Here is a 72,089-nt window from a genome sequence, read left to right as displayed (position 1 = left end):
CCAGGCAGGAGACCCTTTTGTCCCGGTTGGTGACACCAACCGGAACCAATAGGCATCCATGCGTTAGCATTTCTGTGGCTGGGGTTTTTGTTTTTTTTTTTGAAAGAGGGGGGGGGGGGTGGGGGTTTTGGGGGGTTAATTTAGGTGTTTCATATATTGTGTTAGCTAGCTATAATTCATAGAGAGAAGTGTCCTCTCTTATGTCCATGCTTGGTCGACGCTACGTACTATACATACGTATAGAGAGGACTAGACACGCTAGCTAGCTAGTAAGCAAACGAAGGAAACAGAAGATCGTCATGAACATATATGCATACGGAGAGAAGTGATATCGACCACCTCTCCTTCTCTGAGAGATTGGTCGAACAACAAGTTCTCGTATATCTATCCGACACTACCGGCTACATATATACAATAATTATCTCTTACAAATATAATCATACGGACTCAGGGTCCACATAGTATTCTCCGTCTTCAGCGATCACGTGGTCAAGAAAAAATGCCGCCAATTCCTCTTGAATTGCTCGCATGCGAGCTGGTGCTAGGAGTTCATCCCGCTTCCGAAACATCTAATTTAAAGAAGGGGGTCAATACATATATATATATAAATGAATGAAACTCAACACAAATGATGGTAATAAAATAAAATTGTGAATGTTGTTATTTACATACTTCATATTGTTCGTCAGTGTAGCCCCGCTCACAGGTCATGTGGCGGATGGACTCGCAAACGTAGTATCCACAGAAATCATTCCCTTGTTCCTGCCATAACCACTTTACAAGAAATAGAGGTCAATCAAACTGATAAGCAAGAATGCCAAATGGTATTGATGAAACTAGCGCTTGAATCACTAGTAGATGCGCGGAACATTCTACTATAGTACTTACTTTCGGGTGTCTAAATTGCAGCTCCTTCGGCAGTCCCGGAGCTTTTCTGGTGAATTTTCTCCAAACCCTGCCGGACAAAGAAAATAATTACTTGATATATCAGGAAATGAATAAAGTTGCTGATATGGTGGATAATGATCGATTTAACTTACTTCTCGAGTATTTGAGTCATGTCTGCATAGTCCTGGGGATCTTTTCGTCTTGAGTCTAAGACGGTTACTAGTCCCTGCTCAAGCTTAATCTCTAGGAGAATATAGTGAAAACTGCACACGCATGCATAACTCATCAATTGCATTACTATAACCTTGACTAATATATAAGGGAAACCGAATACGCATAAGACAGTAACACTCACTTGAAGTTGTAAGGAAAGAGTATTATATCTTTGTTTTCATTTATTACCAACGATCGTAGCAAGTTGGCCTCGGTAGCTGCGGCATGAAATTTAACCTGAGTTGCATCTATGAGATATGTGTTAATGAACCCAATATCACCGACTTGTCTTTTCTTCAATTCGGCGATCTTCAATCTGCATAATATAGTGAGGATGATTATAAATACATGCAATGAAAGAGCTGAGCTATATAGAGAGACTTAATGACAGGAGTAGTACTACTTACAGACAGTAGCAGGCGGCCGTTGTTTTATTGAGGGCCAATTGATTGAAAAACTGAAAGAACTCCTCAAATGGAACAGGCAACAGTTCAATTCCAACGAGGTCATGCTCCTTTTTAACTTTCACATACAAAGTACTCCTCCCCCCAGAGTCTCTGCAGATTTTCAAGTACCAATCATGCAATCTTCGCATCATCGTTGATAGAGATCTTTCATCTTTGACGAGAGGCTTCCCGTACTCGTATCTTTGTATCTGCACCTCCATGGGTTCATAATGTACATCGTCGGGCAGGTAATCGGCAAGATTGCTATAACCGGGCACCATCCTCGGATCATTAGCGACGTTGTCGCTAGGCACCTTGAGTGGGGGGCATGACTGCTTCGCTTGTTTGCCGAGCTGGGCAATTTGTTTCCCAGCTCGTCGTTCTTTCAGCCTTTGATCACTGACAGTACTTCCCGACCGCTCCGCTTCGACAAATTCCTTTCCAATAATGCGCTCATAGTTTCCTTTCGGCGGAGACTTGGGTGGTTTTGTCAGGGCAACCAGAGTGCGCTTCGCTTTCACCGGATCTACCTTCTCCTCCAGAAGTGGATGTCTCTTTGCTTTCAACCCTTGAAACCAGTCATCCACTTCGGTTCGTGCGATCTCGGCGTTCTCCTCCGGGGTCCTCTCGTATGGTAACTTCTCTAGAGTCTTCAGAGAAGGACCGAATCTGTATGTCCTCCCGCCTCTGGCTGTACTGCTAGACGCCGGCCGAGCAGACGGAGCAGTTGTCTTCTTTACTTGCTTACGAGGCGGAGGAGAAAGACTACGACGCGCTGGAGCAGCCGGAGTGGCGGCAGGTCTCTTCCGCCCTTGCTGACGAGGCGAAGAAGGAGGAGGCTGGCTGCTCGGGCGCGTCGGCGCAGGCGGAGAAGGAGGCGGAGTGCCGCCACGCGCTGGAGAAGGAGCCGGTCGAGTGCCCTGATCGTCACTCGCCGGAGGAGGAGGCGGTGGAGGAGGCGGAGTGCCCTGACTCGCCGGAGGAGGAGGCGGTGGAGGAGGCGGAGTGCCCTAACTTGCCAGAGGAGGAGGAGGAGGCGGAGGCGTCCAGTTCGGAAGGTTGATGAGCTCCTTCTGCCATAGGCATGGAGTCTTCAGAGCAGACCCCAGCCTAGTCTCCCCTTCACCGGTAGGGTGGTCAAGCTGGAGGTCCTCAAATCCCTCCGTTATTTCATCCACCATCACCCTAGCATATCCTTATGGAATCGGCTGGCAGTGAAAAGTTGCGCTGAGTTCAGTAGGATAAACAGAGCCAACAGCCGCCTTGACCTTCAAATTCATCCATTGCGTCATAAGGTGGCAATTTTGAGACTCCGTGATAGCATCCACGGGATAGCTGGCAGGAGCCGTCAAGGCATGCTCCGGCTGAAGCAGCTCAGTGGAAGCCACGCTGCTTCTCCGCTGAGATGGCGGGGTAGATTCAGCGGAAGCTTCGGCACTACGTTTGTTGTGATTTGCTTCTCGTTCCTCTATCGCTTATACCCTTGCTTGCAGTGCCTGCATTTGGGTCTGCTGCACTTTTTTCCTCCTCTCATGGGATATGTAACCGCCTGCGTCCGGAAACCCAACCTTCCACGGAATGGAGCCTAGCGTGCCTCGTGTCCGTCCAGGGTGCTCAGGATTCCCGAGGGCCATTGTGAGCTCGTCGTTCTCTCTGTCTGGAAAGAACGTCCCTTACTGTGCTGCTTTGATATACTGCTGAAGCTTCCTGACTGGTATGTCCATTTGATCGTTCGTCCAAATGCACTTCCCTTACAGGGTCCAAGGTTCCGCCAGCCCCGAAGAACCAAGTACGGCAACGGTCTGGCCAGTTAATTGTCTCTGGTTCGATCCCTTTATCAACTAGATCATTCTCAGTCTTGGTCCACTTAGGCCGGGCTACGAGGTAGCCACCTGACCCCGTGCGATGGTGATGCTTCTTCTTCGCAGCATTTTGCTTGTTTGTCGCCGACATCTTCTTACTCTTTTCCGATGTCTTGTGGGCCACAAATGCGGGCCAGTGATCTCTGATCTTCTCATATCTGCCCTTGAATTCTGGTGTCTCATTATTTTCGACAAACTTATTCAGCTCTTTCTTCCACCTCCTGAATAGTTCTGCCATCCTCTTAAGAGCAAAAGACTTGATTAATTGCTCTTTAACTGGCTTCTCTGGATTATCCTCTGGCGGTAGGGTGAAATTTGACTTCAGCTCAGTCCAAAGATCATTTTTCTGCATATCATTGACATAAGACACCTCAGGGTCTTTTGTAGCCGGCTTAAACCATTGCTAGATGCTGATCGGGATCTTGTCCCTAACCAAAACACCGCACTGAGCAACAAATGCGCTCTTTGTCCGAAGGGGTTCAATCGGTTGGCCGTCGGGCGCGATTGCTATGATCTCAAACTTTTTATCCGAGCTCAATTTTTTCTTCGGGCCTCGTCTCTTTACCGAAGTTGTGCTCGATTCGGAGGGCTAGAAAAAAGAACAAAGACTTAATTAATATGTGTACATACCAAAACAATGAATGCATCAATTAGCTAGTCAGCAGAAGCTTAACTAATATATATACCTGGCCGGACTCGGTTCGGTCACCGGAGACGTCATCACGGTCTCCTTGCACCGGCATTGGGTCACCGGAGCCGTCCTCACGGTCTCCTTCTTGCACCGGCATTAGGTCACCGGAGCCATCATAATCATAGCCAGCTGCTTCCAGACCATCGGTGTCGTTGAGAAACAACGAGCAGATGGCATCACTTCCTCGTGCGATTATGTCCCCCAACAACTCTTCTTGTACTTCATCTCGGGCGGTGTCCATAGTTTCTACAAATATTGACAACATGGCAATTATTATTCAAACATGACAGATGGATATATTAGTGGCAAAAACGTAGAACTAATATTAATTAGTGGCCTCGACGCTGCTTCTCTAGGGTTTGGGTGGCCTCGACGCTGCTTCTCTAGGGTTTGGGGTGGCCTCGACAACATTTCAAGGATAAAAAAAGAAGAGGAAGAAGAAAAAAAAGAGGAGAAGAAAGAATAGAGGAGTAAGAACTCCTCTTTTTTTTTTCTTCTTCCTCTTTATTTTATCGGAAACGAGTTTCGTCGAGGGTCAGGGTCGCCGAACGGTAGAGGAAACCCTAAATAGCAAGTATCGTGGGTGTGAGATACATGTGGCCATCGGTGTCGGACACTACATCCACGTCCCACAAGTGACATGGGCGTCGAAGCCCGCGCCACTTGTGGGACGTGGATGTAGTGTCCGACACCGACGGTACATGTATCTCACACCGATGATACTTTCTATTTAGGGTTTCTCCTCTATCGCTCGACGACCCTCGAAGAACTTCTCTATTCTTTCTTCTCCTCCTTTTTTTTCTTCTTCCTCTTCTTTTTTTATCCTCTTCTTCCTCTCATGTTCGAGAGGATCGCCGAGGGGTCGGGAGGTTTCCTAGTGTCAAAGGATTCAACAAAACCATGTCTTCATCATTAGGCGAAAGTAACAGGTGCATGATGGTACGAAGCTCTCCAAAGTTATTTTAGAAGTGAGTCCCAGATAAGATAATCCTCTTTTTGGTACAAAGTTCAGCAAGAACCTTCCAAATATCGTTATTTGGAAGGCCTTTGCTGAAATTCGTACAAAAAGGCAAATTATCCTATCCGGGACACCATTCCAAAATAACTTTGGAGGACTTCGTCATGCCCTGGTTACTTCCGGCTAATGATGAAGCCATGGATTTTTTCAATACTTTGACACTAGGAAACCTCTCTCGACCCCTCGAACCCTCGACGACCCTGGAACCCTCGACCCCTAGACGACCCTGGAACCCTCGACCCTCGATCCCTCGACCCTATAGAACCCTCGAAGAAAGGAATAGCTGGAGGAGAAGATTGAAGAAAAAAAGAAGAAAAAAAAGAGGAGAAAAAGAAAGGAATAGTGGAGAAGAAGAGAAAATAGAATATTCTATTTTCTCTTCTTCTCCACTATTCCTTTCTTCTTCTCCTCTTCTTTTTCTTCTTTTTTCTTCTTCTTATTTATTTCTCCTTTTCTTCCTCTCCTCTTGTTCTTTCTTTCCTCTTCTTATTTTCTTCTTTCCTATCCTTCTTTTCCTTCCTTTCTTAATATCACTTAGCAAATGCACTAACCTAAAATGCAACAAACATAAAATGCACTAAATCGATCAACTAACCTAAAATCAGTGATAAAATGCACTAACCTAAAATCGATATCTACTAACAACTTAAAAAAATTAATACATATATGAAAAATGCATATATGAAAAAAAAACATCATCATATCATCAACAGAAAAAATAGTATTTTTTCTAAAAATCTATCTTTTCAGCACATACATATACTCATACATCATCATATACTCATACATATACTCATACATATACATATAATCTGCAGGAAAAAAACATATATGTGTTTGCAAAAAAAGGGGGAAGAGGGGGGCGGTGCCGGCCCAGACCACAGCGAGACAGAGGCGACGGCGGCGCGGGGCAGCTGGGGCGTGGCGAGGCAGAGGCGATGGCGAGGCAGAGGCGGGGCGGCGACAGCGTCGGGGCGCGACGCGGGGAGGCGACCGCGTCGGGGCGGCGCGGAGAGACCGCGACGGAGCGGGGTGGCGCGCGGCGACGGCGTCGGGGCGGCGCGGGGTGGCGACGGCATCGGGGCGGCGCGGGACGGCGTCGGAGGCAGGGCGACGACGGTGACGGCGAGGCGCAGAGGGGCAGCCTGGCGGCGGCGGCGGGGCGCGATCGAAGAACTGAACGAAATTTTTCACAAGTCTTGCTTATATAGACGGCGCATTGGTCACGGTTCGTGGCACCAACCGTGACCAATGCCCCCTTTAGTCCCGGTTGGTGCCATCAACCGGGACCAAATGCCTCTTTTCAGCAGCCCAAAGGGCGGGAAGCGGCGGCCTTTGGTCCCGGTTGGTGGCACCAACCGTGACCAATGCCCCCCATTAGTCCCGGTTGGTGCCACCAACCGGGACCAAAGACCTTGTGCTGCCCCGCGCCCAAATGTTTAGTCCCACCTCGCTAGTTGAGAGGGAGCCGCATCTGTTTATAAGGTGCGGTGCGCCTTCCCTCTCGAGCTCCTCTCTAAAGCAGGCTTTCGGGCCTAACCGTGCAATGTATGCCTGTGGGCCAACTGGGCCTCCTGCGGGCCTGAATCTTGGCCCATGGTAGGGTTTTTTTTTTGTTTCCACTTACAACAAAATACTTATTGTTGCTATACTTAAGTTTTTCCCCAGTTTTTTTGTTTTGTTTTCTGCATTATTTATTTTCTTTTGTTTTTTGCTTTATTTTTTAATTCTTTTTGCTTTTAGTTTTAGAAAAATTATAAACTTTCTGTTAGTGCCATTAGTTTTCAAATTTGAAAACACTTCTTTTGTTTTTGTTGTTTTTTTGTTTTCTTTGTTGCTTTATTTATTTTATTTTGTTTCTACTTACAACAAAATACTTATTGTTGCTATTTTCATTTTTTTTCCAGTTTTTTTGTTTTGTTTTCTATATTATTTATTTTCTTTTGTTTTTTGCTTTAATTTTTAATTCTGTTTGCTTTTAGGTTAGCAAAATTATAAACTCCCTGTTAGTGCCATTAGTTTTAGAAAAATTATAAACTTTTTGTTAGTGCCATTAGTTTTCAAATTTGAATTCTTTGAAAATTGTTTGAATCACAAGTTTGTGATTAACTTACTAAAAAATGAGAATAGATGGGCTTATAGAGAAAAATCAACCTAAATTCCTAGTAAATTTCTATGAATTTCAGAGAAATTCACTATGAATTTAGGTTAAACTTTTCTCTATTAGGGCAACTATTTTCACTTTGAGAGGAGCTCAACAAGGCAGAGAGGGAGGGGCTTATAAACCGGTGTGAGCCCCCTTCGGTTGGCGAGGTGGGACTAAACTCTGCCCGCAACGAGGACCAACCCTTTAGTCCCGGTTTGTGGCACAAACCGGGACTAATGGTCATGGGCCACGGGCGAGGAGCAAAATTATAAACTTTCTGTTAGTGCCATTAGTTTTAGAAAGTTGAAAGTTGAAAGTTGGCATGGGCCAGGGACTAATGGTCATGGTATTACGAGGGCCGAACCATAAGACATGAAAGCATTTCAAATGAACTCTGAAAAAGTGGAAAGTTGGCATGGTATCATAATTTCACCCACATAGCATGTGCATGTACAAAACAGACAATGGTAGCATGTTCGTGTGTTACAAAGTTGGCATGGTATCATCATAATAGTTGCGGGAGAAAGTCTTCACTTTTTCTTCGCTTGTGTCATTTGCTTATTGCGCCGTAACCATGGATAATCTTCATTGTTTATCAGGATGCTTGGATCAGCCTTGACATTGAAGGGAGGAATTTCATGAAACTTTTCATAATCTTCAGACATGTCTGTCTTGCCGTCCACTCCCAGGATGTCCCTTTTTCCTGAAAGAACTATGTGGCGCTTTGGCTCATCGTATGATGTATTCGCTTTCTTATCTTTTCTTTTTCTCGGTTTGGTAGACATGTCCTTCACATAGATAACCTGTGCCACATCATTGGCTAGGACGAACGGTTCGTCAGTGTACCCAAGATTTTTCAGATCCACTGTTGTCATTTCGTACTGTGGGTCTACCTTTACCCCGCCGCCTAACAGATTGACCCATTTGCACTTAAACAAAGGGACCTTAAAATCAGGTCCGTAGTCAAGTTCCCATATGTCCACTATGTAACCATAATATGTGTCCTTTCCGCTCTCGGTTGCTGCATCAAAGCGGACACCGCTGTTTTGGTTGGTGCTCTTTTGATTTTGGGCGATCATGTAAAATGTATTCCCATTTATCTCGTATCCTTTGTAAGTCAATATAGTCAAAGATGGTCCCCTGGACAACAAGTACAACTCATCACAAACAGTGTTGTCACCTCTGAGACGTGTTTCCAACCAACTGCTGAAAGTCCTGATGTGTTCACATGTAATCCAGTCGTCGCACTGCTCCGGGTGTTTGGAGCGCAGACTGTTCTTGTGTTCATCGACATACGGGATCATCAACGTAGAGTTCTGTAGAACTGTGTAGTTTGCTTGAGACCAAGAATATCCGTCCCTGCATATTATTGAGTCTCTTCCAAGAGTGCCTTTTCCAGTCAGTCTCCACTCATACCGCGATTTAGGGAGACCTATCTTCTTAAGGCCAGGAATGAAGTCAACACAAAACCCGATAACATCCTCTGTTTGATGGCCCATGGAGATGCTTCCTTCTGGCCTAGCGCGGTTACGGACATATTTCTTTAGGACTCTCATGAACCTCTCAAAGGGGAACATATTGTGTAGAAATACGGGCCCCAGGATGACAATCTCGTCGACTAGATGAACTAGGACATGCGTCATGATATTGAAGAAGGATGGTGGGAACACCAGCTCGAAACTGACAAGACATTGCGCCACATCACTCCTAAGCCTTGGTACAATTTCTGGATCGATCACCTTCTGAGAGATTGCATTGAGGAATGCACATAGCTTCACAATGGCTAATCGGACGTTTTCCGGTAGAAGCCCCCTCAATGCAACCGGAAGCAGTTGCGTCATAATCACGTGGCAGTCATGAGACTTTAGGTTCTGAAACTTTTTCTCTGGCATATTTATTATTCCCTTTATATTCGACGAGAAGCCAGTCATGACCTTCATACTGAGCAGGCATTTAAAGAAGATTTATTTCTCTTCTTTCGTAAGAGCGTAGCTGGCAGGACCTTTATACTGCTTCGGAGGCATGTTGTCTTTTTCGTGCAAACGTTGCAGGTCCTCCCATGCCTCAGGTGTATCTTTTGTCTTCCCATACACGCCCAAGAAGCCTAGCAGGTTCACGCAAAGGTTCTTCGTCATGTGCATCACATCGATTGAGGAGCGGACCTCTAGGTCTTTCCAGTAGGGTAGGTCCCAAAATATAGATTTCTTCTTCCACATGGGTGCGTGTCCCTCAATGTCATTCGGAACAGCTAGTCCACCGGGACCCTTTCCAAAGATTACGTAGTGTAAATCATTGACCATAGCAAGCACGTGATCACCGGTGCGCATGGCGGGCTTCTTCCGGTGATCTGCCTCGCCTTTGAAATGCTTGCCTTTCTTTTGACATTGATGGTTGGTCGGAAGAAATCGACGATGGCCCAGGTACACATTCTTCCTGCATTTGTGCAGGTATATAGTTTCAGTGTCATCTAAACAGTGCGTGCATGCGTGGTATCCTTTGTTTGTCTGTCCTGAAAGGTTACTGAGAGCGGGCCAATCATTGATGGTCACGAACAGCAACGCCTTAAGGTTAAATTCCTCCTGTCTATGCTCATCCCACGTACGTACACCGTTTCCATTCCACAGCTGTAAAAGTTCTTCAACTAATGGCCTTAGGTACACATCAATTTCGTTGTCGGGTTGCTTAGGGCCTTGGATGAGAACTGGCATCATAATGAACTTCCGCTTCATGCACATCCAAGGAGGAAGGTTATACATACATAGAGTCACGGGCCAGGTGCTGTGATTGCTGCTCTGCTCCCCGAAAGGATTAATGCCATCCGCGCTTAAAGCAAACCATACATTCCTTGGGTCCTTTGCAAACTCATCCCAATACTTTCTCTCGATTTTTCTCCACTGCGACCCGTCAGCGGGTGCTCTCAACTTCCCATCTTTCTTTCGGTTCTCACTGTGCCATCGCATCAACTTGGCATGCTCTTCATTTCTGAACAGACGTTTCAACCATGGTATTATAGGAGCATACCACATCACCTTCGCAGGAACCCTCTTCCTGGCGGCTCGCCGTCAACATCACCAGGCATCTCGTCTGATCTTATACCGCAGTGCACCACATACCGGGCATGCGTTCAGATCCTTGTATGCACCGCGGTAGAGGATGCAGTCATTAGGGCATGCATGTATCTTCTCCACCTCCAATCCTAGAGGGTATACGACCTTCTTTGCTGCGTATGTACTGTCGGGCAATTCATTATCCTTTGGAAGCTTCTTCTTCAATATTTTCAGTAGCTTCTCGGATCCTTTGTCAGCCACAGCATTCTCTGCCTTCCACTGCAGCAATTCCAGTACGGTACTGAGCTTTGTGTTGCCATCTTCGCAATTGGGGTATAACCCTTTTTTGTGATCCTCTAACATGCGATCGAACTTCAGCTTCTCCTTTTGACTTTCGCATTGCGTCCTTGCATCGACAATGACCCAGCGGAGATCATCATCATCGGGCACATCGTCTGGTTCCTCTTGATCTTTAGCAGCTTCACCCGTTGCAGCATCATTGGGCACATCGTCTGGTTCCTCTTGATCTTCACCAGCTCCCCCCATTGCAGCATCACCGTATTCAGGGGGCACATAGTTGTCATCGTACTCTTCTTCTTCGCCGTCTTCCATCATAACCCCTATTTCTCCGTGCCTCGTCCAAACATTATAGTGTGGCATGAAACCCTTATAAAGCAGGTGGGAGTGAAGGATTTTCCGGTTAGAGTAAGACCTCGTATTCCCACATTCAGTGCATGGACAACACATAAAACCATTCTGCTTGTTTGCCTCAGCCGCATCAAGAAACTCATGCACGCCCTTAATGTACTCGCGGGTGTGTCTGTCACCGTACATCCATTGCCGGTTCATCTGCGTGCATTATATATAATTAAGTGTCCAAATTAATAGAAGTTCATCATCACATTAAAACCAAAATGCATACATAGTTCTCATCTAACAACATATAGCTCTCCAGAGCATCTAATTAATTAAACCATACATTGAAACTATGTAAAACATTTCAATGCGAAAACAAATGCGATCATAATCGCAATCAAGGTAACAATTGATCCAACGGCATAATGATACCAAGCCTCGGTATGAATGGCATATTTTCTAATCTTTCTAATCTTCAAGCGCATTGCATCCATCTTGATCTTGTGATCATCGACGACATCCGCAACATGCAACTCTAATATCATCTTCTCCTCCTCAATTTTTTTTATTTTTTCCTTCAACAAATTGTTTTCTTCTTCAACTAAATTTAACCTCTCGACAATAGGGTCGGTTGGCATTTCCGATTCACATACATACTACATAAATAAAATCTATGTCATGTTGGTCGGCATAATTTTCATAAACAATAAATGAACCAATAGTTATAAAGATAATATATATACCACATCCGAATCATAGACAGGACGAGGGCCGACGGGGGCGGATACCAAAACCATCGCACTATATAAGATGCAATAATAAAAGTAAAAAAAATACAAGTATCTATGTAAACATACAAGTAAGAAATTTTTTCCTTTCAGAAAGAAGATAAGAACAAGAAGTTCACCACGGTGGTGCCGGCGATGAGCTCGGCGCGGGTGATCAACGGCGGTGAAGACGGGGACGGGGCATGACGGACTGCTAAACCTAGACAAATATTATGGAAAATGGAGCTTGGAGGTCGAGCTTGGAGAGAAGAAAGCTTAAGTAGTGTGGCTCGGGCATTCCATCGAACACCTTGTGTGCATAGAAGGTGAGCTAGAGCACCACCAAGCCCTCTCCCCCTCGGCCAGAGAAAAACAGAGCACTGGGGTGCTCTGCTTGCGAGCGAGGGGTATATATAGGCACCTCATTGGTCCCGGTTGGTGACTTGAGCCGGAACTAAAGGGGAGCCTTTGGTCCCGGTTCAAGCCACCAACCGGGACCAATGGTGGTGGGCCAGGAGCGAGGCCCATTGGTCCCGGTTCATCCCACCAACCGGGACCAAAAGGTCCAGATGAACCGGGACCAATGGCTCACGTGGCCCGGCCGGCCCCCTGGGCTCATGAACCGGGACCAATGCCCACATTGGTCCCGGTTCTGGACTGAACCGGAACTAATGGGCTGACCCGGTCTGGACCAAAACCCTGTTTTCTACTAGTGCATGTCAAAGAAGCCAAAAGTGTAAAGTAACATCGAAAAGCGTGTCAAAACAAAGTCATGGCGATTGATGGCATTGCCTATATGAGGCATAAAGCGATGAGGCATGACGTGCTTCCCATCAACTTGTGGTTTCAAGGCATTATCTTGAGTGAGCTTAAATTTCTTTCTTTTCACAACCTTTTATGATTCCTAAGCGAGAACATTGCACCTAATTCATTCTCTGTTGTTTTTCCTTCTTTCTTTTTACTTTGACCGGGAAGAGACCGACTCCTATGTATGAATTAGCTGTACTCTAAAAACAACAATTCTGATGTAGCTTGCATCGGAATGAAGATCAGAATACATACGCACATCAACTTCTACATATGTTTTCTCTATCATTGATCAAATGGGATCTGGCATAGAAAATTAAGTGAAGATTGGCTCCTTAAATGGGATAACAACACTTAACTGTCATGATGCACAATGGACTTGCATCTGTCCCCTCAGCATAGGTGCTGCCCCATGGCAGACGGACAAGATAAACTCATCATTTCCGGAGCTTGCAATGCCAAATATCAATGATGTACGTCATGGTGCACCATGCGGGACGGGCCTGCATGGCAGCCTAATGGTGGTCGTTCTCATGTGGTCACCGTCTACAATGTGTCGAGCTGCGCTGTAGTGTCTACTACATGGCGCCTCGACGAAGCAACCGATGGTCAAGCTACATGCCTCCACCACTAGTGGACCTACTAGCTATCGTGCACCACTGTGGCCATGTCATGGGTTACCCCGTTGGCCGTCGCACTTGATATTAGGCCTACAGGAGCAACGCTTGTAGATCCTACAATATTTAGATCACAAAATTCGCTGTGGTGACAATTTTCAAAACTTATCTAGGCTAATACAAGCGACAATAAATTCAAAATCGCTAAAATTCAACTTGCATAAAACTTCCTTGAAGTGGGACCCACTTGTCATTGGGCCATAGCTTCTCCCCCTATTCCTTTGATCCAGTCATCTCTCTCTCTCTCTCTCTCTCTCTCTCTCTCTCTCTCTCCCTCCCTCCCTCGTCGCCTCTAAACACATCCTTCAGCCCTCCTGGTGCCACTTCTTCCCATGAACTGTGCCACCACACTTGTCAACGACACCAATGAGCACATCTTCCGTTGGACGTTCAAGCTGCTCTAGCTCTCCACGATGATGGCGAACTTAGTTTGAGTAATAGTGAAACCAAGCACCTTCGTGATCTCTGGATCCCACGACGACACACAACGATAGCGCATACAAAAGTGCCTCGCCGCAAACAGGGCAGCAAGACCAAGGTGCTGCTTCACTGCTGTGTGAGGGCAAGGAGGTGAGGCATGAACTAGGGAGATGGGAGCTATCTATTGGGAAGAAGATAAGAGGGGAGGAGGAGAGGTTTTTGAGGTGAGCAAAGCACGCAGATCTTCCCAATAGTACATGAATGGCTAGCAATGGTGTGTCCAAAACCACATTGGTTGTGTGATGTCCCCACTCTAGTAATATGGCAGCACTAGTAAATGTTACTGGTGGTGTGGTAGCCCACACCATTAGTAACAGACATACTGGTGGCATGCCGCATGGCAGCACGCCACGAGTAACAGGCATACTAGTGGTGTGTCACCCAGAGGCACGCCACTAGTAACACAAAACATTAGTGACGTGTTGTAATAGGAACACACCACTAATATAATTTTCATGCATACAAATAAAGTCACCACAACAACATTTTCCCAACCAAATGGCTAGCCGAAAATGCTACCATTGCAGCAATTTTTTATTAACAGTAACACTAATATCATATAACATATAAGTTCTCGGAAGGAGAAATAGAGCCATTCTGTTCTTTAAATATGAGACTGGGAAAGCTAGAACCATTAAGTTATTGTTGTATCTCTTTAAAGTGATGTTAGGACTTCACCTCAATTTTCAGAAAAGGGAAGTGCTAATGGTGCTCGAAGATGATGAGAAACTCAATGCATATGCAACTATATTCAACAACGACGAAGGAAATTAGCGAATTAAATAATTAGCAATGCATATCAGTTGATTATGTTCAACATTGCAAAATAGGCTAGCTGTGGCGGGCTTGGCTGTGTAGGGGGGCGACACTGACCTCTGGCCACTGCTAACATGTCACCAGTGGCAGGCAGAGCATCTATCACCGATAAGTTTTATATCAGTGGCAGTCCGTGTTAAATGCCTGCCATTGAAGCGTCGCCCAGGTAAACTAAAAACCTCTATCGCGGCAGCATTTTGCCGCAAGGTAGCGTTTTGCACACTTTACATGCATATTATGTTGATACACATAAGAAATTACATTACGGTGCAATATTACATTGATACCCATCATCACATCCACTAGTTAATTAGTATCATGACTAAACAACACATAATTTAACCATTGAACAATACATACTAGGTTTAGCCTAAAACACGTTAAGTAGTCAAATAGGACTATGACTCGAAAGGTCACTGACAACTACAAGCTAGGTTTGTCTTTCTGTAATTGATGTGAAGAAAAGAAAAAATTCCTTCACTTCCAGAGTCTACCATAGAGATCCACGTAGCTCCAATATACAGCTTGCACTCCTTCTATATTTGACTCCACCCATTAACTAGACACATCCATCTGGTAGGGCTGCAATGCATTAGGTGTCTCTGAAATTGGTCCTGTCATGGCAGATAAGTGTCATGTCACCATTACTATCCATCACCTCAAGCACAAAACATCTGCTTCTATTGCAATAACGCAATGGTAACATAGTAAGCACTATACTTAATTTACGAAGAATATATGGAAAAGATGAAATTGAATACAATTCTTACTAGATATTTGTCATGAATGTTGGTCTTTTTCAAGGCATGCACTAGTGGCATGTATGGTGCATCATTTTTTTTCCGGCATTGTAAGTGTCCGCAAGCGACTCAGTACCATCAACAAAGAAGAAGGCGTACCTCTTCTCCTCCCAATTAAGTGCGGTGCGAACAGTATAATAAGTGTTGTCTACTATATTCTGAGTTGCTCTTAGCGCTTTGAAGTACGCTATCCAAAATATAAATGTTAATTGCAAAGTATGCTTAAGAAATTTACACTCAAGAAGGAATGGAATGGTCTCCAAATCCACCCAGATGTCAAGATAAGAATTATAACATTTGCTAATATCAAATTGGAGATTCATCCCTTCCTCCAATTTGTAAGCTTTGGCAAATTCCCTCAATTAGAACAATCAAAATGGGTTTGCTCTTTTTAGTTATGGGTCGTAATCTTGTAATAGAAACCATCTTTGCTGTTGAGGTAGGCAATGGTGCTAGTCTCCTGATCCATGGCGATATTCTACTTCTTTAGGAGGTCCGGCCTTGCAAAACAGGGGATGCACTGAAACAACAATAAAGAAGGAACAAAATACACATGTTAAGAAAACTCCTTTAGGCATGCTTATGAATCAATTATGTGCAATAATTCGTAAAACATATATACCGTCATCCATTAGAAGCCCTTCGAAAGCGTGAGGTAGAAGCAGTTGTTGTGCAATCCAATATCGACACACAAACCCTAGTGTCAAAATAGCTGGGCACTCCATTTGTTGCATTTAAATTAATAAATAAGAATAAGAAATTATAAACTGACGGAAAAAATCAGCATGACCTTCACTAAAATGTTGACATATTGAGGGGCAGAAATTTTATGAAACGAAAATGAATCAACGTTTCGCTAAAAAGTTGGCACTCATTTTGTATCCTTGTAAATTTTGAAGACATAGCAACGACCAGTGGCGGAGGCACCGCCCAGTGACCCTGGGCACTTGCCCAGGCTCGCTGGCGCGGCGACAACAGCGGTCAACAAACATATAATGGGCTAAACCTGTTCGTTTCCTGTTTTACCCGGGCAAAAACAATTGGGTCCTGTTTGTCACGGTTCACAGCCCAGGCTGAAACAATTGACCCGATGGAATACATACCACCAATACTGTGTACGTAATTCTTAAAAAAAAAATAGCGTGTACGACGCATTTGCAAATCGATCTCTCCTGCTCCCTCGTCTGTTCGTTTCTCAGGCTGCGAGTGCACGGCCGGCGGCTGGCCTTGAGCCCTAGATGGCTGGACGCACGGCTGACGGTACCCAGGCAAGTCTATCCTCCCTCATCCCCTCCTTCTCATAGTCTCATGCAGGTTCGGCAGTTTGCTCGGTAAGAATCCTCCATGGAAATTAGGATTAGGGATCGATTTGAAGCACACCCAAGACATCAAGTACAGCCTCAAAGTAGCAGCAGCGCTATTGGTATGTTCCATTTGACTCGTGATTTTATTTAGCACACTATTAGTATGTTCCATTTGACCATCTTTATTTTTGTAGGATTTTTATTTTGAATATATTCACATCTCACAATTAAACTTATTTGAATTACAAATTCATTTTTTTATCTTGTAATGTCTTCTAGGACTTTGGTAACATGACGAGTTTGCCTCTATGGAAGCTTGTTATGTCTTTCTTTTGGCAAAATGAACAAGTGAGAGGATTTTGACCATGGTGGAAGAAATTGCGCAATGACATCTAATGACATCTGGTATGGATAGATTTACCTTTGTTGGCAACACGGCGAGTTTGCCTCTATGCAAAGCTAATTTTATGTCTTCTGTTCTCAAGCCTCGGTCTAACAAAACTTCTTTTTTGTCAGACTATTATGTTAAGATTTTCACTTAATTATTAATGCGAATGTGCGGTTTGGAAGTTCTTTGCTATATTTTTGGCTCCGCCACTGGCAACAACCAGACATATGTATCCCACTACGACAGAGCAACAAGACACATGGATTCCCAGTTGCTCGACCTCAAAATATTATTTTTTATGACACATGGAGTCCACATGCCCACTTACTCCTACTATTATTTTTGCAGTTTTTCATTCTGTTTAGTACTTGAGATGTACTCTTTTGTTCAAAGTAAAATCTAAGGCTTAAGATGGCATTTTTTCATATGAATCTTTTCAGATTTGTAAGATTATAATTTTTGTGTGTTTGTGCAAGGCACATTCAAATACATGTGTCACACATACACATTTATAAGATTGTAAGTTTACAAAATTGTCATATTTGCATTATTAGAAGAGAAAATTATGAAAAAAATTGATGCACTTTGTGTAAAGACTGAAGAGACTCTCGGGAAGTAACAGGGTGTCGAAGAGAAACTATTGGGTTTGACAGGGAACACAATTATTTTTCATCCTTTCCCCTTCAAACTTTTTCTATGTTAAATATACATCATTGCAAGTTCAGTGTTCAAAGTTTGGACTATTCTAGGTTTATATGATATATTTAGTGTATTTAATGTATTTCTAGTTATTTATTAGAGATAAATTAAATTTGAACACATGTACATTAAAAATGCCAAAAAATAGCTGAAAACATACCATTTAAGTTATTGACTATGTATTTAGGCCATATCTACAAATAAGAACTACGTGGACATCAATTGGGTATGTAGTTCACATATGAATTGTATCTAGTTAAATAAATGCATTTTTTCATACAATAACAAGGTAAAAAATATACCACACCATAATTAAAAAACATAGTAAATTCTGACAAAATACCTAAGTGTTTCAACAGTGGCGGGTAGATAAAAAAGCCTGCCACTTGTCACTAGTGCTGTTGTCCCACAGCTAACTTCGGTCTTGAGAACCAGTGGTGGGCCTAGTCTCGCGCCTGCCACTGGTCTGTCAATTTCAATGACGAGCCCGCTTTTCTATCCGCCATAGTTATCAGGCAAAAATACTAGTGGCGGGGTTCAGGCAGTGCCCACCGCTAGTGTGACTCCATCTATAGGCCTGTTCACCGCTACAATTGTGTTCATAGATAAGCAACCACCCGAAATGGTTTTGATTGCAGTCGGACTAACACAGTAAACGAAACTACTTTAGAGACGACATATGCTCGGACGATCCTTGCACGATGCCTAATCCAACAGCTTTCTGCACTTTGGTCTGACACATGAATGGTAGGATATGCAGCATCGTGCGCGTGTCGTGCATGAAGTGTCGTCCGTGTAGCAATGTTCCACAGTAAATTGGACAATTTATGTCTAGGCAATTTGACTGGCCATAAACATTAGATTTACGAATTTCAGAGTACATTGTCACCGTGCAATCATCTTTTTCATGTCCTTCCTCATTGGGTCGCCTTGCTACAGAGCAACGCGCCACAGAACATGTATGGCGATGTGGTAGAAAAGTAGAACTAGACATGTGTTAGGTCAGTTTATAAGTTATTGTGGGAAGCGTAGAACCCTTCGTCTGGGCCGCATTGCATTATATAGAAACATTGCCGTGCATTATATAGAAACATTGCCGTGGCTTACAAGGAACGATCGATCGTAACAGGATCGATCAAGGTTACAGGAGTTGGAACAAAAGAAGGGATAGAAGACAGAGTACAGTTTAAACTACTTTCCTCTCCCTATACAACTTATCCTAACACTCCCCCTCAATCTAAACCTCAAGTAATCTTACCAAGGTTAAGATTGTACTTGAACTCATCCAGTCTCTTCATAGTAAGCGGTTTTGTGAAGCCATCAGCAAGTTGATCCCCTGTAGGTATAAACCTGATGTCAAGTAGCTTTCGAGCCACTCGTTCTCTTACAAAATGAAAATCAACTTCAATGTGTTTTGTACGTGCATGAAAAACAGGATTAGCTGAAAGATAGGTTGCACCAATGTTGTCACACCATAACCTTGCAGCTTGAGGAATTTTAATTCCAAGTTCATGAAGCAATGTTTGAATCCACATGACTTCAGTTGTAGCATTTGCTAAAGCTTTATACCCAGCCTCAGTACTCAACCTTGAGACAGTAGCCTGCTTTCTCGCACTCCATGACACAAGATTTGTTCCCAGAAACACAGCAAAACCACCTGTAGACCTTCTGTCATCAGCACACCCTGCCCAATCTGCATCAGAATAGGCAGACACAAGAAGAGATGAGGACTTGACAATCTGAAGACCAAGTCCCTCTGTATATCTAAGATACCTCAAGATCCTTTTTACTGCAGTCCAATGAGCTGTAGTAGGAGAATGCAAATACTGACAAACTTTGTTCACAGAATAAGAAATATCAGGACGTATAAGAGCTAGATACTGAAGAGCACCTACAACACTCCTATAGTTTGTTGCATCCTCTGCTCCAAGAGCTTCTCCAGCTTCAATAGTAAGCTTTTCTAACGTGGATATAGGTGTACTCACAGGCTTACACTTTTCCATATGTACCCGTTTCAAAATGTCAGCAGCATATTTTTCCTATGTAAGAAGTATACCATCTTTTACCTTCTTGACCTCAATTCCAAGAAAATAATGAAGATCTCCCAAGTCCTTGAGAGCAAACTCTAGTTTCAAATCCTTAAGGAGACAGGTAGTTGCATCTGAATTTGAACTGGCAACAATTATACCATCAACATAGACAAGAACAAACATGGTAATACTGTTCTTACTGTAAAAGAATAATGAGGTATCTGCCTTTGATGGTGTAAACTCAAGCCATTGTAGTTGTGTGCTCAACCTTGAATACCAAGCTCTTGGGGCCTGCTTCAACCCATACAATGATTTATCCAACTTACAAACATAGTGTGGTGTGTTTTTATTTTCATATCCTGGTGGCTGCCTCATGAACACTTCTTCCTCAAGAACACCATGAAGAAACGTGTTCTGAACATCTAGCTGTCGTAGACTCCATCCTCTGAAAATAGCAATAGACAATACAAGACGAATAGTAGTTGCTTTAATAACAAGACTAAAAGTATCCTCATAGTCGATACCAAACCTTTGCTTAAAACCTTGCAACCAACCTAGCCTTGTATCTGTCTATACTCCCATCAGCTTTCCTTTTGATCTTGTATACCCACTTACAATCAATCACATTACTGTCCTTTTTTGGTGATACTAAATGCCAAGTTTTATTTTTCATGAGTGCATCATATTCATCATCCATAGCCTTCTTCCAATCTTTGTGAGCAAGAGCATCATGCAAATGTGTGGGCTCACTGGTACTAATAAGAAAAGCTCGCTTGGTTTTATCATACCTGATTGTACCATCAGTATAAACCTTCTCTTTGGTAATTCCAGACTGAGATCTTGTATGACGGAGCGGAAGTACTATGTGTTGCACCGCTGTAGACCCTGCCACAGAAGATCCGGAGGATGCAGCCGAACCGACCAGATCAGCCGAATCTGGCTCCAGATCCAAGCGCACCTCGCTGGGCCCGGCAGAATCAGCACCGAAATCAGCGACTGCTGAATCAGCGCCCGCTAGCGCAGGAGAGCGCGTGCCGCCCGTTGGCGCAGGAGAGCGCGTGCGGCCACCAGCCTCGCTGTCGCTGGTGGGGTCCGCTCTTGGGCAGTTGTCGGCCATCTGCCCCGCAGAAGCGCGTCGCCCCGCGCTGGGCGTGCATGCATCGTCAGGCGCAGGCGCAGCGCCTGCAGCGCCGCCGATTCCCTCCTGGGATCGCGCGCCTGCAGGGAGATCTGCCTTGGATCGCCGCGCCTCAGATTCCGCGCCTGCAGGAAAATCCTCCTGGGATCCAGCGCCAGTTTTGGCATTGTCTGCACACATAAAATCACGCCCTGCTGCTGCACAATTATCAAAATTCTCCAGATTTTCCATGGATTTTTCCACATGATCAGTTCTAATTAATTCACCCTTGTGATCAGAATTAGATAAAGAGTCTGAAAGAAGGGAAATTTCAGAACGAAGCAAGGCTCCGGCATTTGGATGAAGTTTTGCAAAAGGAAACAAGGTCTCATCGAAGACAACATCTCGAGAAATATAGATGCGACCTGTAGTAACTTCTAGGCACTTATACCCTTTATGAAGATTACTATAGCCAAGGAAGACACACTGAGTAGAACGAAACTCAAGTTTGTGGCGATTATAAGGACGCAAATTTGGGTAGCAAGCACACCCAAAAATTTTGAGGGAGTTATAGTCTGGTTTTTGATGAAACAGACGTTCCAAAGGAGTTGTATTGCCAATAACTCTACTAGGAAGACGATTAATGAGATAAGTAGCTGTGATGAAGGCTTCATCCCAATATTTAAGTGGCATGGAAGCATGAGCTAATAAAGAGAGACCAACTTCAACAATGTGACGGTGTTTTCTCTCAGCCGAGCCATTCTGTTGATGAGCATGAGGGCAAGATACATGGTGAATAATACCTATGTCACGAAAGAAATCATTGAGTTTCTCATACTCTCCTCCCCAGTCACTTTGGACTGCAAGAATTTTCTTGTCAAAATATCTCTCAACAAGTTTCTGAAACTCTTGGAAAACAGAATATACTTCTGATTTATACTTAAGCAAATATATCCAGGTGAACTTGCTATAATCATCAATGAAACTAACATAATATTTCTTCCTTCCAAAAGAATCTCTTGCGTGACCCCATACATCACTGAAAATAAGCTCTAAAGGAGCATGAGACACACTACTGGACACAGGATAGGGAAGTTGGTGACTCTTGGCACATTGACAAGCTTCACACACAGACTCGTTATTGGAACTATTTGACAATGACAAATTGCCTTTATTGACTACTTGCTTGACTACGATTGAAGAAGGATGTCCTAATCTTTGATGCCACCTTGCCAAGCAGGGTTTGGTGACGGAGTAGACTTGACGACGCTTGCGACTAAAGACTCTTGATGTGATGGGGTAAAGCCCTCCGATGCATCTACCGTGATGAATGAGCTCCCTCGTTGCCCGATCCTTTATGAGAAAATAGGTGGGATGAGTCTCAAAGAAAACATTATTGTCGAGAGTTAAACGAGACATAGATGCTAGATTTTTGTCAGCTTCAGGAACATGAAGGACATCTTTAAGAACTAGATCACGTTTAAGATTAGATGAATTAATAGAAGCTTGACCAATGTGTTGAATTTCCATACCTCCACCGTTTGCGGTGTGAATCTGATCATTGCCATGATATCTCTCGCGAAGAGCAAGCTTTTCTAGCTCGTTTGTGACATGGTCCGTAGCGCCGGAGTCCGCATACCAGACTGTATCACCATCACCTCCTCCTTGCTCCCGGATGGCAGCGGCTGCATGACGTGCATCAGGTACAAAGTCTTCGTCAAACCGGTGCCAGCAGTCAATGACTTCATGGCCCGGTTTCTTGCATAGTTGACACCTAGTGCGGCGGGAGTTGGAGGAGGTGTTGTTGCTGTTGTAGCCTCCACCGCGGTCACCACCGCGGTCACCACCACAAAAGCGGGGCGGAGCCTGATTGTTGCCACGCCCGCCATGACCGCCGCCACGGCCACGACCTTGGTGACCACGGCCGCGACCACTATTGCCGCGCCCTCGAGAAGCACTGTTAACAGAAGACTGGCGGTGATGTGTACCTTGCAGAAGATTAACGCGCGCCTCGAAGCTAAGAAGCTGGCTGTAGAGTTCTGGCGTGGTGATGGGCTCGACGCGGGCTTGCAAGGCTGAGACCACGGAGTTGTACTCCAGGTCAAGTCCCTTCAGGACGTAGGAGGTCATCTCCCGATCTGTGAGAGGAGCGCTGATGGTGGCGATCTCGTCCGCCAGTGCCTTGATTTTGGCGAGATACTCTGCCATAGTGGAGTTCCCCTTATGAAGATTGGCAAGCTCGATGCGGTTGTTGATTTCTTGCGCCTGGGTGTGAGCAGCAAAGGTGGCATGGATCGCCGCCCACACTTCAGCCGGCGTCTGGAGAATCACCACCTGGGCAAGAACCTCCCGAGACAGAGATGCCATTAGATAACCTTGCAATATTTGTTGTTGAGCGTACCAGATTGTGCGGGCGTAGTTGACGATCTGCTCTTCTTTCCCATCCTTGTTGATGGTGAGCGTAGGAGGAGGCGCCGGCGTTGCAGCGTCCAGGAAGTGTTTCATCTGTGCTCCCTTGATCTGGGGTAGCATGATGGCCTTCCAAAGGAGGAAATTTGTCCTCATGAGCTTCTCCGATGGAGGTGAACCGAGAGAGATAGAGCTGCTGGAGGTGGAAGAAGACCCATAGGTGGATCCGGCGGATTGGGTGGATAGGGAACTCATGGTGGATGTGGTCAAGGAGTTCTCGGTGGAAGCAGCGATGCTAGCGGCGGTGCCTGCGATAGCTTTCCCTCTCTCTTTTTTTCTCTCTTCTCGATCAACTAGATCGATCTAATTGTCGTGGCTAGATGTACGAGAGGAAGGGGCTCTGATTACCATATAAGTTATTGTGGGAAGCGTAGAACCCTTCGTCTGGGCCACACGTTGTTGCGAAAATGTTTGCAATATTTCAATGAGATTTTGATTATATGGAACATGAATTCTTGAAACAATAGTTTCTGAAAGTATATAAGAATTAAATGTAAATAGCATAATAAAATGGAATTTTACATGCATGCATGTTGTAGTGGATTTTTAATATGCATAGTTGCATGTTGAGGTGGGCCTTTTCTTATGCATGTTGAATGATGAGGTGGCATGCTTGCATGTTGAGAGAAATACCTTAGTGAGGGCTAGCTATTTAGATATAGAAGATATAGAAACATTGCCGTGGCTTACAAGGAATGATCGATCGTAACAGGATCGATCAAGGTTACAGGAGTTGGAACAGAAGAAGGGATAGAAGACAGAGTACAATTTAAACTACTTTCCTCTCCCTATACAACTTATCCTAACACAGTTGGCCTACATCCTGTCAACCATAGGATGTGATACAACGACGTTAGCATTATTCCTGAATCATTTCACCAAGTTGAGACTGAGGCTCGATCCGACCTAAAGATCAGCGCTAGTATGCCTCTACAGTCTGTACCATGGATGGCTAACGATATGTAGGACTGCACATCACGTGTGCACGCTGACATGTAGGATTGCACCCATGATCGATATGCACGCACGTGTACAGTACTAAACAATCTCACACGAGTGGAAAAATCCGGACCAAACCGACATTTGGAACCCACATGGACTACATTGATACACCGGCCACCGGTTCATAGAGAATGAATGAGTAACAGTTCTCAACACCGGGAACAACATGAGTTCATATCCCTCGCAAAAAAAAAAAACATGAGTTCATGTATATAAACTGCATGCAGTACCAATTTCACCAACATGGACTATGCGGAAGCTGGACATGCATAAGCATATGAATTATATATGTCTGATCATATACTAGTCGATTACGTACAGCTTGCCCTGCTTCTCAGTCCTACTCCTCACCTCCATGGAAGAGGGCCAGGAAGCTGCTGATGTCGCCCGCCACGAAGAAGACGAGGGCCACGGTGCAGAAGATCGTGATGAACATGTCTTGTGGGTCGTCGGCGAGGAAGAGGCGGGCTGCGACGGCGACGGCGTACATGCAGTGGATGACGATGGTGAGCGCGAGTGCGAGGTAGGCGAAGGCGGGGCGGACCCAGCGACGGTGGCACGGGAGCCGCAACGCTAGCACCGCCGCGGCCGCCTGGAGTGTGGCGCAGGCAGCACAGCATCCCGGTCCAGAGGGTGGTGTCCTCGGCGGGATCCACGCTCGTCAGCTGGTCGCACCGCCGAAACAAGGACTGCAGCAGAGGACGAACCCGGATAAAAGATTTGATCGGGATATCTAGCAACCAGCCAAGAGCCAACGGGTTGTAGTAGTGGAACACAGGACAGGAGAATCACTGGTTGTGCACTCGTCGTTACCTGGCTGCAGGGGACGAGGTAGCGGTAGACAGCGTGGACGATTGCGGAGTTGGCGGCGTAGGAGGCCGTGAGGAGCGCCCATTCGCTGGCCTGCTGGACAGCGTCTTCCATGGATCCAACCCTTCTTTGCCAGGAGTCCATGGATCCAAGCGAGTAGCTAGGACAAGAAGGCACTACTAGTTCAATTCCTTGTCTCAAAAAGAAACGATGGACCAGCAAGAAAAAGAAGTAGATGCAGGAGAAGAAAAGGATTCACCAGCAAGAAATGAAGCCCACGCTGGATAGCTAGTTCCAAATATTCGAACGAGACGGAGGGAGAGGGGAGGGGAGGGGCTCACCGTCGCTTGTCGGATGTGGAGCGAGCGACGTCGCTGGAGGGTGCTTCGCTGCTCCGGTACGCTTTCGCCTGGGCTGGAGGGAACGTGTTGGAGTTTGCAGGCGGAGGGCTACGGAGTTTTGGTGTGGAGCTGTTTAAATAGCCGAGCGACAGAGAGCGCGCTGCAGCACGAGGATCATTCTCGACTGGACGTCACACATTTTAGCTCATTTTAGGTGCACGTTCATTCTTATCTATTGCGATTTCTACTACAGTAGCATACGCATGTAACTTGGCGTGCTTCGTGCAACTCATACCACTCTATCGACTGGTGGCTCATCCAACATTATTTTTACACTTGGATGTATTTTGAGTTACATTGTCTATTTTTACTACATCATGGATCATCTATTATGTTTTTACGACCTCATTGATCCACTTATCTATCTTTGAAGAGAACAGGGAAGTGGGGCTCCAAAAGTCCATGGTTCAACCCGTTCATTGTCATCTAATCGAAAAACGTGCAAAAACAGAAAGAAGATGATGGCCACTGATGGCATGCCTCCAACAAGGAATAAAGTCATGAGATAGCATTTACTTTCCAACAACTCAACTTTTCAAGTCATCATCTCGACTAAGCTTAATTTTTTTTCTCTCTCTCCCACTTCGGTAAATTCATATCTAGGCTCGTCTCTATTGCTTTCATTTTCTTTTCCAACCGGGCTCACACCCCTTTCCGTTAACTTTGCAATTAACAGAAATACATCAGTTTGTTGAGTACTGTGCAAAACATCACCCACCAGCCAAAGCGAAATGAGATAGACTAGAGCAAAAGGAGACCGAAAGAAGGGAGCGAGTTGGTGCACCGTCAGGGAACCCACTGTGGATGATCCTAAAACGGGCCAGCCACCATAGGACGAGAACCCGACGACACTAAACCAGTGCCCAATAAACATTCCGGAGACGACTACAGGACACTGAAACAACGAAAGGAGAACATAGGAACAACAGACTCCAGCGGGCATCAAACCCCAGTGGGACAAGTTTAAACTAGGCAGTGCAGCAATTTAGCCGATCCGGATCGCAGCTTCATCACCCAGAAGAAGCCTGCCACGCGGGTAGGTTCTGTCCGCCAGAACAACAGAAACTTGAGCCAGCCTCTTAAACCCAGCCTGCAACTCCATCTTGTCGTCTCCTTTAAGCAGTCATGCCCAATACCACATAAACGAAAAAGCAGTGAAAACAGCCTCCAACGGAGTGCCGACATCGTATTTATCGAATGTAACTTTGTTACGAATGCACCAAATCCCCCAGAAAATGGTAGCAATAATTATCATATAGAACTTTTTCCCTCCCAGAAAAAACTGATATAACTAAGCCCAGCTTTGCCAGAGAGATCGAGGGCAGCAAGAAGCCCCCGTTGTCAATCCCAACACGCCCCAACCTGTGCGTGCAAATGAGCAGGTGAAGAACATGTGATTCGCAGTCTCCACATCCATACAAAAAAACAGGCGGGATTCCCAGGCAAATACCTACTTGGCATGTTATCCCGCGTAAGTATAACATTTTGAAAGAGCTGCCATAGAAAGATTTTGATTTTCAAAGGAATCGTAGCTTTCCATACCCATTTATAATTCGGGCCAGACATATTCCTTTCCAGCCACCCATAACTGACTTAGTAGTAAATTACCCTTTACTATCCAGTGCCCAAGTAACAATGTCTCGGGAGTTGTTCAGAGGCATACTTCTAGCCTCAGAAGTCACTCATTTTTTTTGTGCCAGAATATGAATAGTAACAATGATTTTTTTTTTATGCCAAAATGGTGTTCTTTGATGGATTGGCCCGCCCCAACAAGCTTTAACAATACTCGGCTCATTTTGTCTGATTTTTCTGACTCCGCCACTGGAGGGTGGTCTCCTCCGCAGGATCCGCGTCCGTCAGCTGGTCCCAAATTCAGAAAGGAGGACTGTGGAGAGTCAAGGCAAATTCAGAAGGCAGGGAGAAGAGCACCAGCCAAGGGGTAGTGGAACACAGGAAAATCACTCGTCGTTAATTACCTGGCCGCAGGGGACGAGGTAGTGGCCGAATAGGTTGGCGATTGTGTAGCTCGTGGCAAAGGAGGCGGTGAGGAGCGCCCATTCACTGACCTGGTGGACAGGGTCGTCCATGGATCCAGCTCGTGGCAGTAGGTGGGACGCTAAATTTCTTTGCAGCTGCACACAAATGCGAGTGAAGCCCATCATACATTTGAGCTCATTTTAGCTGCACGGTAATTTTCATCTAGTGCGATTTCTACTACAGTAGCATACGCGTGTAACCCAGCGCGCGTGTTTCATGCAACTCATACCACTCTAAAGATCTCCATTTCAGAAAGAAAAAAAGTACTACCTCCGTCCTATTTTATAGGTCTCCTTTGTAGTTTGTGTCAAATTTTGACCAAAGATTTAACTAAAAAAATGTTAATATATGTCAACAAAAATTATATTGTTGGATTCGTATTTGAACATACTTCTCAATGATTAAATTTTCGATGACATGTATGAACATTTGGTTAGTTCAATCTATGGTGAAAATATGACACGAAATACAATAGAGACCAATAAACCAGGACGGAGGTAGTACCACTCTAACAACTGGTGGCTCATCCAGCAATTTTATTTATTAATTCTTTGCCTGGATGTCATTAGCAAGTACAACCACAATTTTTACTACGTGATGGATCATTCATTATGTTTTTTTACGAGCTCATTCATCCACTTATCTAACTTTGCAAAGAATAGAAAGTCGGGCTTCAAAGGACCACGGTTCAACTTGATTATTGTCATCTAATCAAAAAGCGTGTAAAGAAGAAAGAAGACGATGACGATTGATGCTATGCCTTCAACAAAGAATAAAGTTGTGAGACATCGTGTACTTTCCAACAATGCAAGTTTTCAAGTCATGATCTCAAGTAATCTCAATTCTTCTCTCTCTCAACCACTTCACTAAATTTCAAAACTAGAAACATACCTGAGTCATTCTCTATTGCTTTTCTTTCGCTCTCTTTACTTTGTCAAGGAAGAGACCGGCTACTCTTCAGGAATTAGGTTTGCTGTAAGTAAAATACCTTGGATGATGTCGGACCACTCGAGCCTACATGGCAATATGATCTATCAAAAGTCTACACATCGTAATTGTGAGTGAAGCTCAAAACACACACCATCCACTTATCCATCTTTGAAGAGAATGGGAAGTGGGGCTCCAAAGGTCCACGGTTCAACTATATCATTGTCAACTAATCAAAAAGTGTGCAAAAAAGGAAAGAAGGTGATGATGATTGATGGAATCCTTCCAACAAGGAATGGAGTTGCGAGACATCATTTACTTTCCAACAACCCAAGTTTTCAAGTCATCATCTTGAGCACTGATCAATTATTCTTTCTCTCTATCTCTCTCCTGCTTTAGTAAATTCATACCCGAGCCAGTCTCTGTTGCTTTCATTTACTTTTCAACCACCCAAGTTTTCGTGTCATCATCTCGAAGAAGCTCAATTCTTCTTTCTCTTTACTTTTTCAAGGAATAGACTTGATCCTCTTCATGAATTAGGTTTGCTCTAAATCAAATACCTTAGGGCATCTCCAATGCTGACTTCCAAATCGAATATCGTATTCGTTCAGGGACCGGCGGAGACCAGTTCACAGACAATGATACGGGAGCCCATCCAATCATGCCCGCATACATTTCAAACCGCTTTTCAATAAACTGGACAGATTTCATCAAACACGGCGGATTTCAGCATAGCTCGAACATAATTTACATAGAATGGACTATATTTCAACCGTATAACTAAAGAAAAAAAAGAGAGAGTAGGAAAGGGAGGGGAAGAAACTAAAGGGTGGGAAATACTAAAAGCCAGAGACCTCTACAACCTCTGCTGCACCCTCCCAGGTACGAGTACGTAACTAGGGCCGCTCCGCTTGGATGGTTTCGATCGATCCATCCATCATCATGTTCATGCTTGGTCTGAGTGGGTGCAGTCCTCCTTCCTCCTGCGCTGCGTCCAGTGGACGGACGCGGTCGCGGAGGCCGCCGAGGCGAGCGCCCTCTGGCTCGGCATGCTCTTCTGCGCCCTACTCCAGGCGCTGCAGCTCCCGTGCTCCCGCCGCTTGGTCCGCCGCTCCCTTGCCGACCGCGCGCTCGCACTCACCTTCGTCGGACACTGCATGTACGCCGCCGCCGTCCGCCTCCTCCTCGCCGCCGACTGCCCTGGATACGTCTTCGCCAGGGTCTTCTGCACCGCCAGCATCGTCATCTTCGCGGGTGGCGACCTCCTCTGCTTCTTGGGCCTCCTCCTGGGAGGTGATTCGGGTAGTTCAGCTAGCTGCAGATGATCATGTCCATGGATCAGTTCGTTCATGGAGTGCGGTATGTCTGAATTTAGTACTACTGTTAATTGGATAGATCGACTGAGGACTGAATGACTGATGAGCAGGGCAGCCGATTAGTTCAGCTTCAGCAGGACTGAGTATGTGTGAATCTAGTAGCTACCTAGCTCTCCTAGCTAGTACTAGTTGGTATATTTGCGTTGCTTAATGTACTTATGATCAGACATGAGCACGATAGTTATATCCAGCTTCCCTATGATTAATGTTGATGAAATTGCTGCAGTTTAATCCAGTAGTATCAGTATCCTAGTGTGTTACTTGGATAACAGAAGAGGCACGTTGGCCATCCATGGTCCTTGTTGGAAATTTACCTTAGGATCAATCACATCAAACTGCACAAACACACGCGCACAAAAAACTGATAGCCAAAGGGCTCTTCTTGTGCCCTCTTTTCTTTCTCTTTATTACCTTTTCTCCTCTTGTCTCGGTACAAAACTCACGTGACACCTGTGCATATATACACACAGAGACGTCTTAGCTAGCCGAACACAAATCCTATTCGAACACCAACTCCAAATACTATACGCCAAAGCTAGCTCTAACCGGAGTGGCAAAGACCCATACTTTCCTAATTACCGGCCACGCTGGTCGCACTTAATACTTATGCTAACGGGACTCAAACATGACTACCTACTGCTAATCTCAAACTTACCTAATTAATACTAACTTATGTTTGGATTACCTAACAGTCCAGACGATGCATTTTGTTTTCACTTGGTGATTTTTTGTTCCTGGCTAGACGATCGCGAGTGCAACTATCACGGTGAGCACCGTGCGATGTTGGTTGGGAAATGCAGAGGGACGGAAGTGGTGCACATGTGACTGCTGAACTGAACATATGGGAGCTGCTGAGATACAAGGGCAACTAATCAATTTAGAGAGCTGGGACATGGAAAAAAGATATATTGATATGTATTTGCAGTTTCTGCTTGTTTAGTTTTGTCATCTTGATTGATATGTTGCGTCGAGTCTAGTCCCCTGGCTGAATTTGCCAACTGGAACATGTTGCGTCTAGTCCCCTGTCTAGCCATTCAGTGATTTGTGAGCATGAGAGGGATTTCTTTTTTCTAAAGTTGCATCTTAGGGAATATACCCACCTACGAATGTTTACAATTTAATTCCTCACAATTTTGTGACATGCTCCCTAAGTTTACAAGCAAAATCTTCAGCTGGATCAAACCATTCTTTGAGAAAGGAGGTAACATGCTCCAAGATCTACCCGCAATAAAAAATAAAAAATAAATCCATGCTCCAAGATGTTAGTTGTCTTTTGGGTTAATATTTTGTCCCTGTTTCAAGCAGAAAGAATATATTGTGCTTCTCCTTCTTCCGCCACTTGCAACTCTGTGAGACATCAAGTGTCATTTAGGCTGTATTCCTCTTTAAGGCCAATCTTAAATTTATTTCCTATGCCTAAATTCCTCTTGATGAATTCTGAACCATATCCAGTACCTGATGGGCTATGGATTTCCATCTGAATTATGGCGCAAACAACTTTAATTTACCGACTAAACTTATGTTTATGAGCTAGTTATGTCGTACATTCTTAGAACCTTAGCTGATGCTACACAAATTTTCTCGCCTATAGTAATAGTCTTTCAGTGAGTGAGCATGTTAGGGTTTTTTTTCTTATTCAGATTGCATATGAGGTATTAAGTGGCTAGGATCTTTATATATATTTTTGGTTGTATTCCAAGATGTTTCAAGTGTTGAGACCTCTGAGCTTGGTTTTTTTTTTATCGATTGATCTTCCACATGGATTCTAAACGGATAAATGGTGACCATTTCAGTTGGATTTCTTTTTGGAAAAGAAAGAAAATGCCCGCCTTCTGCATCATAAATCAGACTAGCTAGCTCGGTTAGTCGCTGCCAAGTTTGAGCAGGTATGGCGTGATTACTTTGTATTGGTTTGGTTTGTTGAGAGGAGGTCCAGGGCTACTTATAGGGCGGAGTGGAGGTTGTGGGCGCGGGCATACTCGGGGTCGTGGGCGCATGGGTCGGCAGCGGTTGCGGGACGTTGGGGTAGAATTCTGGTCGGCTGGCTAGCTGCTAGCTGGGCCTTTTTTTCTTTCTCTCTTCATTTCTGTTTTCAGTTTCTGATTTATGTTTTTATTTTCAAATTTGAATTTGAATTTTATTCAAAAGATAAAGTGTTCCTAAATTACCTTGGGAATATTTCTGACTAAATGAACATTTCTCCAAGGGTTTTTGACAAGCTATATTTTGTCAATAACTAATGGGCCCTTCGCAATGTTGCTTTATTTTCTTACTGTTTTTCTGTTTATTAATTTACTCCAGAATTTTACTTATAGTTTAATTACCAAAATTAAACTATTTTTAAAATCTCGTTCACTAGAGAATAAATAGGGAAAATATAATATTAGGAAATTTTCTTTCCTGCCCTTATGCAAGTTTTCCGAAAATAATTTTTGGGTGGGACCATCATGGTTTTCAACCAAATTCAAATTTCCATTTGAATTCAGTGTTGGCCTTGTTGGTCTCAAAATCCACATATGCAAGGAAATCGTGGATGCATATGCTCCTAATTTCACAACCAAAATTTAGGAGAAATTTGGGTTTTTGTGACACTCAACCATCGCCATCTTATACGCTCTTGTCGGAGTCATCATCATCGCTGCCGTTGAAGTAGAGGACGAATTCTTCCGCGGTAGCGGTCGAATTTGCCAGCGTCTCCACCGACTCCCTCAATGCCCTCATGTACCCCGGCTCATCTACCGGGTCTGCAGAGTACATGAGCACCGGCAGTGCAACCCAGCTTGGCACAATGGTGAAGTCGCGGATCGCGCGGACGAACCCCGGCATGTCCTCGGGGTCGCCTGCCTCGTTCGGCGCAAATGGTGAAGTCACGGATAGCTAGTAGTACAACATTCACTAGAAAAAAGCTAGTAGTACAACATTGTGGCTGAAACTTTGATTTTTATTTACTCCGTTTTTGCTTGGATGCCATTAGTAGGTAACCAAAAAATTTAGTTACATTGCCTATTGTTACAATGTGATGGATCAACCATTAGATTTTTTAACGAGCCCACTCATCGGCTTACTTATTTTTGTCGGAATGGGAGCTCCAAAGGTCAACATGTTCCATCTTGACTCATGTCATTGTCTCAAAAAGTGTGTCAAAATATATAAAGGCAATGATGCGGCTTGATGGCATGCCTCCACCAAAGCATAAATTGGCGAAGCATCATGTGCTTTCCAAGCATGCACGTGTTCAACGCATTATCTTGAGTAAGATTATTTTTCTCTTTTCTAACAACTTTTCCTAATTTCTAGAAGAGAACAACAAACCTACCCATTCCCTATTGCTTTTCCTTTACTTTGTAAGGAAAAGGGTGGATCATCTACATAAATTAGCATTGGCCTAATTAAAAGCAACAATTCAGATGTTGTTGGACCGCCGGAGCCTACATAACCAGCTAGTTGCTTTAACAAAGTAAGATGGTCACTGTTTAATCTATTCTGAGCACATGGAAACTCAATCGATTGGAAGTCATGATGTCTCAACACATGAAGTATTTTGGCATCTAGGGAAATATCAAGATCCTAACGTATTAATCCCTCACATGCTCACATATTTAGTGTTAACTAACGTTCAAAGAATGCACAACATAACAAGATCATCAAAATAAGTTTTACCATTAGAGGAATTGTGGCATATCAAATCAAGTGTGGATTAGCATCTTATAGGGGATAACAGCAAATAACTGCCACAATGCAGTGGATATGCATCTGGCCCATCAAAGGATGTGCCCCAATGGCGGACGAACAAGATGAAATTAGCATTCCCAAATCTCATAAGGCACGTGTCCCGATCATGTGTGTCTTGGCACACCATGCATGATGTGCCTTCCTGATGGTGGTTGTTGAGTTGGGCCCAGCACCTGTATTGGCATGCCTACTGCACCGTGGCATAACTGAGTGGCGCTGCTGATGGATACCAAGTGTCGCCACATGTGGCACTATCGCTTATCGCACACTGTCATGGCCATGTCAAGGGATTCTGTGCTGGCCTCCAAACTTGCCGATACGCCCCGAGTGTTTCATGGACCTTGGCAAATTCAGTTTACGTACCATGGCAATTTTCCTTTCTTATATGTACCATGGTAAAGAAAATAGGGACCATGACCAATTCAGTTTAGGGACCATGATAAATTAAGTTTATGGAACATGGCAAAAAAAAATAGGGACCATGGGAAATTTAGTTTATGGACCATGGCTAATTAAGTTTATGGACCATGACAAATTCACTTCAAGTACCATGTCAAATTCAGCTAATGAACCACGGCAATATTCACTTTTTAATAGAACCATGGCAAATTTCTATATTTAAGAACCACAACAAATTTATATTTTTTTCATAACCAACCATGTTGTACACGCAACAAGATTAACCATGTATCCATGGCAAAATTCCCTAATATTTTCCATCTTTTTTAAATTAGAAAATTCCAAATTTTGCCATGTGCCCACTACAAATTATCAAAAAAATCCATGTTTTTTTGGTCAATATTTTTATATTTTTTACATGTGCAATTTTTATTATAGGTAACATAGCTGCTATATTATTTTATAGCATGGAAATTTTATATTCATTAGACCATGGTAGTTTTTTCCGTAGGTACTTTAGCAATTTTCGTTATGTAGACGATGGCAATTTCTTTTTGGTTAGACCATGGTAATTTTTTGTAAGCAGGATGGCAATTTAGACCATAGTTCTCTTGTCTTGCAACATTTTCTTGGACCATAGCGATTTTATTTAGCGTACCATGGTAAATTCCTTTTTTACGTGCTATCAAATTTTTTGACATGGCAATTTTGGACCTTCTTACAAGCACAACCTTTTTTCCGCAATGTAGACTTTTGCTATGTGAACTCTTCTGTTTTTTTTATTAAATTTGCCATGTTATTTCCACAAAAAAAACTTAATTTTTTATGAGATTTTTTTGTTTGAAACAAAATATTTATGTTTGTTCTTGTTTTTAATATGACAAATTTTGTCATCCAATTTTGTTGTGTACAACCTGTCAATTATACTATTTTTTATTTATACCTACATCATGAAAAAACTTTCTTTTTTAATATTTCATTTATTTATTTATTTGCATAGGGGAATGATGATTGGGCCAGAAGCCTAGCGAAGGTCATGTACGGCTTTGTATTCGCTTGGCGGGTTACCTGTAGCGAATAGAACGTTCGCGCTGGAGGGGGTTCTCCAGCGAACTACTCGTTCGGGTTGACATCGCTAGAAATCTGACGTTCGCTAGATATTGGAGGTCCATACTTTTTCCCTGAGTCAGACAAAAGATATTGTTTGTACTTATTCTGTTGCTTGCAACTCCATGAAAGAATTCAGTGTTTTTATCTTCTATTCACCTTCAAGGACATTCTTCACATTATTTCATACGCTAGTATTCCTCTTGATAAATTATAAAGCATACCTAGAACTTACCGGCATAAGGATTTCCATCTGAATACTGACACAAGCTACTTTAATTTACTAGTTATAAGCTGATGTTGACGACCTCGTTATTTCGTACTATTATATTGTGTGAACCTTGGCGGACGCTAAACAAGTTTTGTTGTCCGTAGCAATAGTCGCCAAGTGAGCTGTGAGCATGCATGTGAAGATTTCCTTTTTCCTGAGGTCACACTTGAGGCATTTTATTGGTTGGGTTTCTTCATGGTTTCTACACGGCTTGAGGGGTTATTCATGAATCATCGTCGTCCTTTTTTCTTCTGCTTTTGATGGGTCTTTTGGAGTAGATAACATGGGTCAAGTCGAGTACACTGTAGACCTTTTGTTTTTATGAAACAAAAAACCGTGTTGACAGACCTTTGGATCCCCACCACCTCTCATATTCTTGGCAAAGATAGAGCGGTGCACATGGTGACATGCATGCATGCATTACCGCATGTAGTCACGGGCATGGCAAAGCAGCAATGGCACGCTACCCGGGCTGGCAAAACCAGCAGGGCACGAAGCACGCGGGTTACATGCGTAGCTGAAATATCACTGTGCAGCTAAATTGAGGTAGCTTGCTAAGCTAGATCAAAACAGCTAAAAACCATGATGAGACGTTTATTGCACAACTCTAGAAAACTGCATGCTTAATCAGCAGGTAGGAGTAAGTTGAAACTAGGAACCTAGTTACATTTGCATTTTCAATTATACACAAGTTGGAACAACAGCTTTATCCCCAGTGGATTAGCCAGCGGTTGCATGAAAAACCATAGTTAACATATACTCCTATACTGCATGAAGTGACAATCTCACCAACATCAATTATATCGAAGCTGGATAAATAAGCATATAAATGATGTCTGATCCTCTAGAGTCGACCTGCAGGCATGCAAGCTTGAGTATTCTATAGTCTCACCTAAATAGCTTGGCGTAATCATGGTCATAGCTGTTTACACAAATACGTACTAGCATCTCCGATCTATCCAATTAACAGTCGAGTACACTGGTAGATTCGGTGCACTCGGTCAATTGTGGCCGCTAGCATAATGCATACTCCTACTCATTATTTATCAGTCCCTCATTAGTACCTCACCAGCTGATCCATGGACATGATCGCTGCGACGCTGCCTACGTACCCCTGCTTCTCAGTCCTACTCCTCACCGCTGCCGAGGAGGAGGGCCAAGAAGCTGATGATGTCTCCCGCTGCGTAGATGAAGAGGCCCCCGGTGGAGCAGATCCGGAAGAAGAGGTCTCCTGGGTCGGCGACGAGGAGGATATGGGCTATGGCGGCCATGATGAAGTGGCCGACGATAGTGAGCACGAGCGCGAGGTAGGCGAGGGCGCGGCGACGGCGGCGGCACGGGAGCCGCAGGGCCAGCACCGCCGCGGCCGCCTGGAGCACGAGGCAGCACAGCAGCCCGATCCCTAGGGCGTTCACCATGGCTTCCTCCGCGTCCGTAAGCTGGTCGCAGCGCAGAAAGAAGGAGGACTGTGGAGGAGTGGAAATTGAGAAGGCATGGAGAAGGGCAGCAGCCAAGGGGTAGGGCAAGGGGAATCGGGCGTACCTGGCTGCAACGGACGTGGAAGTGGTAGAGTGCGTAGGCTATTACGGTGCCGATGGCCAAGGAGAGCGCGATGTGGCAGGCGGTGAGGAGCGCCCATGAACTGACTCCTCGGACAAGATCAGGACGAGGCGTCTTCTTGGCCAGGGACAGGGTCACCGGCAGCAGATGAGGCGCCTTGCTGCCGGCCATGGATGCAGGAGCCTTCTTTTGCGGGGACTCCATGGATCAAACCTGGACAAGATGAGGAGATGAGACACTGAGGCATTGTTAGTCAAGGTCAACAGGAAGAAAGAGGAAGAGAAAGAAGAATTCAGCGACAAAATGCAAGAACGAGGAGACGGAGGGGGAGGGATTCACCGTCACTCGTCGGATGTGGGAGGTGCTTCCTTTTCCCTACGCGAGCGACGTGCTACACTCCAAGGGTGGTGTTGGAGGCTGCCGGCCACTGGTGTTGTGGACTGCGTAGCTGTTTAAGTAGCGAGTGTGGTCGTGTGCGATGCAAAGTGAGGCCGCGACGTGTCGAGCCCGGGCTTCACACACACACACACACACACACACACACACACACACACACACACACAACCACGGGTTAGTTGCATGTGGGGTGGGAGGAGCGCCTAGACCATCTTTGGCAATGCTGCTCACCCAACACACACAGGTGCACATGCATGCGTAGTGCTCCTAGAAGCTAGATGAACGGGGAAGGGAGGGGGAGGGGACTCACCGTACATGTGAGCATGCAAGGCTGCGATACGCGAGCGACCCAGGCGGAAGCATGTGACGGTCTCGGTCGTCGCATTGATGTAGAGAGGAAACCACGTGCAAGTTTCGTCCGATCAAGGGAGCGCGTATAACATTTTTGGCAATGCTGTGGGATGCATGCCTGCCTAGTTAATATCTTTCCATACGTAAAGAAATGCTAGTGAAGCTCATCACGCACACGCATGCACATGCTCATTTTAATTAGCTACGGTGATTCTCAACTAGCGAGATTTCAGAGTAGCTTGCCCATTCACCACCCTTAACGACGGGTGGCCAAATCAATCATTTCGATAAGCTTGCTTCTACCACATTTTGGCAGAATAGTTTCATTCTTTTTAATATCTTTTTTATGCATGATTGGTTGTCATTAACGGATGCAACCTTACTTTGACATACATTGAGTATTACAACGTGACATTATATTTTACACTAAACCATTCTTAAGCTTATTTGTCTTGGTTGAGAATGGGTGGTGGGGCTCCAAAGGTCTGCATGGTCATCTTGACCCTACATAATCATCTACTCGAAAAAGTGGCAAAAGAATAAATAAGGTGATGGTCATTGATGGCATGCTTCCACCAAGGCATAAAGTGATGAGGCATCATGTGCTTCCCAACAACGCGTGCTTTTAACATATTATCTTTAGTGGGCTTATTAATTTTTCTGCTTTTCATATTTTTTATAGTTTCTAGAATAGACAATAAACCAAAGTGATTCTCTATTTTTTCTTCTTCTTTCACTTTACTTTGTAGGGAAAGAGATTGTCTCCTCTGAAGGAATTAGCATTGCTTTAAAAATAAATTAATAGTTTAGATGCACCACCCAAACTAGTTGCTTTAACAAACTGGGATAGTCATTGTTTGATCTCTTTTCAACACATGGAAAATCCTAGCATATTAGTCCATCACATGCTCACATATCAAATGACCATGACTCTAAACTATTTTTGCAATGACCACTAAACTTTGTTTAGCGCCAACCGAGGCTCAGAGAATGTATGACATAACAAGATCATCAATGTAAGCTTAACCATTAAATTAATGTAGGCCGCGCAGGAATTCAGATCGGGATACACATGCACGGCAAGTTGTAAATATGTTTTTATAATTGATCAAGTGGAATTATGGCATAGGAAATCGAGTGAAGACTGCCTCCTTAAATAGGGTAACAACGCTTAACTGCCATTATGCACCGAATGTGCATGTGTCCCCTCGATGCATGTGGTGCCCTAATGGCGGATAGTGAAGATAATCTCGTCATCACCAAAGATCGCAACTCCCACATCTCAACGATGTATGTCGTGGTGCACCATGCACGATGCGCTTTCATGGCACTTTGATGGTGCATGTTGTCAAGTGGTCACCTATGCGTCGTGTCGAGCTGTGTCACGCTTCCTACTACACCACGCAACGACTAAGCTAAATGATACTCCCTCCGTCCGCGAATAAGTGTACATCTAGCTTTTGTTCTAAGTCAAAGTTTTAAATTTTTAATCAACTTTATAGAAAACAATAGTAACATATATGACATAAAGTTGATATATTATCAAAGTACATTTCAAGACGAATCTAGTGATACTAATTTGGTGCCATAGATGCTTTTACTTAGCCTACGATGTACGGGCGAGAGCCAGGGCGTGCTGGACGACGGTGACTTCGACAACGAGGCGACGGATTCACTATCTTTCCTGTTCGTGCTCGTGCGCTTGTGCAGCCCGTGGCCCCGTGCTGCTGCTGCTTGGTTGCCGTGCTAATTAGCCTTGCTGGTTGCTAGTGGTGATGTTGCTGCTTGCTTGCTTGCTTGCCCGTGTTGTTGTGCCGGCCCCTGGGTTGCTGGCAATATCCGTCGCGGTCACCACTGTCTCTCTGGAAGTACGGACGAGAGAGAGAGAGAGAGAGAGTTGGGGAACGGTGAGAGACGCTGTGCGTGGTCAATGGGGTGGAGCAGGGACAAACTTGTCTTTCCTCGTGGGCAAGGGCAAAAAATCAAAGTCCAAAGTAAGATGTGCTAAAATATCAAATCCAATGTAAGCAGTGGCAAATTATCAAAGTGCGAAGTAATAAGGGGCAAATAATCAAATCCCCCAGTAAAATATACCAAGAAATTATTTAGACGATTTGGAGGTCCCTGTTACATCTCCATATCAAATAACTTAGAGTGTGATTTATTGCTCTTACTCTCTGAGATGGATGTTGATGAGCGGTACAACCGATAATTCACTTCAAAGCACGGCTTAATTTACACACTTGGGCTATTACCGCGCCAAGTGACATGACAGTGGGTATGATTCTTGTTTGCTCCGCCTCCACCAAGTGCCTGAAACTAGTGTATGTATGTTTCAGGTTCTTCTTGGGCATATCTCGCACTCCTTTGTTGTACAGCGATTGATCAATGAATGAGAATATGTATACTGCAGTACCAACAACGGAGCAGTTGCTTCTTTAGACACAACAAGCTGACGATTAATGTTTGAGGCATAAAAAATGGAATTTCATCAAAATCTTTATTTTTTGTATATATATTATTTATTTTATTGTTTTGTATCTAGCAAAATTGTAAGGTAAAAAACATAAAAGATCCTGGATTCTCCATTTAATTCGGAAAAAAAGAGATTATTGTTCGTAGAACATCGATAGAGAAAAAAAGGCGACTATCGGATTTGAACCGATGACCGATGAATGGATTCAGGACGCACATTTCGGTTTGACCACTAAAAATACTAGGAGGACAAACACGAACCAATAGCAGGAGCCTCCAGTATATATATGGGCGACCAATGTCGACTTGTCCGGTTCATCATAGCCATACAGCGATAGTAGAAGAGTGTGTGAATCGGTCACAGAACTACACAGATAGCATAAACAGAAAGAAGAAAAAAACCTACTTCTTCCCAAGATGTTGGGTTTCAGGTCATGCTCAAGAGTTACTTCTTCACTGCCTTGACAACCACGAGCATGACGATAACAACTATCACTATCACCAGGAGAGCGATTATGGCGGAGCACATCCACTTTCTCGAGTTCTTCTGCAACTTCTTTGCCTTCTGGAGGGCATCCAAACTATGTTGTATGTAGTTGGTAGCATTTGAAACCTTGGAATAACAAACAAAATGCCAGCATCGCATTCGTTAGCTTGTTTATTGACAAAATCGGTTAGGTCTATTTGTTAGAATAAAGCTGTTTTCACAAGTTCGTCATCTTACATGTGGCTCTATGTGGTCAATCATGTCTCCTTGAGCCTTAACCAATACTGCCATATCCAGGAACATCTACAAGCCAAAACCCAGGAAATGGGGTACATTAACACATATTACCCCCCACCACCACCCTTTTAAAGGTAACCTGCTGCAACTCTAGAAGCTTCTTCTCTAGATCTCTTACAGCATCAATAATCTACCATACTATCAATAATCTACCATAATGGCTGAGAAACATTCTTATAAAGTTACCGAAAGTCAAAAGAATGACAATTTGCAAAACTCTTTATTTTACTTTTTAGAACATATAAGCATCAACAAAGCCACTTGCACCGCTTATAAAGAGCTCGATGCTTGGATGCCTCATATACATGGGAAAGCAGAGTAGTTTCTCCCTGCTGCTCTATGAGGGCATATCAAATCAAATAGCCCAAGTACTCCAGCTGTCCCAAAATAAGTGTCGTGCCTTTAGTTCAAATCTGAACTAAGCCATGACACTTATTTTGGGATGGAGGGACTAGTAAATAGAAATATGCACTGGCTTTAACTTTTTTTGTGTGTGTATCTAGAGATTACAATTAGGCATTAGAGGAAAAATTTATTTATTCCCAGACATAATAGGAAAATCATCACTTACATGTCAATTTGGAAATTCAAGTTAGAGGAAAACAATACCTGAAAATCATCGATCTGTTCCTTCAAATTATTCCTCACTGCTCTGTAGAGATCAATCAGTAAGCAAAGTGACTAAGGACTACATTTGCGCAAAAAAAAAGGCTAATTCATGCAGCCAAGAGACTGGAAACATAAATCGACAGTGAATTTAATTTACCCAGCGGTCTGTTCCCTTAATTGATCTACCGTAGAGCCCTTCCCGCGTCCAGGTTTCTGCTTGTTAGATAAGTTCTGTGGCATAGCACAGGGGCAAGCAGCAAACCATTAGCAGCATGTCCATCTTTTAGTTTATGCTATGCAGACAGAAGAATAACATACATCTTCTTCGAGTTTATCAAGTTTTGTTTTGGCCATACGAGCAATTTTCCTCGCTTCATCAACATCTTTCTCCATTTTCTGCCGAATCGCTTAAAAAATGTATTGTTGTGCGTGACTAAGTAAAGCAAAATTTTCATCTCATTTATATAAGGTTTGGAGTTGTCACCTTTCTTTTTTTTTTTAAAGGGGGACTCCCCGGCCTCTGCATCAGAGTGATGCATACGGCCATCTTATTAACCAAATAAAGCAGTGCCAATATGGTTTCAAGGTCTCTAAAAATAATAAAAAAGCAAAGAAGGCTCACACAGAGCCAAACAAGGCTAGAAACACCAACTAGCCACGAAAAGACGCCACAACCGGCTGGCTAAAAATAAATAGGTAAACTAATTGCCTATCCTATTATATGACCGTCATCCAAACCGGTTGAAGATATCCCGAGCTACCATCTCCCAACGGAAAGATCCAGTAACCAAATGCTCCCTGGCCTTCATCGGAGTGAGTAGCGACCATGAATGGATCAGTGCTGTGGTTCGGAATATAACCTGCAAAAAATGGATACGTGATATTCTGTTAAAAACCAAATCATTTCTGCAAGTCCAGATAGTCCACAACAAAGCGCAAACTCCAACCCGAATGTGTCTCACTAAGTCAGGCTCAATCCCATTAAGCCATGTCCCAAATAATGCGTTGACAGAATTCGGTGGATTGATATTGAATGGCCAAGGGTGTCTCGCCGAGCCAAGTATCCTCCCAGAAACGTGTACTAGCGCCGTTTCCAATAACAAACTTCATCCTATTAAACAAAGATTGTTTGACTTTTATCAGTCCTTTCTAGAAAGGTGAATCAGTCGGCCTGACTGTGACCTGGGACAAAGTTTTTGTCTGGAGGTACTTGCTGCGAAGGATTTGAGCCCACATAGCATCATTCTCCGATGAGAGCTTCCACGGCCACTTGCTAAGAAGGCATCTGTTCTTAACTTCTAGATTCTCAATACCAAGACCCCCTTGGTCTTTCGGTCTACAGATGATATCCATTTAGCAAGCCGATATTTTCTTTTAAGCTCATCACCCTGCCAAAAGAAACGCGATCGATAAAAGTCCAGTCTTTTCCTAACACCAACTGGAACCTCAAAGAACGATAGGAGAAACATAGGCATACTCGTGAGCACCGAATTTATCAGGATTAATCGGCCTCCGTATGACATGAGCTTACCCTTCCAGCAACTTAGTTTCTTCTCAAATCGGTCCTAGATGCACTTTCATTCTCTCTTTGTCAGCCTACAATGGTGGATTGGAATACCTAGGTAAGAGAAGGGTAACTCTCCCAACTCGCACCCAAACAATTGCCTACAAGCCTCCTATTCTTCTTTGGCTCTACCAAAACAGAACAGCTCGCTCTTATGAAAGTTAATCTTTAACCCGGTCAATTGTTCAAATAGGCATAACACAAGCTTCATATTTCTCGCCTTGGCCAAGTCATGCTCCATAAAGATAATTGTATCATCGGCGTACTGAAGGATGGATACACCTCCATCAACAAGATGAGGTACCAATCCACCTACTTGACCATTTTCTTTAGCCCTTCCTATCAAAATTGCTAACATATCCACCACAATGTTAAACAGGATAGGGGACATCGGATCTCCTTGTCTTAGGCCTTTATGTGTCTGGAAGTAATGACCTATATCATCATTTACTTTAATTCCCACACTACCTTTTTGCGTAAATGATTCAACCTGTCGGCGCCAGGCTTCATCAAAACCTTTCATACGCAATGACTGTTGGAGGAATGGCCATTTGACCTTATCGTACGCTTTCTCGAAATCCACCTTAAAAATTACTCCATCTAATTTTTTGGAATGGATTTCATGGAGCGTTTCATGCAGGACGACCACCCCTTCAAGGATATTTCTGTCCGGAATGAAAGCAGTTTGGGACTGTTGCACCACAGAATGCGCAATCTGTGTGAGCCTATTAGTCCCAACCTTGGTGAAGATTTTGAAACTAACATTGAGGAGGCAGATCGGCCTGAACTGCTCAATTCTCACAGCATCCGTTTTCTTAGGAAGCAGTGTGATAGTTCCAAAATTCAAGTGAAATAAGTGAAGCTGTCCAGAGAACAGATCGTGGAACATAGGTAGCAAATCCCCCTTAATAATGTGCCAGCACTTTTTATAGAACTCGACCGGGAATCCATCCGGTCCGGGAGCCTTATTGTTTTTCATCTGTGCAATAGCATCAAACACCTCCTTCTCTGAGAACGGGGCAACCAGAATATCATTGTCGGCAGCCGATAGTTGAGGCATATCCTCAATCCTGGACTCATCGAGGGACACACAATTATCATCTGGAGGTCCAAATAACTGCCTATAATACTCGGTAATATATGTTTTTAGGTTATCATGTCCTAAAATAGTGCCCTCATCGTGTTCAAGTTGGAAGATTCGCTTCTTTCTGTGCTTACCATTAGCAATCAAATGAAAGAATTGAGTATTCGCGTCCCCTTGGACCACTTTGCAGACTTTAGCTCGCAAATCCCACTTCAATTCTTCTTCGCGGAGCAGTTCTTTCAACCTCTTCTCCGCCTCATTTTTAACCTGAAGCTCAGCTGGCAGCAAAATCGTGGATTCGGCCTTTATGTCTAGGGCCTGTATAAGAGAAAGGAGTCTATCCTTTTCAATCTTATACACACCACTGAGGTGTTTGGCCCAACCCCGTAAGAAACTTCTCAAATGCCTAATCTTATTCTGCCAACGCTCGACCGCAGTTGTACCTCCTGCACCCCTAGCCCATTCCCTGGCAATCAGGTCCAAGAACCCCTCGCGTTCGAACCATGACATCTCGAAAGAGAAGGTGTTCTTGTTACCCACGTGATTCGGCTCCCCTGAGTCCACGAACAAGGGTGTGTGATCGGATATTCCCCGCGAGAGAGTTTGCACCATAACCAGAGGGAACTTTTGTTCCCACTCCACGCTCGCAAGAACTCGATCAAGTTTTTCGTAAGTTGGGTTTGGCAGAGCATTAGCCCAGGTAAACTTTCTACCAGAAAGCTCTATCTCCCTCAGATCCAAGCTTTCAATAATGGTATTGAACATAAACGACCACCTGCCGTAAAAGTTATCATTATTCTTCTCCTCTCTCCTCCTAATGATATTGAAATCACCCCTAACTAAAATTGGAAGCTGTTCTGACCCACAGATTCAAACAAGGTCCGCCAGAAACTCCGGTTTAAGCTCGGGTTGTGCGGCACCATAAACCGCCACCAAAGCCCAGTTGAAACCATCTACTTTAGACTTGACTCGAAACTTAACCGCGAAGTCGCCCATCACTACACTTCGGAATTCAAGCGAATCGCATCTCACACCTAGCAAGATACCACCCGATCTTCCTCGCGGAGGGAGGCAATGCCAATTGAAATCAATACCACCCGCAAGAGAGGACAGAAACTGGGGCGCAAAGTTTTCTCTACCAGTCTCCGATAGAGCAATGAAATCTAAACGCTGCTCTAATGATGCCTCAGCAAGAAACCTTCTTTTAGCCAAGTCCTTTAGACCTCTACTATTCCAAAAGATTCCTTTCATATTTCGTCATGAATTTTTTTAGTAGTCCGAATCCTAGCACTCCTACGAACTGCAGAATCGGGATAGATCTTACGTTTCCACTTGCGCTTTGGTTTACTAGGCTCTGACGCTCGGTCCTCATAACCGGGTTCAACGATACTACCATCGGCATTCTCTAGGGGCACATCATCGTCCTCAGACTCATGATTGGGGGGTGCTAGATCCGCACACAGATTATCGAGCACTCTAACCCCTAACGCATCAATCTCATCATCATTCATCGGTTTAACTGCTGCAAGATTACGAATAGTCTCTAAGGCACGCTCCGCCTCCAAATCTAACAGATCATTCACCGAATTGGAAATCTCACTATCAGTAGCACCTAGTGAAACTCCTAATTGGTTTGCATTATTTATAATCTCCTCATTAGAAAAATGCAATAAAGAATTTGATATGTTGACGGACATACCAGAAGAGATCGCAGCATCCTGAAGCTTGGCCGCCCTCATAGCGCACCGCTGCTGCATATCATCAACCTCCGGGAGCTCATGGATACGAGCACTCATCCGTCTCCCCGTCGAGACGGGGTCCGGGATCCCGCCAAAAGCAACGACCTCCTCCCTAGTAAAGCCTCGCGCTGAGTCCCTCAAAGGGTCAACCGAGGTTACCGGAGGAGGCGGCTGCGGGCTCCCAAGCCCCTCAGACAAATGCCCCATGCCGGGGTCCACAGCCACGGGTACGACAGGAGAGGAGATGGCGGGGGCCGCCTGCCCGCGCCCTCCTCCCGCCCCACCCACCGGCGCAGAGTGGAGCGCCGTCGGCGTAAGAGACACGGTCCTCCTGACCGCCGAAGATGAAGGAGGAGCCAGGGCCACCTGCCCTAGCCCCCCCCCCCCCCAGCGCTGCTGCTGGCGCGGGTGTCGCCGCCACAACCGGAGTAGCAGGAGCCGAGGCCGCCTGCCTCGGGCTCCCTCCCCCAGCGCTGGCCGACCCCAACGTGACCGACGTCACCGGCGTCGGGATATGGAGAGGAGAAGTCAAGGCCTCCTGCCCCGAACCCGGCGTCGGGACTCGGGATATGGATATTGAGACTCGTTAAGTTAGCTATTAAGCTCTCAATTCCGTCAACCTGTGTGTGTGTGTGTGTGTGTGTGAAAGCAGCATCACATGTCATTAATCTGAAGTGCAAAAATGGACAAATAACATCAGGAACAAGATTAGTATGGAGTTTCCTAAACAGCATGCACCTTCTTGAAGAATCCTTTTAAATTATCAGAGGCGTCGGGCTGATACATCCCCATTTCAACATCCCCCTCATCTCTTGAGGAATCCCACCGGGGAAGCTCAAAGGAATCCTGCAAAATCAGAGTGTTTATAAGAACATGTACTGCACAGCAGCACCTGCACGAAGGCTTGCTTGATTGCTATGAATTCGATCTGACATTATAGCCAATTGTGCTGGTACTTTCATCATCAGCTAAAACCTACCAAACCAATAGGACAGGATAGTTGCGGAAATAAAGCATTGGCATTATTATAACTGGTCCCAAAAGAATATTACTAAAGCTTATACTTGCTAGCAGAAGATATAAACTGCTCAAAAAGAGTATTTGAGATGTCACATTCAAAATCAGAACATGACGGCGAGTCGGCGACCATGTATGTAATGCCAAAAGAACATTCTGAAGTTAATTTGAGTGCTGAAATAAGTAATATAATGTGGTCACATTACGTGTTGTTTTCAAACTAACAAACAAACAGTGAATGACATTTTGAGACTCGAGTGCTTGCTAAGCATAAAGCTGGGACAAACTAAAATCAGAATAACCTCCCGGAGATGTTCAGACAAGTGCAACCAGCCCACTGCTGATAGCACACACAAAAAGAGCAAGCAGATCCTAAAAGGAGGGGCAAATAAATCCTGCTACTTGGAGCTCAAGCAGATCTGAGCATCTAAGCCGATCCCTGCCGAACGGTTCGTTGAGCAATTGAGCAGTGTGAAGAGATGAAAGGAGGAACACGAGGAGGAGGGTTCAGAGGGGGTGCAGAGGGAACTTACGGTTAGTAGGTTGTTCATGCCGGCGGGGCGGGGCGGGAGGAACAGACGGCGGGGCGGCAAGGAGACGGAGGAAGGAACGGACGGACGGCGGCGCGGTGAGGGGTTTAGCTGGAGGCACGCCTCGTGTCGCTTTCGTTTCCTTTCATTTTCTTTTCTTTCCGTGTACAGGCTCCACTATTCCTTGCAGCGTGCAAGGAATAGGACACGTACGTCCTATTCCACATCTTGAGCGTGGAATAGTTGACGACCTATGGCTCCCTCACATGGGCTGGCCACGTCATGTGCTTTTTTTTAGTGTTTGTGCTTTTTTATTCTTGAAAAATATATTTTTCTTAATGAATGTTTTTTTGCGAATTTCCTTAATGAATGTTTGACACGACAAAATAGAAACAAAACGTGAGCATGCCAATGTACCTAAGTACACCGTGAAAAAATATAAGGAAATATCTATTTTATTAATCTCGTGTCGAGAAAAAATATAAAAAATCCCTATGAAGGATGCGCTCGATGGCCGGGATAACTGGTGTCCGCCTGGTGCGGCGAGCCAGCCTCGTCGTGGCTGAGGATCTGCACTGTTTTCATTACTTGTAGGGTAGAAACGATTAAGAGGTTATATCATGGATCAAACTGGGGAACATGAAGCATACTATGAGGATCTCGCATGTACTATATCTGAAAATTATTTTCGATTTGTAGCGTATGACTTCAACTTCATTATCCTGAAGGTGGACAGTGGAAAGATGGCGGTGGCTGATTCTAGAGCATGCATATGCGGTGTGTGTAGCGGGTTTGCTAGACCAGCTGGTGCTCTTGGCTCGCCGGTGGGCGGTTTGATGAGGCCACTAGATTAGATGGTGTGTGTTGATGCGAGGTCAGGGCACATCATCAAGCTTGTAGGTGTAGTGACAATGATTGTCAGGTAGGTGCTATGGGTTGATCCATGTATTTATTTTGTCGGGTCCTGTTGAACAATATGATTGTGCGCATGCTGGATGCAAAGGTCAGGAGTATACCTCTTTTTTTGGAAAAATAACTTCACTACCTGCAAATTTTGATGAATATTTATTTTTATGAAACATCAGTGAAAAGTAGTGCATCATGAGTAAAGAATGGTGAAGTTTATATGAGTCTTGATGATTTTTTCACTGAATTTCTTGTTTATTCTACAGAGTTATGATGATGAACCTTTTTTCAATCTTTGATGTTATTATCATGAAACAATCTTTGTTCAATCTAATGAATTATTATGATGAACCATTATTGAAATATTAATGAAATTATTAGGATGAACCTTTGGTTAATCTATGCAATTGTTATCATGAAATTGTATATCCATATGTCAAGAATTGATGCAGATGTTATGTGAATCTTTGCAGGACCGATAAATATGTCTAGATTTGGGGGGGGGGGGTGAATAGAATACTAATCACAATAATCGACGCTTTTCCCAAGTTTTAATTTCTTGGCAGATTTAGGCATATAACACCATAGAAATGCGACACGCAATTGCAAAGTAAAGAGATGGAGTTGATAGAATCACAAACACAATTGGCTCGGTGAACATTTTTTCCGTGTTTCGAATAGTTGGTGTTATCTTACATCCAAGTTGATAGAGGCTTTGATCTACAAAGGATCTAAGATCACAATTATACTGGTTGTCAAATTCCATGAAGGAATAAGGTCCACAAAGGACTCACCCACGAAGGGTCCACAGAGGAGTAACAAAACTTATTACCACCATGGTGTACACCCAGGAATGACTACCCACACTAGGGTAAATCTTTACGAAGTAGGTGATCTCCGAGCCCTTCCTAACTTCTTGGGTTCCTCACAATCTTAAAGATTTCAAAGCAACACCTAGACGATCTAGGACGCACACGCCATGATCCCCACTCACTATGGCCTTGCTACCCGAGCAACCAAGGATCCACGTCCTACCGCACCAGCGAACAAACCCACCATCGGTAGAACTCCGTGTTGGAAATATGCCCTAGAGGCAATAATAAATTAATTATTATTATATTTCCTTGTTCATGATAATCGTTTATTATCCATGCTAGAATTGTATTGATAGGAAACTCAGATACATGTGTGGATACATAGACAACACCATGTCCCTATTAAGCCTCTAGTTGACTAGCTCGTTAATCAATAGATGGTCACGGTTTCCTGACCATGGACATTGGATGTCGTTGATAACGGGATCACATCATTAGGAGAATGATGTGATGGACAAGACCCAATCCTAAGCCTAGCACAAGATCATGTAGTTCGTATGCTAAAGTTTTTCTAATGTCAAGTATCATTTCCTTAGACCATGAGATTGTGCAACTCTCGGATATCGCAGGAGTGCTTTGGGTGTGCCAAACGTCACAGCGTAACTGGGTGGCTATAAAGGTACACTACAGGTATCTCTGAAAGTGTTTGTTGGGTTGGCGCGAATCGAGACTGGGATTTGTCACTCCGTGTGACGGAGAGGTATCTCTGGGCCCACTCGGTAGGACATCATCATAATGTGCACAATGTGATCAAGGAGTTGATCACGGGATGATGTGTTACGGAACGAGTAAAGAGACTTGCCGGTAACGAGATTGAACAAGGTATCGGGATACCACGATCGAATCTCGGGCAAGTATCGTACCGATAGACAAAGGGAATTGTATACGGGATTGATTAAGTCCTTGACATCGTGGTTCATCCGATGAGATCATCGTGGAACATGTGGGAACCAACATGGGTATCCAGATCCCGCTGTTGGTTATTGACCGGAGAACGTCTCGGTCATGTCTGCATGGTTCCCGAACCCGTAGGGTCTACACACTTAAGGTTCGGTGACGCTAGGGTTGTAGGGATATGTATATGCAGTAACCCGAATGTTGTTCGGAGTCCCGGATGAGATCCCGGACGTCACGAGGAGTTCCGGAATGGTCCGTAGGTAAAGAATTATATATAGGAAGTGTTATTTCGGCCATCGGGACAAGTTTCGGGGTCACCGATATTGTACCGGGACCACCAGAAGGGTCCCGGGGGTCCGCCGGGTGGGGCCACCTGCCCCGGGGGGGCACATGGGCTGTAGGGGGTGCGCCTTGGCCTATATGGGCCAAGGGCACCAGCCCCAAGGGGCCCATGCGCCAAGAGATAAAAAGGGGAAGAGTCCCAAAGGGGGAAGGCGCCCCCTAGGTGCCTTGGGGAGGAGGGATTCCTCCCTTGGCCGCCGCCCCCTAGGAGATTGGATCTCCTAGGGCCGGCGCCCCCCTAGGCTCCCTATATATAGTGGGGAAAGGAGGGCCTCTCAACCTACGCCTTTGGTGCCTCCCTCTCCCTCTCCAACACCTCCTCCTCCTTCGTAGTGCTTGGCGAAGCCCTGCCGGAGTACTGCAGCTCCACCACCACCATGCCGTCGTGCTGCTATTGGAGCCATCTTCCTCAACCTCTCCTTCCCCCTTGCTGGATCAAGAAGGAGGAGACGTCGCTGCTCCATACATGTGTTGAACGCGGAGGTGCCGTCCGTTCGGCGCTAGGATCATCAGTGATTTGGATCACGACGAGTACGACTCCATCAACCCCGTTCTCTTGAACGCTTCCGCGCGCGATCTACAAGGGTATGTAGATCCACTCCTCCCTCGTTGCTATATGACTCCATAGATTGATCTTGGTGACATGTAGGAAAATTTTGAATTATTGCTACGTTCCCCATCAGTGGCATCATGAGCTAGGTCTATGCGTAGTTTCTATGCACGAGTAGAACACAAAGTAGTTGTGGGCGTTGATTTTGTTCAATATGCTTACCATTACTAGTCCAATCTTGATTCGGCGGCATTGTGGGATGAAGCGGCCCGGACCGACCTTACACGTACTCTTATGTGAGACTGGTTCCACCGACTGACATGCACTAGTTGCATAAGGTGGCTAGCGGGTGTCTGTCTCTCCCACTTTAGTCGGATCGGATTCGATGAAAAGGGTCCTTATGAAGGGTAAATAGCAATTGGCATATCACGTTGTGGTTTTGCGTAGGTAAGAAACGTTCTTGCTAGAAACCCATAGCAGCCACGTAAAACATGCAAACAACAATTAGAGGACGTCTAACTTGTTTTTGCAGGGTATGCTATGTGATGTGATATGGCCAAAAGGATGTGATGAATGATATATGTGATGTATGAGATTGATTATGTTCTTGTAATAGGAATCACGACTTGCATGTCGATGAGTATGACAACCGGCAGGAGCCATAGGAGTTGTCTTTATTTATTTATGACCTGCGTGTCAACATAAACGTCATGTAATTACTTTACTTTATTGCTAACCGTTAGCTGTAGTAGTAGAAGTAATAGTTGATGAGACAACTTCATGAAGACACGATGATAGAGATCATGATGATGGAGATCATGGTGTCATGCCGGTGACGATGATGATCATGGAGCCCCGAAGATGGAGATCAAGAGGAGCAAAGTGATGATGGCCATATCATGTCACTATTTGATTGCATGTGATGTTTATCATGTTTATGCATCTTGTTTACTTAGAACGACGGTAGTAAATAAGATGATCCCTCATAATAATTTCAAGAAAGTGTTCCCCTCACTGTGCACCGTTGCGACAGTTCGTTGTTTCGAAGCACCACGTGATGATCGGGTGTTAGATTCTAACGTTCACATACAACGGGTGTAAGACAGATTTACACACGCGAAACACTTAGGTTGACTTGACGAGCCTAGCATGTACAGACATGGTCTCAGAACACAAGAGACCGAAAGGTCGAGCATGAGTCGTATGGTAGATATGATCAACATGAAGATGCTCACCGATGATGACTAGTCCGTCTCACGTGATGATCGGATACGGCCTAGTTGACTCGGATCATGTAATCACTTAGATGACTAGAGGGATGTCTATCTGAGTGGGAGTTCACAAGATGAACTTAATTATCCTGAACATAGTCAAAAGGTCTTCGCAAATTATGTCGTAGCTCGCGCTTCAGTTCTACTGTTTAGATATGTTCCTAGAGAAAATTTAGTTGAAAGTTGATAGTAGTAATTATGCGGACTAGGTCCGTAAACTGAGGTTTGTCCTCATTGCTTCATAGAAGGCTTATGTCCTTAATGCATCGCTCAGTGTGCTGAACCTCGAACGTTGTCTGTGGATGTTGCGAACATCTGACATACACATTTTGATAACTACGTGATAGTTCAGTTAAACGGTTTAGAGTTGAGGCACCGAAGACGTTTTGAAACATCGCGAAACATATGAGATGTTTCGAGGGCTGAAATTGGGATTTCAGGCTCGTGCCCACGTCAAGAGGTATAAGACCTCCGACGATTTTCTTAGCCTGCAAACTAAGGGAGAACAGCTCAATTGTTGAGTTTGTGCTCAGATTGTCTGAGTACAACAATCGCTTGAATCAAGTGGGAGTTGATCTTCCAAATGAAATAGTGATAGTTCTCTGAAGTCATTACCACCAAGCTGCTAGAGCTTCGTGATGAACTATAATATATCAGGGACATATATGATGATCCTTGAGATATTCGCGATGTTTGACACTGCAAAAAGTAGAAATCAAGAAGGAGCATCAATTGTTGATGGTTGGTGAAACCACTAGTTTCAAGAAGGGCAAAGGCAAGAAGGGATACTTCATGAAACGGCAAATCAGCTGCTGTTCTAGTGAAGAAACCCAAGGTTGAACCCAAACCCGAGACTAAGTGCTTCTGTAATAAAGGGAAGAGCCACTGGAGCAGAATTACCCTAGATACTTGGTAGATAAGAAGGCTGGCAAGGTCGATAGAAGTATATTGGATGTATTATGTTAATGTGTACTTTACTAGTACTCCTAGTAGCACCAGGGTATTAGATACCGGTTCGGTTGCTAAGTGTTAGTAACTCGAAATAAAATCTACAGAATAAACGAAGACTAGCTAAAGGTGAGATGACGATATGTGTTGGAAGTATTTCCAAGGTTGATATGATCAAGCATCGCACGCTCCCTCTACCATCGAGATTGGTATTAAAACCTAAATAATTGTTATTTGGTGTTTGCGTTGAGCATAGACATGATTGGATTATGTCTATCGCGATATGGTTATTCATTTAAGGAGAATAATGGTTACTCTGTTTATTTGAATAATACCTTCAATGGTCTTACGCCTAAAATGAATGGTTTATTGAATCTCGATCGTGGTGATACACATGTTCATGCCAAAAGATATAGGATAGTAATGATAGTACCACCTACTTGTGGCACTGCCACTTAAGTCATATCGGTATAAAACGCATGAAGAAGCTCCATGTTGATGGATCTTTGGGCTCACTTGTTTTGAAAGGTTTGAGACATGCGAACCATGTCTATTGGTGTGTATGCATGAAGAAACTCCATGCAAATGGACCGTTTGGACTCACTTGATTTTGAATCACTTGAGACATGCAAATCATACCACATGGGCAAGATGACTGAAAGCCTCGTTTTCAGTAAAATGGAACTAGAAAGCAACTTGTTGGAAGTAATACATTTTGATGTGTGCAATCCAATGAGTGCTGAGGCATGTAGTGGATACCGTTATGTTCTTACTTCACACAGATGATTTGAGAAGATGTTGAGTATATTTACTTGATGAATCACGAGTCTGAATTATTGAAAGGTTCAAGTAATTTCAGGGTGAAGTTGAAAGATCGTCGTGACAAGAGGATAACATATCTATGATATGATCATAGAGATGAATATCTGAATTATGAGTTTGGCACAGAATTAAGACATTGTGGAAATTGTTTCACAACTAATACAGTCTGGAACACCATAGTGTGATGGTGTGTCCGAACATCATAACTGCACCCTATTGGATATGATGCAAACCATGATGTCTCTTATCGAATTACCACGGTAGTTTATGGGTTAGGCATTAGAGACAACCGCATTCACTTTGAATAGGGCACCACGTAATTCCGATGAGATGACACCATATGAACTATGGTTTAGAGAAACCTAAGCTGTCATTTCTTAAAAGTTTGGGGCTGCGACGCTTATGTGAAAAAGTTTCAGGATGATAAGCTCGAACCCAAAGCGGATAAATGCATCTTCATAGGTGTGACGCCCCCGATTTAATCGTACACTAATCATACACGCAAACGTGTACGATCAAGATCAGGGACTCACGGGAAGATATCACAACACAACTCTACAAATAAAATAAGTCATACAAGCATCATATTACAAGCCAGGGGCCTCGAGGGCTCGAATACAAGAGCTCGATCATAGACGAGTCAGCGGAAGCAACAATATCTGAGTACAGACATAAGTTAAACAAGTTTGCCTTAAGAAGGCTAGCACAAACTGGGATACAGATCGAAAGAGGCACAGGCCTCCTGCCTGGGATCCTCCTAAACTACTCCTGGTCGTCGTCAGCGGGCTGCACGTAGTAGTAGGCACCTCCCGAGTAGTAGTAGTCGTCGTCGAAGGTGGCGTCTGGCTCCTGGACTCCAACATCTGGTTGCGACAACCAGGTAGAAGGGATAGGGGGAAAAGAGGGAGAAAGCAACCGTGAGTACTCATCCAAAGTACTCGCAAGCAAGGAGCTACACTACATATGCATGGGTATATATGTAAAGGGCCATATCAGTGGACTGAACTGCAGAATGCCAGAATAAGAGGGGGATAGCTAATCCTGTTCGAAGACTACGCTTCTGGCAGCCTCCGTCTTGCAGCATGTAGAAGAGAGTAGACTGAAGTCCTCCAAGTATCATCGCATAGCATAATCCTAACCGATGATCCTCCCCTCGTCGCCCTGTGAGAGAGCGACCACCGGTTGTATCTGGCACTTGGAAGGGTGTGTTTTATTAAGTATCCAGTTCTAGTTGTCATAAGGTCAAGGTACAACTCCAAGTCGTCCTGTTACCGAAGATCACGCTATTCGAATAGATTAACTTCCCTGCAGGGGTGCACCACATACCCCAACACGCTCGATCCCATTTGGCCGGACACACTTTCCTGGGTCATGCCCGGCCTCGGAAAGATCAACACGTCGCAGCCCCACCTAGGCACAACAGAGAGGTCAGCACGCCGGTCTAAACTATGCGCACAGGGGTCTGGGCCCATCGCCCTTAGCACACCTGCACGTTGCGTACGCGGCGAAAGCAGACCTAGCCTAGTGGCGTTCCAGTCCAATCCGGCGCGCGCCACTCAGTCGCTGACGTCACGAAGGCTTCGGCTGATACCACGACGCCGGGATACCCATAACTACTCCCGCGTAGATGGTTAGTGCGTATAGACCAAATGGCCAGACTCAGATCAAATACCCAGATCTCGTTAAGCGTGTTAAGTATCCGCGAACGCCGACCAGGGCCAGCCACCTCTCTCCTAGGTGGTCTCAACCTGCCTTGTCACTCCGCCACAAAGTAACAGCCGGGGGCCGTCGGGAACCCAGGCCCACCTCTACCGGGATGGAGCCACCTGCCCCTTCAGCCCCATCTCCGAACAGTATCATAAGTAATGTAACTGTGTAAAGTATATATTATATCCCGTGATCACCTCCCGAAGTGATCACGGCCCAGTAGTATAGCATGGCAGACGGACAAGAGTGTAGGGCCACTGATGGAACACTAGCATCCTATACTAAGCAGTAGGATAGCAGGTAATGGTAACAACAGTAGTAGCAAGGACAGGCTATGCATCAGGATAGGAATATAACGGAAAGCAGTAACATGCTACACTACTCTAATGCAAGCAGTATAGAGAAGAGTAGGCGATATCTGGTGATCAAAGGGGGGGGCTTGCCTGGTTGCTCAGACAAGAGAGAGGGGTCGTCAACTCCGTAGTCGATCGGGGTACCAGCAGCAGCGTCAGTCTCGTAGTCTACCGGAAAGAAGTAACGGAGGGGGAACAAAATAAATAACAGAGCAATCAAATGTAACACAAAGCAAGACGCGGCAATACGTTGCTAGGGGTGACCTAACGCAGGGATAGGTGATATCGGCGAAGGGGGGAAACATCGGGAAAGTATCCCCGGGGTTCCGCGTTTTCGGACAGATGAACGGAGGTGAAATGTTGCAGGTTCACTATGCTAGGGACGCGTGGCGGACGAACGGGCTGCGTATCCGAATTCGTCTCATCGTTCTGAGCAACTTTCATGTTGAAAATAATTTAATCCGAGTTACGGATTAAAAATATGATTTTCTAAAGATTTTATTTATTTCCGAAATTTAATTAATTATTTAATTAATTCAAAAATAGATTTATGCCATCAGCATGATGTCATGCTGACATCAGCAGTCAACGGGGTTGACTGGGTTCAAACTGACGCGTGGGTCCAGTGGGACCACCTGTCATACTCTGTTAGGTTAATTAGGGTTTAGTTAAACTAATTACTGTTTAATTAAGCTAACAGGTTAATTAGATTAATTAATTAAGGGTTAATTAACTTAATTAATTTAGTTAATTAATTAATTAATTAAATTTATTTATTTATTTATTTTATTTTTTTTAAATCGTTGGAGGCAGGGCCCCACATGTCATTGGCACAGGGAGCCATAGCGGGTGTGTGTGGGGGGGGGGCTCACGGGCGCAGGCGCAGCCCGTATGGGCGCTGCGGGCGCGACCGGCAGGCACCAACTGGGGCCGGCGACCAACGAGAGCACGAGAAGAGGGAGGTCGGTCCTGGGGTGGCAGGGTGGGCGCGGGTCGGCAGTGAGGGGAGCCGCAGCGAGGGGGCGGCACACAGGGGGACGGGAGGTGCAGCAGTAGCTGCGGTCGGCGCGAGCGCGCGACTATGGGCACGCGAGGCGAGCGCAAGGAGGGGGAGGCGGTGCGGTGCAGTGACCGTGGTGCCGTTCGGCGATCCCGTCAATGCGACGGAACGGACGACGGTGACGGGGAGAGAAGAGGAGGCCGGGGGCCTCACCGAGGGAGCGTAGGGGACGAGGCAGCGGGGTTGAGGAGGAGGACGGGGATGAGCGTCGTGGAAGAGGCAGTCCGGCGAGGAGGGGCTTGACGAATCCGGCGAGGAAGCTCCGGCGAGGTGGTCCGGCGAGGCAGCAAGGGCGGCGGGGTGACGGCGCCGGCCACGGCGTCGAGAGGCGGGGGCGAAGCCGGGCTGGGCGCGCGTGCTCGACGGGATGGACCCGGGAGCGGCAGCACGCTAGGCCGTTATGGGCGAGGCCAGCACAGGCCTGCCGGAGCAGCGAACGGCGGCGGGCGCGGTCGTGGAGGCGGAGGGCGACGCGGGCGGCACGGCGAGGGGCGACGACGGGATCGGGGCGCCCCCGATCCAGATCTCGCGGGAGGGGGGGGGAGTGGGAATCACGGGTGAGAGTGGGGAGATCGTGGGGGTGGTTGGGCTCGGGTCTGAGGCGACTCGCCTCTCTCCTCGGTGTGCAGCGGCGCGAGAGGGAGAGTGAGGAGAATCGGGGGAGTGAGTGGGCAATGGGGTTAGGGTTTCGGGTGGGAGGCCTAGTAGGCCAGGGGCGTGGGTGGACGGTTGGGCCGGCCAGGCAGCCTGGTGGCCGGCTGGGCCGAAGCCCAGCGAGGGAGGGGGGGTTGTTCTCCTTTTTTTTATTTTGTTTTCTGTTTTTATCTTTTCTTTTATTTATTTTCTTGTACTGTTTTATTTCTAGTTTCTTTTATTTTTAGATTTATAAAAATTATAACTAGTACCTAAATTTGTATTTATAAACAATCTACTGTTAGATTAAATCTTGACCCATAATAAAATAGTTTTAATATTTTTATAAAATTCAATAGGCATTTGTTTAATTGTTTTCACTACTGTTTTAATTATTTTTGAGCCCTTAAACATTTTATCAAGGTTTGGTTTCTCCACCAAAATTATCTATGCAATAATTGGTTCACCCCGAACATTTTTGTTTCGATGTTTGAAAACTTTTATTGTATGCCATATTTGGAATTTGAATTTTGAACCGGTTTTTGAACTAACGAGGGATTAGCAGAAGTAACTGAGATGACGTGGCATCATTAGCGGAGGTTCACTGTAGCTTAATTATCCGGGCGTCACAATTCTCCTCCACTACAAGAAATCTCGTCCCGAGATTTAAGAGGGGAGTAAGGGGAAAGTTCTGGTTACGATATGTTAACGGATCTTCTCGAAGAAGTTAATCCCTTCCGTTGATGTCTTCAATTCTTTATTCCAATGCATCATGATGAAGTTGTCGTCCTTTCTTCGGGGAACTCCATCGTACTTACGGATAGGTAAGGGGCAGCCCTACCAGGATAGGATGTTATAAGGGAGAATCATCTAGGGGTATCCCAAGAATGAACATATGATTATCTCTCGAGTTGAACAAATGAAACACATCGAGAGCAAAGTAAGACGGTGCAATAAGAAGTTTCAAGCGGATAGGCAATCGTTCATTGCCTGAAACAGAGTGTGAAAGGGGTTCAGAGTAACATGAATAATTATTACCAGAATAGATCACTAGCTAGGAACGTGGCTTATGAATTGCATACAAAGCCACGCGCGAGGGACAACTTTGAAAACAAGGAGAGTCAGGTTTCGATCCTGTGGGACTGGTGGGTTATGGGCCCACCATGTGGGTTAAAAGTAGGAAGGGCGGTAACGTCTTGCACGATCGTGTAAGCAAGGCATGTCAGAGCTTAGCCTGTCAGTTATGTTGGCAACATCGTTGGTACCAAGGGCGAGGGACGAAGAGAACCTTTTTCCTGCTCGTTGAACGAGACGGACCAATAGGAAAAGTTTTCGTCCATCGGTGGCTACCGGAATGTCATCAACAATAGTAACAGGGTCTTGCTGACAGAACTGTACACCGAGGGGTTTACGTAAGTAGGAGAATATTACTGCTTAGATCATATAGATCACAAGAAAGGTTAAACAGCCCAATGGAAAGGAAAATGTGATCATCGAATTAAACAACAATGGAAAGGATAATGTGTTTAAACACATATTTCAGGGGTATAACCTTCCCAAGGACAAGCAGTGCATGATATCTATGACAGGATAGAAAGTAGAAAACCATTTAGGTAATGGGGGAGGAATTTCATGACATTACCCATACAACGATGTTTGGATAATTGAGCAGGAAAAATTTAGCATTGGGCTTCAAATGCTCTTGTGGAAAATCGGAGTACCATAGACATGCTTCGAGATAGCATTGGCATGGTCTCCAGGTGAAGATCAGACTTTGGATACAAAGGATCCACCGAAAACAACTTATAGAATAAGTTTTACAATTTCGTCATGGCAGAATGGTTAACCTTGCTAAAAGGGAAGTTATAACAATAGGGCCTACCGCCAGGTGTGCTAGGCATGACATTACCTTACCGGGTCATATAAAAGACCAGTGTTATAACTCTTGGGAATATGTCCCAACCATCAGATCTGACCGAGATTCAGATCTGATCAGTGTTAGGAAACCTCAGACTCGGAATGCCTGAGAAAAGGTGCGACACAAATTGACGAGATGACATTGTAAGATTCTTGGGACATGAACTATGGAAGTGAGTTCATCCTTAAACCAATAAGAGGAAGAGGGGGTGGCTGATGGACTCAGCGACAATTCCTCGAGATTTCCAAAAGACGGATTCCCACCATTATGAGAACAAGGAGATAACATTTGTCGGATCAAATGATATATTGATGTATGCTTGAGGAAAACATACACAATTAAACTTTGGTTGAAAGGTGCACGCGAGATATGGGCTTAGGTAGCATGATCAACGTTAAAATGGTGGTTCAACAACCAATAGTCTAAGAACGAACTATCGACCATCAACTTCAAAGCAATAGGGTTGTTAGAAGTACAAAATCCACGCAGTACCGTTCACTTGTTGGAATCCCGGTTGGAATCAACACGAGGACCAAGAAAGAATGGTGATGGTGAGAAGTATCATGATACCAAGAATTCTTAAGAGGTGGTGAAATTCTCACAACATTCTTGACATAAAAGATGGTAATACTCCAAGGTAAAGGAGAACAAATGCTGGATAGCAAGGATCTCAAGGTATAACACAAAACACGAACAAGTTTGTGTTGAACGGAAGGCAATCGAGTGGTCGATGATAACACAAATCATCAAGGGCAAGGATGGTATTTCTCATCAGGAATTCAATTGATATCCTTGAGGAGCTCGAAATGTTGATGATGATCATGACAATTTCTGTCAAGAGGTTTCATGGAGATGTAATCGGTCGGCGATGACATCAAGTCAAACGAATGATGAAGCGAAAGGTTATTGGAACCATGGGTGCGACACAAACTTGAAATCAAGTTTGTTGTTTGAGGTGAAACAATAAGACAAGAAAGATCAACGTAGGCTTAGCCCATCGTCGAAATTGTGCTCCGGAAAAAAGGGACCAGGTAGCACAGTTAAAATTTGGCACGATAATAATATAGCCGAGTAGGCTCGGAATGACGTGATCGAGTTCAGACTCGTAAGTAATGAAGGTTACCAAGAGTTTTTGAATCGTAGTGCGGACTCAATTCAGTTGTCGGTGTCCTTGAGGGGTTCTAACAACTGAGAACCCGTTGGAAAAATGGAATCGGCAAGAATATTAGTTGATGAAGAACTCATAAGAAGTTATGTATCCCGTGGTATCCTTGAGATACCAGGGGGTAATACTCGACGACAGATCAAAGTAGAGGTTGGACTGGGGTATTGCTCTATAGAAGACAGGTGCTTAAACTTGCACGAGAAATGGTATTTAAAGGAGATCATGGTCGGAACCACGATTGCCAAAGGACAGATCCCAGATATAAGCTGAACTTATACCAAGGGAGTAATTAATTTAAGAGAAGCTTTAATGATAAGATCTACATCGCGTCCATGGGCATGAACACAAAGCTCAAGGTCGACTCCCACTTCTTCAATGCATAACCTTACATTTACCTCCCCTTTTCGAAGTTGTAGTGCTGAAAAGTTATCTGACGAAGCATCAGCAGGGTATAACCCGCATAACTTTTGAGGTCACACAAATTAAGGAAGGCATAGGTTCAACCCGTCAGGGTATCGTGGAAACATATACCGCAAGCTTTGAGAGTAAATATTACCAGCTCGAAAGCAGAGCATGGTTGGCAAAAGGAGAGGATACAAATTACCAAAGGCATTATGTATCGGAGAAAGAACTCACAAGGTGATTAATTATGAAGGACATTGTCGGATAATAATCCAACAGTGGATATGGTGATCCACAATGGAGCTGATGTGAGTATCGATACCCAATCAGAGGAAGAAAGAATGCAAATGCATCGTTTTATAGAACATCTGAATAATTCAACGTTTAAATAACAAAGGATTTATGATTTTCAAATCAAGGGATCAGGAGCAAACGCTCTGATCAAGGACAGACAAGTTGAATAGACTTAGGGGTACAATCGATGGCAATCTGATTGGCCGAGGACCAGCTCACGTTTTAAATGACATCTGAGCTGGAAGGATGAATTCTATGACCTGAGTGAGGATTGCGAGCATTCGCAACATATTGAGTCAATGGACTCAAATGATATTGACAAAGGTTGCCAATAAGATTACTATACTTATGGGATTAACCATAATGCAAGCAAGAAAGAATTTCAGGAGCAATAGGTTGCTGAGGATCTTCGGAAGACCGAATGGTATTTCGAAGAATTTTGTGAACTGCATGAATATCTGGGGATGAGCGGATACTCGATAAATGCGAGTAATTATCCGTAGTGGTATGCATGTGGCAAAGAACTACAAGGCAGTAGGCACAAAGTATTCTCGGGGTATCTTATAATAACAAGATCGACTGGGAATAAAAGTAAGCACGACAGGTCTAAATTCTTGTCCATAGGGATATTTCGGTGGTAGGGAATTACAAAAGCAACGGCATAAGGTTTCGGGAGAACATCAGAGAGTATTGTCAGAATCTTCTGTTGAAACAGTCGATCATCTGGCCTGAATGGGGCTCTCCGGGAGGAAGTATTTTCGAGAACCTAAAGTTAGATTTTAGTCAAATCATTTAACCCGAATAGAAGAGAGATCAGAGTCCCAGAGTAAGGATCGAGGAGTAAAAGATCCTAATACCACCCAGATGGCGACGTGGGCCCATGGGCCGCACAGCCATGTTAGAAAAACAGTTTTCATTGACTAGACTCAACTTCGGCCAAGGAGTTGGAAAGGGGATTCCTACAGGCAGTCGGCTCTGATACCAACTTGTGACGCCCCCGATTTAATCGTACACTAATCATACATGCAAACGTGTACGATCAAGATCAGGGACTCACGGGAAGATATCACAACACAACTCTACAAATAAAATAAGTCATACAAGCATCATATTACAAGCCAGGGGCCTCGAGGGCTCGAATACAAGAGCTCGATCATAGACGAGTCAGCGGAAGCAACAATATCTGAGTACAGACATAAGTTAAACAAGTTTGCCTTAAGAAGGCTAGCACAAACTGGGATACAGATCGAAAGAGGCGCAGGCCTCCTGCCTGGGATCCTCCTAAACTACTCCTGGTCGCCGTCAGCGGGCTGCACATAGTAGTAGGCACCTCCCGAGTAGTAGTAGTCGTCGTCGAAGGTGGCGTCTGGCTCCTGGACTCCAACATCTGGTTGCGACAACCAGGTAGAAGGGATAGGGGGAAAAGAGGGAGAAAGCAACCGTGAGTACTCATCCAAAGTACTCGCAAGCAAGGAGCTATACTACATATGCATGGGTATCAAATGAAATAAGGGTATCATATGTGGACTGAACTGCAGAATGCCAGAATAAGAGGGGGATAACTAATCCTTTCGAAGACTACGCTTCTGGCAGCCTCCGTCTTGCAACATGTAGCAGAGAGTAGACTGAAGACCTCCAAGTAGCATCGCATAGCATAATCCTAACCGATGATCCTCCCCTCGTCGCCCTGTGAGAGAGCAATCACCGGTTGTATCTGGCACTTGGAAGGGTGTGTTTTATTAAGTATCCAGTTCTAGTTGTCATAAGGTCAAGGTACAACTCCAAGTCGTCCTGTTACCGAAGATCACGGCTATTCGAATAGATAAACTTCCCTGCAGGGGTGCACCACATACCCCAACACGCTTGATCCCATTTGGCCGGCCACACTTTCCTGGGTCATGCCCGGCCTCGAAAGATCAACACGTCGCAGCCCCACCTAGGCACAACAGAGAGGTCAGCACGCCGGTCTAAACCTATGCGCACAGGGGTCTGGGCCCATCGCCCTTAGCACACCTGCACGTTGCGTACGCGGCCGAAAGCAGACCTAGCCTAGTGGCGTTCCAGTCCAATCCGGCGCGCGCCACTCAGTCGCTGACGTCACGAAGGCTTCGGCTGATACCACGACGCCGGGATACCCATAACTACTCCCGCGTAGATGGTTAGTGCGTATAGACCAAATGGCCAGACTCAGATCAAATACCCAGATCTCGTTAAGCATGTTAAGTATCCGCGAACGCCGACCAGGGCCAGGCCCACCTCTCTCCTAGGTGGTCTGAACCTGCCCTGTCGCTCCGCCACAAGGTAACAGTCGGGGGCCGTCGGGAACCCAGGCCCACCTCTACCGGGATGGAGCCACCTGCCCCTTCAGCCCCCATCTCCGAACAGTATCATAAGTAAGGTAACTGTGAAAAGTATATAGTATATGCCCGTGATCACCTCCCGAAGTGATCACGGCCCAGTAGTATAGCATGGCAGACGGACAAGAGTGTAGGGCCACTGATGGAACACTAGCATCCTATACTAAGCAGTAGGATAGCAGGTAAAGGTAACAACAGTAGTAGCAAGGACAGGCTATGCATCAGGATAGGAATAACGGAAAGCAGTAACATGCTACACCACTCTAATGCAAGCAGTATAGAGAAAAGAGTAGGCGATATCTGGTGATCAAAGGGGGGGCTTGCCTGGTTGCTCAGACAAGGAGGGGTCGTCAACATCGTAGTCGATCGGGGTACCAGCAGCAGCGTCAGTCTCGTAGTCTACCGGAAAGAAGTAACGGCGGGGGAACAAAATAAATAACAGAGCAATCAAATGTAACACAAAGCAAGACGCGGCAATACGTTGCTAGGGGTGACCTAATGCAGGGATAGGTGATATCGGCGAAGGGGGGAAACATCCGGGAAAGTATCCCCGGGGTTCCGCGTTTTCGGACAAATGAACCGGAGGTGAAATGTTGCAGGTTCACTATGCTAGGGACGCGTGGTGGACGAACGGGCTGCGTATCCGAATTTGTCTCATCGTTCTGAGCAACTTTCATGTTGAAAATAATTTAATCCGAGTTACGGATTAAAAAATATGATTTTCTAAAGATTTTATTAATTTTTGAAATTTAATTAATTATTTAATTCATTCAAAAATAGATTTATGACATCAGCATGATGTCATGCTGACATTAGCAGTCAACGGGAGTTGACTGGGTCAAACTGACGCGTGGGTCCAGTGGGACCCACCTGTCATACTCTGTTAGGTTAATTAGGGTTTAGTTAAACTAATTACTGTTTAATTAAGCTAACAGGTTAATTAGATTAATTAATTAGGGTTAATTAACTTAATTAATTTAGTTAATTAATTAATTAATTAAATTTATTTATTTATTTTTTTTTAAATCGTTCTGGAGGCAGGGCCCCACATGTCATTGGCACAGGGAGCCATAGCGGGTGTGTGTGGGGGGGGGGGCTCACGGGCGCAGGCGCAGCCCGTATGGGCGCTGCGGGCGCGAGCGGCAGGGGCAACCCAACTGGGGCGCCGGCGACCACGGAAGAGCACCGAGGAAGAGGGAGGTCGGTGCCCTGGGGTGGCCAGGGTGGGCGCGGGTCGGCAGTGAGGGGAGCCGCAGCGAGGGGGCGCGGCACACAGGGGGACGGGGAGGTGCAGCAGTAGCTGCGGTCGGCGCGAGCGCGCGACCATGGGCGCGCGAGCGAGCGCAAGGAGGGGGAGGCGGTGCGGTGCAGTGACCGTGGTGCCGTTCGGCGATCCCGTCAATGCGACGGAACGGACGACGGTGACGGGGAGAGAAGAGGAGGCCGGGGGCCTCACCGAGGGAGCGTAGGGGACGAGGCAGCGGGGTTGAGGAGGAGGACGGGGATGAGCGTCGTGGAAGAGGCAGTCCGGCGAGGAGGGGCTTGACGAATCCGGCGAGGAAGCTCCGGCGAGGTGGTCCGGCGAGGCAGCAAGGGCGGCGGGGTGACGGCGCCGGCCACGGCGTCGAGAGGCGGGGGCGAAGCCGGGCTGGGCGCGCGTGCTCGACGGGATGGACCCGGGAGCGGCAGCACGCTAGGCCGTTATGGGCGAGGCCAGCACAGGCCTGCCGGAGCAGCGAACGGCGGCGGGCGCGGTCGTGGAGGCGGAGGGCGACGCGGGCGGCACGGCGAGGGGCGACGACGGGATCGGGGCGCCCCCGATCCAGATCTCGCGGGAGGGGGGGGGAGTGGGAATCACGGGTGAGAGTGGGGAGATCGTGGGGGTGGTTGGGCTCGGGTCTGAGGCGACTCGCCTCTGTCCTCGGTGTGCAGCGGCGCGAGAGGGAGAGTGAGGAGAATCGGGGGAGTGAGTGGGCAATGGGGTTAGGGTTTCGGGTGGGAGGCCTAGTAGGCCAGGGGCGTGGGTGGACGGTTGGGCCGGCCAGGCAGCCTGGTGGCCGGCTGGGCCGAAGCCCAGCGAGGGAGGGGGGGTTGTTCTCCTTTTTTTATTTTGTTTTCTGTTTTTATCTTTTCTTTTATTTATTTTCTTGTACTGTTTTATTTCTAGTTTCTTTTATTTTTAGATTTATAAAAATTATAACTAGTACCTAAATTTGTATTTATAAACAATCTACTGTTAGATTAAATCTTGACCCATAATAAAATAGTTTTAATATTTTTATAAAATTCAATAGGCATTTGTTTAATTGTTTTCACTACTGTTTTAATTATTTTAGAGCCCTTAAACATTTTATCAAGGTTTGGTTTCTCCACCAAAATTATCTATGCAATAATTGGTTCACCCCGAACATTTTTGTTTCGATGTTTGAAAACTTTTATTGTATGCCATATTTGGAATTTGAATTTTGAACCGGTTTTTGAACTAACGAGGGATTAGCAGCAGTAACTGAGGTGACGTGGCATCATTAGCGGAGGTTCACTGTAGCTTAATTATCCGGGCGTCACAATAGGACACCCAAAACAGTTGGGTATACCTCCCGTCTCAGATCCGAAAGCAATAAGGGATTGTTTCGAGAATCGGGTCCTTTCTCGAGAAAAAGTTTCTCTCGAAAGAATTGAGTGGGAGGATGGTGGAGACTTGATGAGGTTATTGAACCGTCTCTTCAACTAGTGTGTGGCAGGGCACAGGAAGTTGTTCCTGTGGCACCTACACCAATTGAAGTGGAAGCTTATGATAGTGATCATGAAACTTCAGATCAAGTCACTACCAAACCTCGTGGGATGATAAGGATGCGTACTACTTCAGAGTGGTACGTAATCCTGTCTTGAAAGTCATGTTGCTAGACAACAATGAACCTACGAGTTATGGAGAAGCGATGGTGGGCCCGGATTCCGGTAAATGGCTCGAGGCCATATAATCCGAGAGAGGATCCATATATGAAAACAAAGTGTAGACTTTGAAAGAACTACTTGATGGTCGTAAGGCTGTTAGGTACATATGGATTTTAAAAGGAAGACGGACAATGATGGTATGTATCACCATTAAAGAAAGCTCGACTTGTCGTTAAGATGTTTTCCGACAAGTTCAAGGAGTTGACTACGATGAGACTTTCTCACTCGTAGCGATGCTAAGAGTCTGTTGGAATTATATTAGCGATTACTGCATTATTTGTGAAATCTTGCAGATAGGATGTCAAAACATTGTTTCCTCGATGTTTTTTTGAGGAAAGGTTGTATGTGATACAAACCGGAAGGTTTTGTCAATCCTGAAAGATGTTGATAAGTATGCAAAGCTCCAGCAATCCTTCTAGGGACTGGAGTAAGCGTCTCGGAGTTGGAATGTATGCTTTGATGATGATCAAAGATTTTGGGTTTATACAAAGTTTATGAGAAACTTGTATTTCCAAAGAAGTGAGTGGGAGCACTATAGAATTTCTGATGAATATATGTTGTTAACATATTGTTGATCGGAAATGATGTAAAATTTCTGGAAAGCATGCAGAGTTATTTGAAAAGTGTTTTTCAATGGAAAACCTGGATTAGGCTACTTGAGTATTGAGCATTAAGATCTATAAGGATAGATCAAACGCTTAATAGTACTTTCAAATGAATACAAACTGTGACAAAATTTTGAAGGAGTTCAAAATGGATCGGCAAAGAAGGAGTTCTTGGCTGTGTTATAAGGTGTGAACATTGAGTAAGACTCGAAACCTGACCGCGGCAGAATAGAGAGAAAGGACGAAGGTCGTCCCCTATGCTTAAGACGTAGGCTCTACAGTATGCCATGCTGAGTACCGCACCTGAAGTGTGCCTTGCCATGAGTCAGTCAAGGGGTACAAGAGTGATCCAAGAATGGATCATAGGACAGCAGTCAAAGTTATCCTTAGTAACTAGTGGACTAAGAAATTTTCTCGATTATGGAAGTGGTAAAAGAGTTCGTCGTAAAGGGTTACGCCGATGCAAACTTTGACACTAATCCAGATTATTCTAAGTAGTAAACTGGATTCGTATAGTAGAACAGTTATTTGGAATAGCTCCAAATAGAACGTGGTAGCTGCATCTAGGAGATGACAAAGAGATATGTAAAGCACACACGGATCTAAAAGATTCAGACCCGTTGACTATAACATCTCTCACAAGCATAACATGATCAAACCCAGAACTCATCGAGTGTTAATCACATGGTAGTGTGAACTAGATTATTGACTCTAGTAAACTCTTTGGGTGTTAGTCACATGGGGATGTGACCTTGAGTGTTAATCACATATCGATGTGAACTGGATTATTGACTCCAGTGCAAGTGGGAGACTGTTGGAAATATGCCCTAGAGGCAATAATAAATTAATTATTATTATATTTCCTTGTTCATGATAATCGTTTATTATCCATGCTAGAATTGTATTGATAGGAAACTCAGATACATGTGTGGATACATAGACAACACCATGTCCCTAGTAAGCCTCTAGTTGACTAGCTCGTTAATCAATAGATGGTCACGGTTTCCTGACCATGGACATTGGATGTCATTGATAACGGGATCACATCATTAGGAGAATGATGTGATGGACAAGACCCAATCCTAAGCCTAGCACAAGATCATGTAGTTCGTATGCTAAAGCTTTTCTAATGTCAAGTATCATTTCCTTAGACCATGAGATTGTGCAACTCCCAGATATCGTAGGAGTGCTTTGGGTGTGCCAAACGTCACAACGTAACTGGGTGGCTATAAAGGTACACTACAGGTATCTCCGAAAGTGTCTGTTGGGTTGGCGCGAATCGAGACTGGGATTTGTCACTCCGTGTGACGGAGAGGTATCTCTGGGCCCACTCGGTAGGACATCATCATAATGTGCACAATGTGATCAAGGAGTTGATCACGGGATGATGTGTTACGGAACGAGTAAATAGACTTGCCGGTAACGAGATTGAACAAGGTATCGGGATACCGACGATCGAATCTCGGGCAAGTATCGTACCGATAGACAAAGGGAATTGTATACGGGATTGATTAAGTCCTTGACATCGTGGTTCATCCGATGAGATCATCGTGGAACATGTGGGAACCAACATGGGTATCCAGATCCTGCTGTTGGTTATTGACCGGAGAACGTCTCGGTCATGTCTGCATGGTTCCCGAACCCGTAGGGTCTACACACTTAAGGTTCGGTGACGCTAGGGTTGTAGGGATATGTATATGCAGTAACCCGAATGTTGTTCGGGGTCCCGGATGAGATCTCGGACGTCACGAGGAGTTCCGGAATGGTCCGGTGGTAAAGAATTATATATAGGAAGTGTTATTTCGGCCATCGGGACAAGTTTCGGGGTCACCGGTATTGTACCGGGACCACCGGAAGGATCCCGGGGGTCCGCCGGGTGGGGCCACCTGCCCCGGGGGGCACATGGGTTGTAGGGGGTGCGCCTTGGCCTATATGGGCCAAGGGCACCAGCCCCAAGGGGCCCATGCGCCAAGAGATAAAAAGGGGAAAAGTCCCAAAGGGGGAAGGCACCCCCTAGGTGCCTTGGGGAGGAGGGATTCCTCCCTTGGCCGCCGCCCCCCTAGGAGATTGGATCTCCTAGGGCCGGCGCCCCCCCCCCCCCGGGCTCCCTATATATAGTGGGGAAAGGAGGGCCTCTCAACCTACGCCTTTGGTGCCTTCCTCTCCCTCTCCAACACCTCCTCCTCCTCCGTAGTGCTTGGCGAAGCCCTGCCGGAGTACTGCAGCTCCACCACCACCACGCCGTCGTGCTGCTATTGGAGCCATCTTCCTCAACCTCTCCTTCCCCCTTGCTGGATCAAGAAGGAGGAGACGTTGCTGCTCCGTACGTGTGTTGAACGCGGAGGTGCCGTCCGTTCGGCGCTAGGATCATCGGTGATTTGGATCACGACGAGTACGACTCCATCAACCCCGTTCTCTTGAACACTTCCGCGCGCGATCTACAAGGGTATGTAGATCCACTCCTCCCTCGTTGCCAGATGACTCCATAGATTGATCTTGGTGACACGTAGGAAAATTTTGAATTATTGCTACGTTCCCCATCACTCCGCTCTCACCACCCGAGAGCACCGCCACAGGTGCCATGGCCCTCGTCAGTGAGGAAGAGAAGTTGAAAACCTTGTCACCACCCTCCATGGCGTCCGCACGGAGATCTCAACAGTAGCAACCGGGGAAGGGAGAGAAGGAAGGGGGAAGACGTCACACCGGGAAACCTAGGTCGCCCCAGAGTCGCCCTTGGGAGGATGACACAACTAAGGGCCTATTTTCTCTATCAACATGCGCGCCTTCACTTGTCTAGGCAATTTGACTACCCGTGAGCATGAGATTCACAAATTTTAGAGTACATTATGACGTTGCAATCATCTTTTTTCTGGCATTCCTCATGGAGTCCCCTTGCTATAGAGCAATGCGCCCCAGAACATGTATGTGATGCGCTAAAAAAGTAGAACTACACACGTGTTAGGGGCTTAGGGCATCTCTAATACGGACCCCTAAAACGGACACAGTGTCCATATGTGTGGGCATCTACGGACAGTGATACGGGAGACGGTCATCCATCTGTGCTCACATATGTTTCAAACAGGATTTGAGCAAACCGAAGATTTTCATTTAAATCAGACCAAAATCATTAATTTTTGACATATTTCAACTAAACAAAAGCGGACGAGAATTTTTAACCTAGTTTAAATGATTGCTAGCCGTGGCGGCGTCTGTGTGCATTGCATCAAACTGTGTCGCAGTAGTGAGAAATATCGGTTCTGGATCTCCATGCTCTTATGTTACTCTCTTGGAAGAGGTCGACCATCATCGGCGAAGAGGCGAGGACCAAAAAAAATTAAGGTGTGGCGGACTCTTAAGTCATTGTTTTTGATGCACACGCTCGCTCGACGGCGAGGCCTAGCCCATGGCCATTGTCGGCCATCCGCCCGTCCTGTCATCCGCCTAATCCTGCCAGACGTCGTCGTGTAGTTTTTGTCGAGTGTAGTTTTTGTTTTGAGAACTGCCCTCTCGGCAATTTGTTTAAGTGTTAGGCAGATTTGCATTCAACTGTACAATGTCCTTTTTTTTGCGAAAAGACTGTACAACGTCAATCAAACAAATAGGGATTACATCAAGAGATAAAGAGTTAACACCAATAATAAGCGTGTCCTAAGGGCATGCATGAGCAGCTTCATTCGTTCCTCTCTTGATCTACTGAAGCTTGAATCCCTGAATATTTTGGAGATAGATTTTCATCTCCCTAAAAACCTTGCTTCGTGGGTGTGTAGTTGGTTAGTGGCTTCGTGGGTCAACGCTATGGCTGCTTGGTGCATCGTGTGTGTACTAGCTTCGTGGGGTCTAGGATGATCGGTTTGTTCGTGGGCTGCGTGTGCGTGGCCCAGTTATCAGCGAACGGCCTCTCGTTATCGTAGCGACCTTTCTTAGCGTTGCATGGCAGCGAGGATATCCAGTGATAGTAGTAGAAGCGTACGTATAAAATTTTCATCCCACCCAATCAAGGTATGGCGGCCGCCATGCCTTGCCCATTGGGGTCCTCCGCCACCATGGACGCCAAGAAGACCCGTGATCCGTTCCTTCTGACCGTGGCCAAGAAAACCATCCCGGCTGCCGTCCGGCGGGCCAGCGGATGGGCGCTCTTCACCGCCTGCGGCACCCTCGCCTCCTTCGCCTTGGGCCACGGGGTCGCCTACGCACTCGCCCAGTACAAGGTCTGCTGCACCCAGGTACTCTACGTAACTACGCCCGCTTGGCTGGTTTTCTGGACATTCCGAATTTCCTTCCGATCGATCCATCCACCCATCATGTTCATGCTTGGCTGTGGTGTTTGTCTGGGTGCAGTCCTCGTTCGTCCTGCGGTGCGTCCAGTGGACGGACGCGGAGGCCGACGAGGAGAGCGGGCTCTGGTTCGGGATGCTCTGCTGCGCCCTACTCCACACTCTGCGATGGCCCTGTAGCTCCCGTGCCGCCGCCGCTGGGTCCGCCGCGCCCTCGCCTACCTCGCGCTCGTGGTCACCATCGTTGGCCACTGCATGTACGCCGTCCACGTCCGCCTCATCCTGG

The 72,089-nt window shown here is 45.3% G+C and overlaps 2 protein-coding genes and 1 pseudogene across 3 annotated transcripts; all 3 read right to left on the bottom strand.

Moving 5' to 3' along the window:
* Window positions 1-23,992: 23,992 nt before the first annotated feature.
* LOC125506703 lies at window positions 23,993-24,958 on the bottom strand (the record flags this gene model as incomplete). The annotated part of the gene is made up of 1 exon (XM_048671450.1): window positions 23,993-24,958. A coding segment is annotated over one exon (315 nt), but the record flags the coding sequence as incomplete, so codon positions are not given.
* Window positions 24,959-36,363: 11,405 nt separating this feature from the next.
* Window positions 36,364-37,369, bottom strand: LOC125555544. 2 transcript variants are annotated; one of them, XM_048718458.1, is made up of 3 exons: window positions 37,263-37,369; window positions 36,906-37,136; window positions 36,364-36,829 (listed from the first exon to the last, which is right to left on the bottom strand). In XM_048718458.1, the coding sequence occupies exons 2-3, from the start codon at window positions 37,125-37,127 to the stop codon at window positions 36,491-36,493; spliced, it is 561 nt and encodes a 186-aa protein (XP_048574415.1). In that variant the 5' UTR covers window positions 37,128-37,136; window positions 37,263-37,369; the 3' UTR covers window positions 36,364-36,490. The 2 variants fall into 2 exon arrangements, with proteins under 2 accessions (XP_048574415.1, XP_048574416.1); XM_048718459.1 differs by having other exon boundaries at window positions 36,906-37,161; window positions 37,263-37,365.
* A 3,115-nt stretch (window positions 37,370-40,484) lies between these two features.
* Window positions 40,485-47,493, bottom strand: LOC125506702 (annotated as a pseudogene).
* Window positions 47,494-72,089: the final 24,596 nt, after the last annotated feature.

This window comes from Triticum urartu, chromosome 5 (assembly GCF_003073215.2).
Source record: "Triticum urartu cultivar G1812 chromosome 5, Tu2.1, whole genome shotgun sequence".
NCBI classification, from domain to species: Eukaryota; Viridiplantae; Streptophyta; class Magnoliopsida; order Poales; family Poaceae; genus Triticum; species Triticum urartu.
This window is presented reverse-complemented; position numbering and strand designations above follow the sequence as displayed.

What these genes read in the sequence shown, in the direction of transcription:
- LOC125555544 (XM_048718458.1), bottom strand. Translation starts at nt 37,127, where the DNA reads ATGGAGTCCCCGCAAAAGAAGGCTCCTGCATCCATGGCCGGCAGCAAG. An exon ending in TCCACGTCCGTTGCAGCCAG is followed by an intron (nt 36,830 to 36,905) that starts GTACGCCCGATT and finishes ACTCCTCCACAG; the next exon opens with TCCTCCTTCTTTCTGCGCTG.